Here is a 72,089-nt window from a genome sequence, read left to right as displayed (position 1 = left end):
GTGTCTCTAAATTAAACTAAACTAAATGGTTAATGGCTATTTTGTTTCTTATTGTCACGTGTAAAACTTAGTCATAGAGTCATAGCATGGAAGCAGGCCCTTCGGCCCAACTCATCCATGCCGGCCAAGATGCCTTGTATTTGGTTGGAAAGTCTCCAATGAGGTAGGTGGGAGGTAAGGATCGCTCTCTAGTTGTTGAGTGGGTGGTTCAGTTGCCTGATAACTACCATGTTTAGTTTAGTTTAGAGGTACAGCGCTGAAACAGGCTGTTCGGCCCACCGAGCCCGCTTACACCGATCACACACTTACACAATCCTACACACACAAGGGACAATTTACACCTATACCAAGCCAATTAACCTACAAACCTGTACGTCTTTGGAGTGTGGGAGGAAACCAAACATCTCGGAAAAACCCACGCAGGCCACGGGGAGAACGTACAAACCCTGTACAGACAGCATTTGTCACCAGGATCAAACCCAGGTCTCTTGCCATCTTAGGCAGCAACTTTACCCCTGTGCCACAGTGCCGTGTTTTTGTTCAAATGTCTCCAAAGAGGTAGATGGGAGGTCAGCACTGCTCTCTAGTTGATGAGAGGACAGTTCAGTTGCCTAACTAATATATTCTTGTGTTCTTGTGTTTTTTAGACCAGGCGACTTGAACATAAAATCTAAAGAAGGCTATCGACCCGAAACATCATCCAGCAGGGAGGTTCTACTGCAGTTGTACAGGGTCTTGGTGAGACCACACCTGGAGTATTGCGTACAGTTTTGGTCTCCCAATCTGAGGAAAGACATTCTTGCCATAGAGGGAGTACAGAGAAGGTTCACCAGACTGATTCCTGGGATGTCAGGACGTTCATACGAAGAAAGACTGGATAGACTTAGCTTGCACTCGCTAGAATTTAGGAGATTGAGGGGGGATCTTAAAGAAACGTACAAAATTCTTAAAGGGTTGGACAGGCTAGATGCAGGAAGATTGTTCCCGATTTTGGGGACGTCCAGAACAATGGGTCACAATTTGAGGATTGAGGGGAAATCCTTTAGGACCGAGATGAGAAAAACAATTTTCACACAGAGAGTGGTGAATCTCTGGAATTCTCTGCCACAGAAGGTAGTTGAGGACAGTTCATTGGCTATATTTAAGAGGGAGTTAGATGTGGCCCTTGTGATTAAAGGGATCAGGGGGTATGAAGAGAAGGCAGGTACGGGATACTGAGTTGGATGATCAGCCATTATCATATTGAATGGCGGTGCAGGCTCGAAGGGCCGAATGGCCTACTCCTGCACCTATTTTCTATGCTTCCTTCCCTCCGGAGATGCTGCCTGTCCTGCTGAGTTACTCCAGCATTTTGTCTATCTTCAGTTTAAACCAGCTTCTGCAGTTTCTTCTGACACATAAAATCAACTAAAACAGCTTCTGCTTCCTCCCGGCAGAGGTAACTGGGTTCTGGTGGTGGAGACAATATTGTTTTCAAGAGGGAGATAGATTTACTGGAGCTCTTAGGGCTAACAGTATCAAGGGATATTTGGAGATAGCAGGAACGGGCTACTGATTTTGGATGATCAGCCATGATCATATTGAATGGCGGTGCTGGATCGAAGGGCCGAATGGCCTAGCCCTGCATCTATGTTCTATGTTTCTATGCTTGTGTGATTATACTGTCACCTCTCAATCCACTGCCCCTCAAATCAGTGCAGAGAAAGTACTCTTAAACAGTCATGGCAGAGTTCAGGTTTGCAGACCCATTAATCTCTGCTGTTATGACAAGCTTCTAACCCTTCCCAGACACAGACTGAAAGCATGACGTGAACCAAGTCATGATAAGAGCTTCAGTATCACAGATTCACCAGGCTTCACTACTGGTTTCTGTCTATATGTGACTCAGCATCAGTTCATTCGTGGGCAAATCATTAGTCTAGTTTTGGAAGGAACTGCAGATGCTGCTTTAAACTGAAGACAGACACAAAACGCTGTAGTAACTCAATGGGTCAGACAGCATCTCTGGAGAAAAGGAATAGGTGACGTTTCGGGTCAAGACACCAATTCCTTCTCTCAGAGATGCTGCCTGACCCGTTGAGTTACTCCAAAGTTTTTGTGTCTATTACAGTAATAGTTTAGTTTAGTTTAGCTTAAAAGCAGGGGTTCCCAAACTTTTACGTCCCGTTTACCCCTGGCAACTTTAATAGCACTGTTATTTCACTTAGTTCAAGTTCAAGTGAGTTTATTGCCATGTGTCCCTGTATAGGACAATGAAATTCTTGCTTTGCTTCAGCACACAGCACATAGTAGGCATTGACTACAAAACAGATCAGTGTGTCCATATACCATGATATAAATATATACACACATGAATAAATAAACTGAAAAAGTGCAAATAACAGAAAATGGGTTATTAATAATCAGAGTTTTGTCCGAGCCAGGTTTAATAGCCTGATGGCTGTTGGGAAGTAGCTATTCCTGAACCTGGTTGTTGCAGTCTTCAGGCTCCTGTACCTTCTACCTGAAGGTAGCAGGGAGATGAGTGTGTGGCCAGGATGGTGTGGGTCTTTGATGATACTGCCAGCCTTTTTGAGGCAGCGACTGCGATAAATCCCCTCGATGGAAGGAAGGTCAGAGCCGATGATGGACTGGGCAGTGTTTACTACTTTTTTAGTCTTTTCCTCTCCAGGGCGCTCAAATTGCCGAACCAAGCCATGATGCAACCGGTCAGCATGCTCTCTAATGTGCACCTACTCTCCGTAATCTTCTCAGGAAGTAGAGGCGCTGATGATCTTTCTTGATAATTGCATTAGTGTTCTCGGACCAGGAAAGATCTTCAGAGATGTGCATGCCCAGGAATTTGAAGCTCTTGACCCTTTCAACCGTTGATATAAATGGGGCTGTGGGTCCCCCTCCTACTCCTTCCAAAGTCCACAATCAGTTCCTTGGTTTTGCTGGTGTTGAGGGCCAGGTTATTGCGCTGGCACCATATGGACAGTTGCTCGATCTCTCTTCTATACTCTGACTCATCCCCATCAGTGATACGCCCCACAATAGTGGTGTCGTCAGCGTACTTGATGATACTTATTTATGAACAACTAAAGATGAACAGATACTGACCAGTATACCAGAACCAAACACAGTCAGTCAATGAGAAAAAATGTGTACAGATCCAGAATCAACAAATTTACCCCCTGGGTAGGTGAAATTTACCCCAGGTTGGGAACCCTTGCTTTAAAGAAACAGCATGGAAATAGGCTCTTCAGCCTACCGAGTCCCCACCGACCAGCGATTCCTGCACACTAACACTATCCTACACACACACGGGATAATTTGCAATTAACCCAAGCCAATTAGCCTACAAACCTGTATGTCTTTGGAATGTGGGAGGGATCCGGAGATCCCGGAGAAAAGTTATGGTTATGTGGAGAACATGCAAGCTCCTCACAGACAGCACCCGTGGTCAGGATCGAACCCGGGTCTCTGGCGCAGTAAGGTACCATTGCACCATAGTGAGATTCACTGCACAGATGAAATTCGCCAGTTCAGTTCAGTTTAGTTTATTGCCATGTGTACCGAGGTACAGTGAAAAGCTTGTGTTGCGTGCTAGTAATGCAGCAACTCTACCACTGCACCACTGTGCCGTACATAGTCTGAAGGTGTAGAGTCATGCAGCACGGAAACAGGCCCTTCAGCCCAACTTGCGCCTGCTAACCAAGATGCCAACATCTAAGCTGGTCCCTTTTGGCTGCGGTTGGCCCCTATCCCTCTAAATCTTGTGTGCAGGAAGGAACTGCATATACTGGTGCAGTGCAGAGCAACCAAGCCAGTTCGTAGTTCATCGTTTGGCATGTTCCCAACAACTCTCACCAACTTCTACAGATGTGCCTTAGAAAGCATTTTATCGAGATGCATCACAGCCTGGTTTGGGAACAGTTCCATCCAAGACCGCAAGAAATTATAGCAAATTATGGATGCAGCCCAGACAATCACACAAACCATCCTCCCTTCCATTGACTCCATCTACACTTCACGCTGCCTCGGCAAGGCCAGCAGCATCATCAAGGACGAGTCGCACCCTGGCCCCTCCCTCTACTCCCCTCTCCCACACCTCCAGTTTCAGAGACAGTTTCCTCCCGGCTGTTATCAGGTAACCGAATCATCCTACCACAACCAGAGATCGGCGCTGAACTACTATCTACCTCTTGGTGACCCTTGGTCTATCTTTGATCGGACTTTACTGGCTTTACCTTGCACTGAATATTATTCCCTTATCATGAGGAATAGATCGGGTAGATGCACAGAGTCTCTTGCCCAGAGTAGGGAATCGAGGACCAGATGACATAGCTTCAAGGTGAAGGGGAAAAGATTTAATAGGAATCCGAGGGGTAACTTTTTCACACAAAGGATGGTGGGTGTATGGAACAAGATAGCAGAGGAGGTAGTTGAGGCTGGGACTATCCCATTGTTTAAGAAACAGTTAGACATGTACATGGATAGGACAGGTTTGGAGAGATATGGACCAAGCGCAGGCAAGTGGGACTAATGTAGCTGGGACATCGTTGGCCGGTGTGGGCAAGTTGGGCCGAAGGGCCTGTTTCCACACTGTATCACTCTATGACTCCATGTATCTGTACACAGTGAATGTCTCAACTGTAATCGTGTATTGTCTTTTCACTGACTGGTTAACAGGCAACAAAAGCTTTTCACTCGGTACACGTGATAATAAACTAAACAAAAAAAGACCATACGAAAGAGAGAATGGAACAGCTCGGCTTGTACACTCTGGAGTTTAGAGGGATTGAAACAGATAAGATTGTTAAGGGCTTGGACACGCTAGAGGCAGGAAACATGTTCCCGATGTTGGGGGAGTCCAAAACCAGGGGTCACAGTTTAAGAATAAGGAGTAAGCCATTTAGAACGGAGACGACGAAATACTTTTTGTCACAGGGAGTGGTGAGTCTGTGGAATTCTCTGCCTCAGAGGGTGGTGGAGGCCGGTTCTCTGGATGCTTTCAAGAGAGAGATAGATAGGGCTCTTAAAAATAGCGGAGTCAGGGGATATGGGGAGAAGGCAGGTACGGGGTATTGATTGGGGATGATCAACCATGATCACATTGAATGGCGGTGCTGGCTCGAAGGGCCGAATGGCCTACTCCTGCACCTATTGTCTATTGTCTATTGAAAGAATTGGCTTCTGCAAATTATTCCTAGTGGTGGAGAGAACTAGTGAACGATTGATTGATGGTCGGCAAGGACTCGATGGGCTGAAGGGCATGTTTCCATGCTGTATCTCTAAATTCTAACGTCTGAAGTCTAAAGTATTGCTGCCTTATAGCGCCAGAGACCCATGTTCGATCGTTTGGACGTTCTCCCCGTGACCTGCATGGGTTTTCTCCGAAATCTTCAGTTTCCTCCCGCACTCCAAAGACGTGCAGGTTTGTAGGTTAATTGTTCAAGAAGGAACTGCAGATGCTGGAAGATCGAAGGTACACAAAATTGCTGGAGAAACTCAGCGGGTGCAGCAGCATCTATGGAGCGAAGGAAATGGGCGACGTTTCGGGCCGAAACCCTTCTTCAGACTGATGGGGGGTGGGGGGGAGAAGGAAGGAAAAGGGGAGGAGGAGGAGCCCGAGGGCGGAGGGATGGAAGGAGACAGCTTGAGGGTTAAGGAAGGGGAGGAGACATCAAGGGCTAGCAAAATTGGGAGAATTCAACGTTAATGCCATTAGGATGCAAACTGCCCAGGCGGAAAATGAGGTGCTGTTCCTCCAATTTCCGGTGTTGTTCACTCTGGCAATGGAGGAGACCCAGGACAGAGAGGTAGGATTGGGAATGGGAGGGGGAGTTGAAGTGCTGAGCCACCGGGAGGTCAGGTTGGTTATTGCGGACTGAGCGGAGGTGTTCGGCGAAACGAAACCTACGCTTAGTCTTCCCGATGTAGATCAGCTGACATCTAGAGCAGCGGATGCAGTAGATGAGGTTGGAGGAGATACAGGTGAACCTTTGTCGCACCTGGAACGACTGCTTGGGTCCTTGAATGGAGTCGAAGGTGGAGATGAAGGGACAGGTGTTGCATTTCTTGCGGTTGCAACGGAAAGTGCCCAGGAAGGAGGTGGTACGGGAGGGAAGGGAAGAATTGACAAGGGAGTTGCGGTGGGAGCGGTCTTTGCGGAAGGCAGACATGGGGGGAGATGGGAAGATGTGGCGAGTGGTGGGGTCATGTTGGAGGTGGCGGAAATGGCGGAGGATTATGTGTTGTATTTGCCGGCTGGTGGGGTGAAAGGTCCAGGGGGACTCTGCCCTTGTTGCGAGAGCGGGGATGGGGAGAGAGAGCAGTGTTACGGGGTATGGAAGAGACCCTGGTGCGAGTCTCATCTATGGTGGCGGAGGGGAATCCCCGTTCCCTGAAGAATGAGGACATTTCCGATGCTCTGGTATGGAATGTCTCATCCTGGGAACAGATGCGGCGTAGGCGGAGGAATTGGGAGTAGGGGATGGAGTCTTTACAGGGGGCAGGGTGGGAAGACGTGTAGTCCAGATAGCCATGTGAGTCAGTTGGTTTGTAGTGTATGTTGGTCAGAAGTCTGTCCCCTGCGATGGAGTTGGTGAGGTCAAGGAATGGTAGGGAAGTGTCGGAAATGGTCCAGGTGTATTGGAGGGCCGGATGGAAGTTGGTGGTGAAGTGGATGAAGTCAGTCAGTTGTGTGTAGGTGCAGGAGGTGGCCCCAAAGCAGTCGTCAATGTAACGGAGGTAGAGGTCGGGGATGGGGCCCTGGTACGTATTGAACAAGGATTGTTCAACAGTAGGTTAATTGACTTAGTATGAATGTAAAATGATCTCTAGTATGTGCAGGATAGTGTTAGTGTATGGGGTGATCGCTGGTCGGCACGGTCTCAGTGGGCGGAAGGGCCTGTTTCAACGCTGTATTTCTGAACAAATCTAAACTACCCAACCCCGGTAAACTTTGCTCCTCTCTCCTTAAGTGTTACAGAGTCATGAAGTCACAGTGTGGAAACAGGCCCTTCGGCCCAACATGCCCACACCGGCCAAAAATCTCCAGCTACACTAGTCCCACCTGCCTGCTCTTGGCCCATATCCCTCCAAACCTGTCCTATCCATGTACCTGTCCAACTGTTTCTAAAACGTTGGGATAGTCCCAGCCTCAACTACCTCGTCTGGCAGCTTGTTCCACACTGTGTGAAAAAGTTACCCCTCGGTTTTCTAAAGTCTTCCCAGAACTGTCTGGAAGGAACTCGAGTTTAAAAATCTTATCCTGCTAAAGATTAAATATTTATATGTTTCTGTAAATAGAGTGAAACAGATGATTCACTTACAGGGATTAATTTTAATTCAGAACAGACTATGAGAGGAAGGTCAACTACTTTTAAAACTTAACTACAGTCTGAACCTTTCTCTCAGGATGGAAAAAAATCAAATCAAATTTTTGGGGACATAGCTTTAATGTGAGGTGAATGTTTAAAGGAGATGTCTTTAGAGAGTTAGAGACTGATGCAGTGTGGAAACAGGCCCTTCGGCCCAACTTGCTCACACCGGCTCCCAGCTACACTAGTCCCACCTGCCAGTGTTTGGCCCATATCCCTCCAAACCTGTCCTATCCATGTACCTGTCTAACTGTTTCTTAAATGTTGGGGTAGTCCCAGCCTCAACTACCTCCTCCGGCAGCTTGTTCCATTAACCCACCACCCTCTGTGTGAAAAAGCTACCACTCAGACTCCTATTAAATCTTTTCCCCTTCACTTTAAACCTGTGTCCTCTGGTCCTCGATTCCCCTACTCTGGGCAAGAGACTCTGTGCGTCTACCCGATCTATTCCTCTTATGATTTTGTCCACCCCTATGAGATTACCCTGCGCTCCAAGGAATATAGTCCCAGCCTACTCAGCCGCTCCCTGTAGCTCAGGCACTTGAGTCCTGGCAATATCCTAGTAAATCTTCCCTGTACACTTTCCAGCTTGACAACATGAATGTGGTGGGCAGATTGTTCACACAGAAGGTGTTGGAGGTCTGGAACGCACTGCTGTGGTTAGTGGTGGAGGCAAATACGATAGTGGCATTAGAAAAACATTTGGATGCAGGGAATGGAGGGATAGGGATTATATGCAGGCAGGTAAGAACAAAGAAGATACAGCATTGGAACAGGCCATTCGGCCCACAATGTCCGTGATGAACATGATGCTAAGACCAATTTAATTTAGACTTCTCTTTCGAGATACAGCCGAGAAACAGGCCCTACAGGGCGCCGAGTCCGTGCCGACCAGCGATCACCCCGTGCACAAGCACTCTCCTGCACAGTGTTTATAGACACTAAACGTTTTTCCCTTTATCTTGCATCTGTACAGTGTGGATGCCTTGATTGTTATCACCTACAGTCTTTCAGCTGACTGGATAGCATGCAACAAAAAGCTTTTCACTGTACCTCGGTTTGCCGTAGCACGTGACATCAATCGATCAATTAATCAATCAATCAATCAATCAATCAATCAATCAATCAATCAAAACTTTATTGTCATTTAGAAATACATCGATATATATGCAATTCTAAACAAAATTCCGTTGCATTTGGCTCCCCATGCAGCACAAATTAACCAGAAGGATAAAATGGATAAAAAGACAAAATGGATAAAAAGATAAAATAGATAATGGTGGCTTTCAAGTCTGAAGGCTCATGGGAAGAAGCTGTTGCAAAACCTTGACGTTCTGCTCCTTATGCTACGATATATTTTGCCCGAGGGCTGCAGAGTGAACAGTCCATGATGGAGATGTGTCTGAGGGTCCCCACTGAGGTAGATGTCCTTTATAATACTGCTGGCCTTAGACAAGCAACGTTTGCTCGCAATGTGCCCGATCGAGGGGAGAGAAGAGAAGGAGAGATGATTTTTTCAGCCGTCCTCACCACTCTCTGCACGGACTTCCAGTCGGAGGCTTGACAGTCCCCAAACCAGACAGAGATGCAGCTGGTCAGAATACTCTCTATAGTGCCCCTGTAGAAAGTGGTGAGGAAGGGATGGGCGAGGTGGGCTCTTCTCAACCGGCGCAGAAAGTGCAAACGCTGCTGCGCTCTCTTCACTATTGATGTGATGTTATTTGACCAGCTCAGACTGTTAGTGATCTGCACCCCCAGGAACTTAGTGCTACTGATCAACTCCACATCGCTGTCATTAATGTGGAGTGGTGTGTGACTGTGTGACATTAACAATCTAAACCAAACAGACTTGGCTCGAAGGCAGGCAGGGAGGTAGGAGAGAAATCGGGGGAGCAGAGGCGATGGCAAGCACTCAGATACTGAAGATTAGACCCAAGAAGCTGTAACTACAGGAAGAAAATTAACTTCCCTGGCCAAGAATTTAATTTGGCTTGCATTGCTGAAGTCACGGTTTATCTTGACAACTGTGGCTTAGTGGGCTACAGTTCATGTCCCACTCCAGACACACTGGGTGTAGGATCCACGTGGCGCAGCGGTAGAGTTGCAGCCTTACAGCGCCAGAGACCCCGGTTCGATCCTGACTACGGGAGCTGTCTGTACGGAGTTTGTACCTTAAACCTGTGACGCGCGTGGGTTTTCTCCGGGTGCTCCGGTTTCCTCCCACACTCCAAAGACGCGCAGGTCTGCAGGGTAATTGGCTTCTGCAAATTGCCCCTAGTGTTGGATAGAACTAGTGAATGGGTGTGATTGATGGGGGGGGGGGGGGGGGGGGGGGGTGGCAGATGGGTGGAGTAAAAATGTGTGATTTCGATTTTAGAGATACATGAAGCAGCCAATATATTCCAAGACTTGTCCCACCACGGTCATTCCTTCTCCCTGCTCTTGTTGGCAGAGAAGGTACAGAAGCTTGAAAACGCGCACCACCCCTCTGTTATCAGGCTTCAGAATGGTCCTTCCATAACCATATAACCATATAACAATTACAGCACGGAAACAGGCCATCTCGACCCTTCTAGGCCGTGCCGAACACATATTCTCCCCTAGTCCCATATACCTGTGCTCAGACCATAACCCTCCATTCCTTTCCCGTCCATATAACTATCCAATTTATTTTTAAATGATAAGCTAGGGTACTGTCCGATTCACCTCTAGCCCATTGCGGACATTGGACTTTGTCTGTGGATCTGATGCGCTACAATGCTGAGAACTATATTCTGCACTCTGTATCTTCCCCTTTGCTCTACCTATCGTACTTGAGTTTGGCTTGATTGTATTTATGTGTAGTATTATCTGATTTGTTTGGATAGTCTGTGGAATTCTCTGCCTCAGAGGGCGGTGGAGGCCGGTTCTCTGGATACTTTCAAGAGAAAGCTAGATAGGGCTCTTAAAGATGGAGGAGGAGCCATCTTGGGGAACGGCTGCTATCCAGTAGCCGTCCGTTTTTTTTTTTAAAAGTTTTTAGTAAGTCTTGTTCTTCTTGTTGGAGAAATGGACTTCTTAATTTGGGAGGTAGGGGGTAATTATACTTCTAGGTCCCTACCTGGTCGGTGAGGCAGCTTTTTCTCCGGGCTGCCCGTCAACCCGTCCTCGTGGCCTACCAGCGGGCGTGGAGCGCCGTTTCCTGGCGGGGACCGCCCAGCACCTCGGCTTCGGTGGCGGCACAGCGCTGGAGCGCTATCGCGGAGCGGAGCGGGCGATGCCTTGCCTGGGTCGCCGCGCTGGATCGACGCGCTGGAGCTCCGGTGAGCTGTGACCGCCGAGATCAACACCTCCGGGCTGCGGGTCTGCGGAGCGGAGCGGGCGGCGCCGACTTTAACATCGGGAGCCTGGGAGCTCCAACCCGGCGCGGCCTTGTCGGCTTCGGAAGCCGACATCCCCCTGCTAGGAAGCGGCCGTTCCAGGTGGCCCAGCCGTTGTGAGGACTCTCCCGACGCCGGGGCAACACCACCCGGCCAGAACGGCCAGGAACATCGGGCCTCCGTAGAGGCAATAGCGGTGGCCTCAATAGGCCTGACTTTGGGAGAACTGGGGATGGGGACTGGACATTGTGCCTTCCCCCACAGTGGCAATCATTGTGGGGGGATGATTTTTTGTGTGTAAGTTAACATGTTAGTCTGTGTCCAAGGTGGCTGTCGGAAGGGAGAGTGGACGCTGGCGCGCTTTAGCTGCCGCTGCTCTCTCTTCACATTGTGTTTTTTGATTTTTTGATTTTGTGTCTTTGGAACGATTTCTATCTTTATTTTGTGTATTGATGATGTCCTTATTATTTATTTTTCTCCGACTATATGTTTTTATTCTCTTCTGTTAACTTTTTTAAGGTGTCCTTGAGACTTTGAAAGGCCCCCGAAAATAAAATGTATTATTATTATTATTATTATTATTATTATAGTGGAGTCGGGGGAGAAGGCAGGAATGGGGTACTAGTTGGGGATGATCAGCCATGATCACATTGAATGGCGGTGCTGGCTCGAAGGGCCGAATGGCCTACTCCTGCACCTATTGTCTATTGTCTATTGATAGCATGCAAAACAAAGAAGGGTTTCTTTGTCTGAAGAAGGGTTTCGGCCTGAAACGTTGCCTATTTCCTTCGCTCCATAGATGCTGCTGCACCCGCTGAGTTTCTCCAGCCTTATTGTGTACCTGCAAAACAAAACCTTTTATTGTACCTCAGTACACGGGCAGTCACCGTGGCGCAGCAGGTTCGATCCCGACTACGGGTGCTGACTGTACGGAGTTTGTACGTTATCCCCATGCGTGGGTTTTCTCCGAGACCTTCAGTTTCCTCCCACACTCCAAAGACGTACAGGTTTGTAGGATGATTGGCTTGGTAAATGTAAAAATTCTGCAGGATAGTGTTAATGTGGTCGGCGCGGACTCAGAGGGCCGAAGGGCCTGTTTCCGTGCTGTATCTCTAAACTAAAACTACAACATGACATTAATAAAACTAAACCGGTGTAACCAGAATCGGGGCACCAAAAGATATTCCTCCTCATTTCCATTCTAAAAGAACGTCCTTTTATTCTGAGGCTGTGGCCTCTGGTCCTAGACTCTCCTACTGGTGGAAACATCCTCTCCACATCCACTCTATCCGGGCCTTTCACTATTCAGTAAGTTTCAATGAGGTATCCCCTCATCCTTCTAAACTTCAGCGAGTACAGGCCCAGTGCCGACATATGGGTGTGAGTTATGGATTTGGTTTTGAACGTTAACATATTAAAGTTTGGATGTATCTTGAATGAAATGTGTAAAAGTTGAATAGATTTTGTTGCAGTTCTCAAGTAACTTTGTCAATGTGTTAAATTGTGACTTTTTGAATGTAAAACTGTGTGCAGTGGGTTAGAAACATAGAAACATAGAAAACAGGTGCAGGAGTAGGCCATTTGGCCCTTCGAGCCTGCACCGCCATTCAATATGATCATGGCTGATCATCCAACTCAGTATCCTGTACCTGCCTTCTCTCCATACCCCCTGATCCCTTTGGCCACAAAGGCCACATCTAACTCCCTCTTAAATATAGCCAATGAACTGGCCTCAACTACCTTCTGTGACAGAGAATTCCAGAGATTCACCACTCTCTGTGTGAAAAATGTTTTTCTCATCTCGGTCCTAAAGGATTACCCCCTTATCCTTAAACTGTGACCCCTTGTCCTGGACTTCCCCAACATCGGGAACAATCTTCCTGCATCTAGCCTGTCCAACCCCTTAAGAATTTTGTAAGTTTCTATAAGATCCCCCCTCAATCTTCTAAATTCTAGCGAGTACAAGCCGAGTCTATCCAGTCTTTCTTCATGTGAAAGTCCTGACATCCCAGGAATCAGTCTGGTGAACCTTCTCTGTACTCCCTACGGCAAGAATGTCTTTCCTCAGATTTGGAGACCTAAACTGTACGCGATACTCCAGGTGTGGTCTCACCAAGGGTTAGTGTCATTATGCATAGATGAGTGCTTTAGACTTTAAGGCTTTAGAGATACAGCGTGGAAACAGGCCCTTCGGCCCACCGAGTCCGCTCCGACCAGACTCGGTGGGCCAAAGGGCCTGTCACATTGTACATTGTAAATTGTCTCTAGTGTGTAGGTTAGTGCTAGTGTACGGGGTGATCGCTGGTCAGGGCGGATTCGGTGGGCCAAAGGGCCTGTTTCCGTGCTGTATCTCTAAAGTCAAAAGTCGAAAGTCTAATGCTAGTTCATAAATGTAGCTTAATATTTAATTGGCAGTTTAAACGTGTCCTTTGTGCTGCAACAAAATGCGCTGACACTTGGAATGTAATTCTAAATCAACATTCACAAGTTGATATTTTTAAAATGTTTTTAATCAGTACTAATTTAACAAACCTGGTTAAAGTCTGAAACAAACTGTGTTCGACATTGCATTCATCGTGACTGATCAAATGTTGACTGATCACTATATCCAGTGTTTATACACATGTAGGGGATGTCACGGTGGCGCAGCGGTAGAGTTGCTGCCTCACAGCGCCAGAGACCCGGGTTCGATCCTGACTATGGCTGCAGTCTGTATGGAGTTTGTACGTTCTCCCCGTGACCTGCGTGGGATTTCTCCGAGATCTTCGGTTTCCTCCCACACTCCAAAGTTATACAGGTTTGTAGATTAATTGCCTTGGTATCAATGTAGAATTATCCCTGGTGTGTGTAGGATAGTGTAAATGTGCGGGATGATCGCTAGTTGGTGCCGAAGGGCCTGTTTCCGCGCTGTATTTCTGAACTAAACTAAACTAAACTAAACAAAACAAAACTAAACTAAACTAATATAGGAGCAGTAGATTGACACAAAATACTGGAGTAACTCAACGAGTCGGGCCGCATCTCTCAAGAGAAGGAATGGGTGATGTTTCGGGTCGAGACCCTTCAACAGACTGAGAGTCAGGGGAGAGGGAGTCATAGAGTGATACAGCGTGGAAGGCCCTTCGGCCCAACTTGCCCACACTTGCCCAACAATCTCCCATCTACACTAGTACCACTTGCCTGCGCTTGGTCCATATCCCTCCAAACTTGTCCTATCCATGTACCTGTCAAACTATTTCTTAAACGATGGGATAGTCCCAGCCTCAACTACCTCCTCTGGCAGCTTGTTCCATTAAACTACTGCCCTTTGTGTGAAAAAGTTACCCCTTGGATTCCTATCTTTTCCCCTTCACCTTGAACCTATGTCCTCTGGTCCTCGATTCCCCTACTCTGGGCAAGACACTCTGTGCGTCTACCCGATCTATTCCTCTCATGATTTTGTACACCTCTATAAGATCCCCCCTCAACTTCCTGTGCTCCATGGGATAGAGAACCAGCCTACTCAACCTCTCCCTATAACACACCCTCTCGTCCTGGCAACATCCTCGTAAATCTTTTCTAAACCTTTTAAAGCTTGACAATATCTTTCCTATACCATGGTGCCCAGAACTAAACACAATATTCTAAATGCGGTCTCACCAACATCTCACAGAGAGTTGTGAGTCTGTGGAATTCTCTGCCTCGGAGAGCAGTGGAGGCCAGTTCTCTGGATACTTTCAAGAGAGAGCTTGATAGGGCTCTTAAAGAGAGCAGAGTCTGGGGATATGGGGATAAAGCAGGAACGGGGTACTGATTGGGGATGATCAGCCATGATCACATTGAATGGCGGTGCTGGCTCGAAGGGCTGAATGGCCTACTCCTGCACCTATTGTCTATTGTCTTATACAATTGCAACATGACCTCCCAACTTCGATACTCAATACTCTGACTGATGAAGGCTAAAGTGCCACAAGTGCCTTTTTGACCACCTTATCTACCTGTGACTCGACCTTCAAGGAACCATGCACTTGTACTCCTAGATCCCTCTGCTCTACAACATTACTGAGGCCTACCATTTACTGTAGGTCCTGCCCTTGTTCGATGTCTAAAATAAAACACCTCACACTTCTCTCTATTAAATTCCATTAACCATTTTTCCACCCACCTGGCCAATCGATCCAGATCCTGATGCAATCGTTCATAACTATTTTCACTATCTGCAAAACCACTCACTTTTGTATTATCAACAAACTTGTTAATCTTGTCCTGTATGTTCTCATCCAAATCATTGTGTAGATGACAAACAATAACGGGCCCAGCACCGAACCCTGTGGCACACCACTAGTCACAGGCCTCCAGTCTGAGAAACAACCTTCCACCATCACCCACTGCTTCCTTCCATGGAGCCAATTTCCTATCCATTCAGCTATCTCTCCTTGGATCCCATGCGATCTAACCTTCCAGAGCAGCCTACCATGTGGAACCTTGTCGAACACCTGACTACAGACCATGTACACAACATCTACAGCTCTGCCTTCATCAACCTTTTTGGTCACGTCTTCAAAAAACTCAATCAGATGATTGTGGATTTGGTTTTGAACGTTAACATATGAGTCAATGTGAGACACGACCTCCCACGTACAAAACCATGCTGACTGTCCCTAATCAGCCCTTGCCCATCCAAATGCCTGTATAATCTATCCCTCAGAATACTCTCTGGTAACTTACCAACAACAGATGTTAAGCTCACCGGCCTATATTTCCCAGCATTTTCCCTGCAGCTCTTCTTGAAAAGAGGCACAACATTTGCCATCCTCCAATCCTTTGGCATCTCTCCTGTATTTAAGGACAACTCATAAATTTCAACCAGGGCTCCCGCAGTTTCCACTCTAATTTCCCACAATGTCCTTGGATGTATCAGATCAAGTCCCGAAGATTTGTCTTCAACCTTCAAACACGACAGTACCTTCAGTACTTCCTCGACGGTTACCCTGACTGCTCATATGACACTTCCAGTGAGTGCTCCAATTTCCTCCGTCCAACTGTCTTTCTCCTCGGTAAATACAGAGGAGAAATACTCATTGAGGACCTTGCCCATCCCCTGTGGCTCCACGCAGAGGTAACTGCTTTGATTCCTGAGAGGTCGCACTCTCTATCTCCAGTTACCCTTTTCCCCCTAATGTATTTATAAAATATTTTGGGATTGTCTTTTATGCTACCCGCCAGAGCTATCTCCTGGCCCCTTTTTGCAGTTCCTTTTTCAATTTACCCCTTAGTTCCCGAAACTCCTCCAGGGATGCACTTGATCCCAGTTGCCTATACCTGTCCCATGCATCCTTCTTGTTTTTGACTAACGTCTCAATTTCCCTCGTCAGCCAAGTTTCCTTGCATTTGCCTGCTTTGCCCTTCACTCTAACGGGGACGTACATATCCTGAGCTTTCATCAGTACACTTTTAAAAGCATCCCACTTGGCCGATGTTCCTTTCCCCTCGAATAACCTGCTCCAGTCAACTTGAGCGAGACCTTCTCTCATGCCCTCAAAGTTGGCCTTACCCCAGATGAGCATTTTAACACGTGGACCTTCTCCGTCTCAATTTATAACTATCTTAAACCTAATCGATCTGTGGACACTTGTCCCAAAAGGCTCCTCCACACACACTTCATTAACTTGCCTTTCCCAATTTCCCAAAACTAGATCCAGCGTTGCCCTCTCACATGTGGGGGCCTCCACATACTGCTTAAGAAAACTCTCCTGAACACTTTTGAGGAATTGCACCCCATCTAAACCCTTTATGCTATGATTATCCCCGTCTATATTGGAAAAGTTAAAATCCCATACCACAACAACCTTTATTTATCAGTCTGAAGAAGGGTCTCGACCCGAAACGTTGCCTATTTCCTTTGCTCCATAGATGCTGCCTCACCCGCTGAGTTTCTCCAGCACTTTTGTCTACCTTCAATTTTCCAGCATCTGCAGTTCCTTCTTAAACATTATTTGACCTGCAGTTTGCAATCTCCTGGCACATTTGTTCTTCTAATACCCGTTGACTATTCGGGGGTCTGTAGTACACCCACAACAAGGTGATCATCCTTTTCTTGTTGTTTAAGAAACAACTGCAGATGTTGGAAAAATAGGTAGACAAAAAATATGGAGAAACTCAGCGGGTGAGGCAGCATCTATGGAGAGAAGGAATAGGCGACTGAGTTTCTCCAGCATTTTTTGTCATCCCTTTATTGTTCCTCAGCTCCACCCAGATAGCCTCACTAGGTGAACCGCCCGTAATATCACCTCTGAACACAGCCGTGACATCCTCTTTAACCAACATTGCAACCCCCCCCCCTCCTCTTTTTACGTCACCCCTGTCTTTCCTGAAGCTCCTGTACCCCGGAACATTGAGCTGCCAATCCTGCCCCTCCCTTAAGCCAGAGCTAGATAGATTCTTGATTAGCACAAATGTCAGGATTTATGGGGGTGAGGCAGGAGAACGGGGTTAGGAAGGAGAGATTGAATGGCGGAGTAAACTTGATGGGCCAAATGGCCTAATTCTACCCCTATCACTTACCTGTATGCTGGTTTACAAAAAAAAGAGGCAAATGCTGGAGTAACTCATCGTATCAAACTGAATCTCTGTGGAACAAGGATAGGTGATGTTTCAGGTCGGACCCTGCAGAAGGGTCCCTGCACAAAATGTTGCCTGGTCATGTTCTCCAGAGATGCTGCCTGACCCGCTGTTACTCCAGCACTTTGTCTCTTTTTTTCATACTATGTATAAGCTCAGTTCAGTCTAGTTTATTGTCACGTGTACCGAGGTAAAGTGAAAAGCTTTTGTTGCGCGCTAAACAGTAGCGGAAATACAATACATGATTACAATTGAGCCTTCCAGAGTGTACAGATACATGATAAAGGGAATATTGTCTATCCTGTCTTGACCCCAGAATTCCTCATTAATAAACAGAGTAAGCTTCAGTGGTTTTAAAAAAAGATTGTTTTAGAAAACAAACCTGACGTAAAGATGAAAAGCAATCAACAAACTCATCAGGAAGGCCGGCTCCATCCTGGGGGTCGGAGTTGGATTCACGGGAGGTTGGTCTTGGAGGGAAGAAGCTCCTCAAACTGCGGAGCATCCTGGACAATACAGCTCATCCCCCTCCGTGATACACTGGTCAACCTGAGGAGCATCTTCAGCAACAGACTGGTTCCACCAAGATGCAGCACAGAACGCCACAGGAGATCCTTCTTGCCTGTGGCTATCAAAGTGTACAACCCCTCCCCCTTCTGTCGTGGGGTAGACTGAGATTGACTTCCCCCCCCCCCCCCTCCCCCCCAATCTTTGCACATCCCCAATCCTTTCCACTCCTCACTTTAATGTATTAATGTCACTTTAATTTCATGTTTCACGTGTATTTGTGTTTTTATAACTGTTGGCAGATCAATTTCCCTCCTGGGATAAATAAAGTTCTATCGTATGGTTATGGCATGGTGTCGTAAAGGGCCTGTCCCACATGGCGATTATTTCGGCGACTGCCGACATCATTGACTGACGTATCAGTGATGACGAATGACGCGGTGTTTTTTCAAGTGTCGGAACATTTTTTTGTCGTCGGTGGAGTTTGCAATGTTCAAAATCTTTTGGTGACACTGATATGATGCCGTCAAAACCGCCAAGTGGGACAGGCCCGTTACTTCTCTGTGAATTTAATTGCGGCCATGCGGTTTGGTTCAGCTGACATGGTGTGTAAAATATTACTGCGCTACAAAAATGTGGATGAGGATTGCCACTCTTTCCTGTTTTTCTTTGGTGGGTTTGAGTCTCAGCGCCAAATGTTAATTATTTTCCTGTTTCCACCTTTCCTGTTTTAATATAAAATCGTGGAGTAAGAAATGCAGGGTATGATGCACAGTCTTTAACCGAGTGTAGAGGAATCGGGAACCAGAGGGCATAGATTTAGGTGCAGGAGTAAGCCATTCGGCCCTATGAGCCAGCATCGCCATTCAATATGATCACAGCTGATCTTCCAAAATCAGTACCCCGTCCCTGCTTTCTCCCCATATGCCTTGATTCCATTAGCCCTAAGAGCTCTATCTAAATCTCTCTTAAAACAGGAGGGGAAAGATTTAATAGGGACCGGAGGGGTCAGTTTTTCACACAAACATGTGGCGGGTATGAGTTTTGTTTGTTGTCACACGTACAGAGGTACAGTGAAAAGCTTTTGTTGCGTGCAGGACAGTTAGCGGAAAAGCCATACATGATTACATTCGAGCCATTCACAGTGTACACAGTCACACAGCGTGGAAACAGGCCCTTCAACCCAACTTGCCCACACCGCCCAACATGTCACAACAACACTATTCCCATCTGTCCGCATTTGGCCCATATCCCTCCAAACCTGCTCTATCCATGTACCTGTCTAACTGTTTCTTAAATATTGCAAAAGTCCCAGCGTCCACTACCTCCTCTGTCAGCTCGTTCCATGCACCCACCGCCATTGAAAAAAGGGTATAACATGAATAACATTTGGTGCAAGGTAAATCTAGTAGTCCGATCAAAGATAGTCCACGGGTATATGGAACGAGCCGCCGGAGGAGGTAGTCAAGGCGGGGACTATCGCAACGTTTAAAGAGGATTCAGATACATGGATATGACAGGTTTAGTGGGATCTGATCCAAACGCAGGCAGGTGGGACTAGTGCAGATGGGGCATGTTGGACGGCGTGGGTGAGTTGGAGTGTCCCTGGGAGCAGCGCGGGCCCGATCCACCCGCCGAGCAACCATGGTGCTGACGACTGACGACCGGAACGTGTCCCGGTAGGCCTGACCCGCCGCACCGGTCTCCCAGGAAACTGCGGAGAAGCTGGGAGGCGAGGCCTGTCTGGGCCGAAGGAGCCTCGGGGGCGATGGCAATGGGTGCCTCGGCGGCGGTAGCCGGAGCCTCGGCGGCAGCAGGAGCCTCGACGGCAGCGGGATTCTTGGCTGCGGTGGGACCTCGGCGGCAAGCGGGGCCTCAGCGGTAACAGAACCCAAGTGGTGGTGGGGCCTCGGCAATAACGGGGGCCTCGGCTGCACCGGAGCCTGCCCGGCAACGGAACGTCGGCAGTGGCAGCGGGAACCTGGGTGGCAGTGGAGCCTGAGGAGGGGAGAGGAAGACAATGGGGACCCGGCGAGGGACGGTGAGAGAACAAAGGGGGACCAGTGTGGAGGGTGGGGTGCGGGAAGGGCACTCTAGTTTAGAATCCTCTGCACAGGGGATTTGTCTGCGTTTGTTTGTTTGTTCTAGTGAAGGTGCTGTACACATGGCAGCCAGCCAACAGTCGCTTGTCCTTTTCTATTCTTTTCACTTTTAATTTCAAGTTTTCCGTGTACCTTGTTGCGTGTTGTGACTGTTGGCAGACCAATTTCCCTCCGGGGATGAATAAAGTTTATTGTATCGTATCTTAGGGCTCTATGTGTACACTGTGAATGGCTCGATTGTAATCATATATGTCTTTCTGCAAAAATGTCGATGAGAATGCCCCCAAAGCTGTGTTGATTTGGGCGCTGTTAAGAGGGGTAGGCCTTCGCGATTTTCCACTAGGCTGTTGCAATCGAAAATGATCAGCCTAGTAATCATTAACGGAAAATCAGTGAAAGACCCCGTTCGCAAAAGCCTTCTTAGTTTTTTAATGGCCTTGTCTAATAGTTATTTTTAAGAAAACATTCTCTCAGCCCTCTACTTCGCAGCCCCAGGGTTTTATAAAGCAAACAATTAAAGGTATGTACCTTTCCAGAGACATCAAAACTCTCTTATGAACCCTGTATATAAAGTTTTCTATAGCGAATGGTTCATTTTGGGCTCTTTATATCCCGCAGTATTTTTCTGGGCATTTGAGGACACAAATCCAGCGCAATGTGAACGTTCTAAACCAGCGCGTTCCACAGGAATCCACTAGAAAGCCGATTTAAATTGACTTTAATTTACAGCAAATGAACACTAAATTCCTTCCATTTGGTCTATAAATTGATGTAAATGAGATTTAAAAATCATGTTTTATTGTGAATTATTTGTGAATATTATTTGGACACTTAGGCTATTTAAAAATGTCTCATTTATTAAGAATGGATAGATGTTTAGATCTAGTAATTGAAGTTTGAAATTAGCTACAATTGGGTAACTAACTAATTATATGCTTTAATTTCAGGTCATCCAAGTAAGATTATTTTATATTTGTTTCCGAATGGTTCAATCTATGATAACTGAAAATTTCATTCAGTTCTCTTAATTTTTAAGAAGGTTATGGGCTTTTGACTGTCCTCGATCACAGCTTTTTTGTTATGTCCATAGAAAATCAATGGGGAAAAAGATGCTAATTTCCGGGTATGAAAATGGCCATAACTTTTTTATTACTTGAGATATGAAAGTGAATTAGGTGTCAAATTAAACTTATTGTTATGCTTTATCTGATGGGATAAATTGCAGACTTGATTTTTTAAATCTCAAAATTTTGTAACATTGGTAATATATGGTCTTTCTGCTAACTGCTTAGCATGCAACAAAAGCTTCTCAATAGACAATAGGTGCAGGAGTAGGCCATTCGGCCCTTCCAGCCAGCACCGTCATTCAATGTGATCACGGCTGATCATCCCCACTCAGTACCCCGTTCCTGCCTTCTCCCCATAATCCCTGTCTCCGCTATTTATAAGAGCCCTATCTAGCTCTCTCTTGAAAGTATCCATATAACCTGCCTGAGGCAGAGAATTCCAGAGACTCACCACTCTCTATGAGAAAAAGTGTTTCCTCGTCTCCGTTCTAAATGGCTTACCCCTTATTCTTAAACTGTGGCCCCTTGTTCTGGACTCCCCCAACATCGGGAACATGTTTCCTGTCTCTAGCATGTCCAAACCCTTAACAATCTTATATGTTTCAATGATACCCTCTCATCCTTTGTGGCTCCAGAGGATCAAGAGGGCTCCATTCTCTCAGCATAAGACAGTACCGCCATCCCGGGATGATCAACCTTGTAAACCTACGCTGCACTCCCTCAATAGCAAGAATGTCCTTCCTCAATTTGCCGCTGAGGCCTCACCGCAGCCTAGGATCCCGCTGCCGTCAAGGCTCCTGCTGCTGCCGTCGAAGCTCCTGTTGCTGCTGCCGAGGCTCTTATCGCCATCGCCCCCGAGGCTCTTTCAGCCCAGTCAATAAACTCATTATAACTCATACCCAGCTAAAATGCCCCCCCCCCAGGTTCCTATTGAATCTTTCCCTTCATACTTTAAGTCTATGTCCTCTGGTTCTCTAGTGTATGCAGGGTAGTATTATGGGCCTGCCCCACTTAGGCGATTTTTTGGGTGACTACAGGCGACTGCCGCAAGATTCTCAACATGTTGACATTTTTTCGGCGACGGTGGCGGCAATATTTGCTGTCGGAGGTTGACGTAGGTTGGCATAGATGTTGTCGTAGGTTGTCGCCTGGTGTTGTAGGTGAATTCCTGGTTTTGGTTTGGATTCCAGTGTCTGGGGTAATGGATTGAGGGAGTTAGTTTAGTTTAGATTAGAGATACAGCATGGAAGCAGGCCCTCCGGCCCACCGAGTCCGCGCCGACCAGCGCACACTAAGCCTGTCCCACTTAGGCAACTCTTTAGGCGACTGCCAGGGACTAATTTTAAGGGCCTGTTGCACGTGGTGATATTTTTCGGCGACTGACGTATCAGGGTTCCCAAAAGATATTGAACATTTCAAAAATCCAGCAGCGACAAAAAAGATGTCGCAACACTTGAGGAAACACAGCGCGTCAATACGTCATCACGCCACAACTTTTTTGGTGACCTGATACGTCAGTCGATGATGCCGGCAGTTGCCGACAATATCGCCAAGTGGGACAGGCCCTTAAAATTAGTCCCTGGCAGTCGCCTAAAGAGTCGCCTAAGTGGGACAGGCCCATTCGTGTGCGCTGGTTGGCGCGGACTCGGTTGGTCGGAGGGCCTGCTTCCACGCTGTATCTCTAATCTAAACTAAACTTACTCCCTCAACCCATCAACCCAGACACTGGAATCCAAACTAAATCCAGGGACAGTGGAATTCACAAACAGGAGATGCCGAGCAACACAGGCAGATAAACAGGAAGCCGCCATCTCCGGGCAAGGGAGCAACACTTCCTGAATACAAGGGAAGGGAAACATCCTGAACTAATCTTACAACCAAACAATCACGGGCTGACAAAGCCAGAATCCACATCCCCAGAATCCAGAATGGACATCTCCGACCTCCTGTCGAGTTTTAGTTTTCACAGGTTTGCAAGTTATAGGAGTGGAATTAGGCTGTTCGGCCCATCAAGTCTACTCCACCACTCAGTCATGGCTGATCTCTGCCTCCTAGTCCCATTTTCCTGCCTTCCTGCCTTCTCCCCGTAACTCATTCTAATCAAGAATTTGTCTATATCTGCCTTAAAAATATTCACTGGCTTGGCCTCCACAGCCCTGTGTGCCAATGAGTTCCACAGGTTAACTACCCTCTGACTAAATAAGTTCCTCCTCGCCTCCTTTCTAAAAGAGCACCCTTTAATCCTGAAGCTGTGACCTTCCGTTCATTTCTCCTATATCTTTGTCTATATCTCTCGTTACCATTTCCCCAGACAATAGACAATACACAATAGGTGCAGGAGTAGGCCATTTGGCCCTTCGGGCCAGCACCGCCATTTAATGTGATTATTGCTGATCATCCCCAATCAGTACCCCGTTCCTGCCTTCTCCCCCATATCCCCTGGCTCTGCTACTTTTAAGAACCCTATCTAGCTCTCTCTTGACAGCATCGAGATAACCTGCCTCCACCACCCTCTGAGGCAGAGAATTCCACTGCCTGAAGAAGGCTCGACCTGAAACGTCGCCTATTCCTTTTCTCCAGTGACGCTGCCTGAGCCGCTGAGTTACTCCAGCGTTTTGTGTCTGTAAACTGGGAGACAGCGATTCTACCATCTGCATTCACGGTCGGGAGGTTGAGATGGGAATTAGTTACGGAACCATATATAGATTTATTCTCCTCATTTCGATTCATTTTACACAAGACATACAAAAAGAACGGAGCGGGTCGCCTAGGTTTTGACGTGGTGGAGGATCATCTTGTTGACCCGTTGCCTGTGGACCAGGCAGCAGGCCAGGATGGTGGAGAATCCCAGGAGACTAGTCACCAATATCAGGATGAGGACGGCCCAGGTTGGCCGGTCCCTGGGCTTGTCTTGGCAGAGGCCTGGTCGGGCACTGAACAGGTAGGCCAGCGAGTGCCCGCTTACGTCCGGGTAGTGGCACTGCACCGACCACCTGTCCACCACATCCACCTGGGCCAGCCACCTCACCCAGGCGGCCCGGCAGCAGTTGAACGGGTTGCCGGACAGCTGCAAGGTCCTCAGCGTCCCGTTCAGCATCTCCATGGACCTCTCCTCCAGGCCTCCCAACGTGTTGTTGCGTAGGTCGACGTTCTCCAGGGAGAGGTTCCTGGCGGTGACTAGGAATTCGCTCAGCTGGTTGTGGGACAAGTCCAACGTCCGGAGATTGGCAAAGTGAGACAGGTTGACGCTCAGTGAGGACAGGCCGTTGCCTCCCAAGGACAAGTAGGTCAGCGGGACCTCAAGACCGGAGAATCCCTCGGGATGGATGTCGATCCCGAAATTCATTGATAGATCCAACTCTACCAAGGGCGTCTGATGGAAGGCGTGAGGTGGCAAATACCTAATGTTGTTGTTGTGGAGATACAAGTACCTCATTGTGGTGATCCCAGAGAAGAACATGCAGTCATCCAAGTGGTTGCGATGCCGGGGCAACCCCTGGCAAACATTGATGTCGTTGTTTTGGAGACGAAGGAAATGGATGCTCGAGAGGCCACTGAAGATGTCACAAGGCAGGCTGTGAAGGTTGTTGTCCTGGAGGTAGAGATACCTGAGCCGGTGGAAACTGCGGCTGGCAAGGGAGAGGTTCTGCATGGCGTTGGAGCTCAGGTCCAGTTCCACTAGGGAGTTGAGAATGTGCGGCTGGTCCACCACAAAGCCCTTGAGGCAGTTCTTGCTCAGGTTGAGGAACCGCAGGGTCTTCATGCCACGGAAGAACTCCCAAGGGATGGAAGTTATCTCGTTGTAGCTCAGGTCCAGGTACACCAAGTCGGAGAGGTGGGCCGGTGGGGTGGTCCGCGTTTGGTTAGCTCGGAGGACCTGGTCCAGCCTTCTTTCGGGACACTCCGACCTAATGCTGAGGGCTTCCAGGGACAACCCCTGGATGGAATTGCGTGACAGGTCCAGGTGCCTGAGCCGGTTCCTCTTGGGGAAGACCGGGAAAGAGGGTAGGTTGTTGTCACTGAGGTCCAACCACTGGAGGTGGTACTCCTCATCGGATTCCTCCATGAGGAAGACCTCGATGCTGTTTCTACTCAAGTTCAACACCTGGAGCTGCTTGAGGTCGAAGCCGGTGATGCAGGGGATGGAGTTCATGGCGAGATCGAGGACGGACAGATTAACGAGTGGCTGGAACGCCCCCGACTCTATCTCGATGATGATGTTGTGCGTCAGGTTCACGTGCGTCAACGAAGGGCTCCCTCGGAACGTGCCCCCCGAGAGTTTGGTGATGCTGTTCCTAGCCAAGGACACTCGCTCGAGCGAGGGGGCGTCCTGCAGGAACCCCTCCACCATGCCCGTGTACAGTCTGTTCCTGGACAACTCCAAGCTCCTCACGCGGGGCAAACTCCCAAGGCCACCCTTGCTCTGGTCCAGGAGGTTGTGGGCAAGGTTCAACACTTCCAAGTGTGGTAACTGGGCAAAGGACCCCGGCTGAATAAACTCCAGATGATTGGATTCCAAGTCCAAGTGTTGGATGGAGCCATACTGGGCCAAATTCTCCAGCGACAGCTTCTGGATGCGGTTGACAGAGAGATCCAACTTCCATATATCATGTGGTAAGCCCACGGGAATGTCGTCGAGGGACTTGTTCTGGCACAAGGCTTCTGCCTCGATCTACGAGTGAAAGGGATAGTAAAATAAGTTACTATTATCCAGAACAGTCCAGAACCAGGGGCCACAGTATTAGAATAAAGGGGAGGCCATTTACGACTGAGGTGAGAAAAAACTTTTTCACCCAGAGAGTTGTGAATTTGTGGAATTCCCTGCCACAGAGGGCAATGGAGGCCAAGTCACTGGATGGATTTAAGAGAGAGTTTGATAGAACTCTAGGGGCTAGGAGTCAAGGAATATGGGGAGAAGGCAGGCACGGGTTATTGATTGGGCCATGATCTCAATGAATAGCGGTGCTGGCTCAAAGGGCTGAATGGCCTCCTCCTGCACCTATTTTCTATGTGTCTATGTATTATGTGTAGGAAAGAACCGCACATGCTGGTTTTAATCGAAGATAGACATAAAATGCTCATCATATGTTCGACCCAAAACGTCACCCGTTGCTTTTCTCCAGAGATGCTACCTGACCTGCTGGGTTACTGCAGAATTCTGTGTCTATGTTGGATGTAAACCTGCATCTGCAGTTCCTTCCTGCACATGAATGCCATGATTCCTATTTGTTTCTATCTTATATACAGTCAAGAGTCAAGAGTCAGTGGAACAACAATGACAGATATTTCTGGGAATAATACAGAAGGTGCAGCATCAGTTCATTATATAGAGGAAGAAAGATTCCAAGGGGAGTAAAGGACGACCGTGGTTGACAAGGGACGTCAGGGACAGTATAAAAATAAAATAAAAGAAGTACAATGTAGCAAAGATGAGCGGGGAACAAGAGGATTGAGTAATGTTTAAAGAGCAACAGAAGATAACTGAAAAGGCAATCCGTGGAGACAAGATGAGGTACGAAGGTAAGCTAGCCAAGAATATAAAGGAGGATAGTAAAAGCTTCTTTAGGTATGTGAAGAGGAAAAAATTAGTTGAGACCAAAGTTGGACCCTTGAAAGTTGGACTGAAAAAGGTGAATATATTATGGGGAGGAGGCCATTCGGCCCTTCGAGCCATCACCACCATTCACTGTGATCATGGCTGATCGTCCACAATCAGTATTTAAGAAGGAACTGCAGATGCTGGAAAATCGAAGGTACACAAAAAAGCTGGAGGATCTCAGCGGGTGCAGCAGCATCAATGGAGCGAAGGAAATAGGCAACGTTTCGGGCCGAAACCCTTCTTCAGAGAAGAAAGGGAAAAGTAGGAGGAGGAGCCCGAGGTCTGAGGGAGAGATAGGAAGGAGAGGAGACAGCAAGGGCTAACAAAATTCTGTGTCTATGTTGGATGTAAACCTGCATCTGCATGTAAGCCACGGAACAAAGCTCTTCTACCGTCGCCTCCACCTCACAGCGTTCTTCCATGGGAAGGAGTCCTCGTTCCCCCATTGATGATCCCTTTTCCCGTCTCCAACGCACCCCCTCCTCGTGGCCCTCTGGCTTTAGAACTTTTTATCCAAAACTGCCGTCGCGACATCAACCGCCTCAACTTCTCCACTCCCCTGTCTCACTCCAATCTCTCCCCCCCCCTGAACGTACAGCCATCGACTCACTCCGCAACAACCCAGATTGGGTTATCAAACCAGCCGACAAGGGAGGTGCCGTGGTAGTCTGGCGCGCCGATCTCTACAAAGCTGAAGCCACGCGCCAACTCTCGGACACCTCCTCCTACTTACTCCTGGACCGTGACCCCACTGACGAGCACCAGGCCACCATCTCTAGCACCATCACCGACTTCATCAACTCCCACGCCCTGCCCGACCGAGCCTCCAACCTCATCGTTCCCCAGCCCCGCACGGCCCGATTTTACCTTCTCCCCAAAATCCACAAACCTGACTGTCCCGGTAGACCCATTGTCTCTGCCTGTTCGTGCCCCACCGAACTCATCTCCACATACCTTGACTCCATCCTACTCCCCCTGGTTAAATCCCTTCCCTACCAATGTTCAAGACACCTCAGACACTCTCCGCCGTCTCCGGGCATTCCATTCTCTAGGCCCTCACCCTATCATCTTCACCATGGATGTCCAGTCACTCTACACCTCCATCCCCCACCAGGATGGTCTCAAAGCCCTCCGGTTCTTCCTTGACCGGAGGAGCAACCTATACCCAGCCACTGACACTCTCCTCCGCCTAGCGGAGCTGGTCCTTACCCTCAATAACTTCTCGTTTGACTCCTTCCATTTCCTCCAAATACAAGGCGTAGCGATGGGAATGCGCATGGGCCCCACCTACGCCTGCCTCTTTGTCGGGTACATTGAACAATCCTTGTTCGAGGCGTACCAGGGCCCCATCCCCGACCTCTATCTCCGTTACATCGATGACTGCTTTAGTGCCACCTCCTGCACCTACACACAACTGACTGACTTCATCCACTTCACCAACAACTTCCAACCGGCATTCAAATACACCTGAACTATTTCCGACACTTCCCTACCATTCCTTGACCTCACTATCTCCATTACAGGTGAGAGACTTCTGACCGACATACACTACAAACCCACTGACTCCCATGGCTTTCTGGACTACACTTCTTCCCACCCTGCTTCCTGTAAGGACTCCATCCCCTACTCCCAATTCCTCCGTCTACGCCGCATCTGCTCCCAGGATGAGGCGTTCCACACCAGGGCATCTGAAATGTCCTCATTCTTCAGGGAACGCGGGTTCCCCTCTCCTACCATAGATGTGGCTCGCACCAGGGTCTCTTCCATACCCCGTAACTGCTCTCTCCCCATCCCCCCACTCGTAACAAGGGCCGAGTCCCCCTAGTCCTCACCTTTCACCCCACTAGCCGTCACATACAACAAGTAGTCCTCTGCCGAGTCCCCCTCGACTCCATTCAAGGACCCAATCAATCGTTCCAGGTGAGACAGAGGTTCACCTGCATCTCCTCCAACCTCATCTATTGCATCCGCTGCTCTAGATGTCAGCTGATTTACATCGGTGATCGTTTCGCTGAACACCTCCGCCTTAACCAATCTGATCTCCCGGTGGCTCAGCACTTCAACTCCCCCTCCCATTCCGTATCCGACCTCTATGTCCTGGGTCTCCTCCATGGCCAGAGTGAGCACCACCGGAAATTGGAGGAACAGCACCTCATATTCCGCTTGGGGAGTCTACATCCTGGTGGCATGAACATTGAATTCTCCCAGTTCTGTTAGCCCTTGCTGTCTCCTCCCCTTCCTATCTCTCCCTCAGCCCTCAGGCTCCTCCTCCTCCTTTTTCCTTTCTTCTTCCCACCCCAACCCCCCATCAGTCTGAAGAAGGGTTTCGGCCCAAAACGTTGCCTATTTCCTTCGCTCCATAGATGCTGCTGCACCCGCTGAGTTTCTCCAGCTTTTTTGTGTACCATCCACAATCAGTACCCTGTTCCTGCCTTCTCCCCATGTCCCCTTGACTCTGCTATCTTTAAGAGCTCTATCAAACTCTCTGTTGAAAGTATCCAGAGAATCGGCCTCCAGTGCCTTCTAGAGCAGACAATTCCACAGATTCACAACTCTCTGGGTGAAAAAGTTTTTCCTCATCTCCATTCTAAATGGCCCACCCCTTATTCTTAAACTGTGGCCCCTGCACGGTTCCTACGCAGCAGCACAACAGAAGTCCCGTATTGCTTGTACTATCCGCAAAAATGAATTCCACTGTACCTTGGTGATAAGAAAATCCCCTTGAACCTTCCAAACCTCCCCTATACATGCAAGCAAAAGAAAGCCAAGAGCTTTTTGTTGATTACCAGTCGGGAGGCCATCTTATTCCAATTGCATTCAGATTCCTATTGCATTCAGGGACAGTTTCTTCCCAGCTGTTATCAGGCAACTGAACCATCCTACCACAACCAGAGCATGTAGGAAGGAACTGCGGATGCTGGATTACCACAGAAGATAGACACAGACAGATGGACAGGCAGCATCTCTGGAGATAAAGGGTGGGTGACGTTTCGGATCAGTCTGAAGAAGGGTCTCGACCCGAAACGTCACCCATACCTTCTCTCCAGAGACGCTGCCTGTCCTGCTGAGTTACTCCAGCATTTTGTGTCTATATACCACAACTAGAGAGCAGTCCTGAACTACTAACAACCTCATTGGAAACCCAGGGACTATCTTTGATCGGACTTTACAGGCTTTATAGCCCCATGGTAGAAGCGTCCACGTCGCGGGGGTTGGAAACTGGAAGTATCCCGAGCTAGTTCTGTTACCACCGTCATCTACTGCGACAAGCGATGGCTCCCACTGATTGTCGCCGGAAGCTTGGGTCCTCTTCAGGACGGACAATAACAGCAACGTCAACATTTGTAACAAGAAGCCCATCTTTGTACATATGTTGTACTAAACATTATTTGATTTATTGTCTGTACCCTGTATATGTACACTGTGGACGGCTTGATTGTAATCATGTATAGTCTTTCTGCTGACTGGTTAACATGAGACAAAAGCTTTTCACTGTACCTCGGAACACGTGACAATGAACTGAACTAAACTAAATTAAACTGTGAGACAGCGACTCTACCAGTTGCTCTACTGTGAGTTGTGCTTGGATGGGAGATAGGAATTATCTCCATAACAGGTTTAGTTTAGGTTTGTTTAGAGATACAGCGTGGAAACAGGCGTATCGGCCCACCGGGTCCGCGCCGACCAGCGATTCCCGCACACTAACAATATCCTACACACACTAAGGACAATTTTTACATTCATACCAAGCCAATTAACCTACAAACCTGTACGTCTTTGGAGTGTGGGAGGAAACCAAAGGTCTCTGAGAAACCCCCACGGGTCACGGGGAGATCGTACAAACTCCGTACAGACAGTACCCGTAGTTGGGATCGAACCCGGGTCTCCGGCGCTGCATTCGCTGTAAGGCAGCAACTATACCGCTACGAATCTGTACACTGTGAATGGCTCAAATGTAATCATGTATTGTCTTTCCGCTGACTGGTTAGTTCATAACTTCGTAAGTGATAGGAGCAGAATTTGGCCATTCGGCCCAACAAGTCTACTTTGCCATTCAAGCATAGCTGATTTATCTTTCACTCTCAACCTCATTCTCCTGTCTTCTTCCCATAAAAGGTCTGTCCCACTGTACGAGCTAATTCAAGAGCTCTCCTGAGTTTAAAAAAAAATCAAACTCGTGGTAAGCACGTAGAATGTACGTAGCGGGTACATCGGAGCTCGGGGACGTCTCTTGGCTGCTCATAACATTAATGGCAGGTACTCGGGAAACGCGGTAAGCTCGTGAAGATTTTTCAACATGTTGAAAAATGTCCACGAGAGCCCCGAGTACCTAAGAGCGGCCATTACCGTAATTCTCTGAGTTCGAATCAGGGAAAACTCGGGAGAACTCTTGAATTAGCTTGTACAGTGGGACAGGGCTTTAACCCCTGACACCCATAGTAATCAAGAACATGTCAATCTGTGCCTTAAAATTATCTCTTGTCCAGGGTAGGGGAATTAAAAACCAGAGGACATCGGCTTAAGATGAAGGGGAAAAGATTTAATAGGAATCTTGAGGGGTAACTTTTTCACACAAAGGGTGGTGGGTGTATGGAACGAGCTGCCAGAGGAGGTAGTTGAGGCTGGGACTATCCCAACGTTTAAGAAACAGTTGGACAAGTACATGGATAGGACAGGTTTGGAGGGATATGGACCAAATGCGGGCAGGTGGGACTAATGTAGCTGGGACATGTTGGCCAGTGGGGGCAAGTTGACTGAAGGGCCTGTTTCCACACTGTATCACTCTATGACTATGAATCAATGATTTTGCCTCCACAGCCATCTGTGGCAAGGAATTCCAAAGATTCGCCACCCCTGACAAAATAATTTTCTCCTCATCTCTTTCCTCAAGGAAGTCCACGACAAGAGCTTTTCACTGTACCTCGACAATAGACGGAACTGAATAAACTGAACTCACACTCAATGGCAAAGCTTATTTCAGTACTCACCGTCCTGCAGGGAGCGAGATCTCCAGGTCGAAATGTCGCAGCTATGCCCGACAAGGTCACCAGAAGGAGGGTGGGCGAGAGTTTCATAGTTCCTGCGCACAAGGGTCGGTGGGTGGAAGCAAAAGGGGGATGCTTTAGTGAGATGAAAGCTATGGCAAGCTCGCACAAAACAAAAACCAACTGAGTCAAGCAGCACTATAATAGAACGTCGGCGCTGGAATTTTTTTACAGGACTATAATATAAATTCCAAACAGTGCTGTAACGCAAAACATGGCTGTGGTGCAGAAGCAACTCTTGCACCGTGTCATTAGCAGCAGTGTGTTATTAAAAGTGCCACCGAATGTTTAAACGATAACTCTGGTGAAATATGGAATATTTGTGCCTGCGTTTTTGGAGCAGAAGCCGACAGGTGAGGTCCTCGTGCAAACATTAGGGAAGGGTCTGGAGAAGGGTCTCGACCCGAAACGTCACCCATTCCTTCCATCGGAGATGCTGCCTTTCTCGCTGAGTTACTCCAGCATTCGGCTTGCTTTGACGGATGTTGACATGAGATATAGGGGCAGCCATTTGGCCCATCGAGCCAGTTCTGCCATTGTCAGGGTGGCACGGTGGCGCAGCGGTGCAGTTGCTGTTACACGACGCCAGAGGCCCGGGTTCGATCCTGACTACGGATGCTGTCTGTATAGAGTTGGCACGTTCTCCCTGTGATCACAAGGGTTTTGTCCATAGACCTCCGAGAGTAGGATTGTGTCGAGACACTGATCTGGGGAAGGGTATAAAACAATTTCTGCAGCATTGCAGGTCCCGAAGAGCACAGGGGCCTCCGTCATTCTTAAATGGAACAAATTTGGAACCATCAGGACTCTTCTTAGAGCTGGCCACCCCCGGCCAAACTGAGCAATTGGGGGATAAGGCCCTGGGTCAGGGAGGAGTTAGAGGCAGGAAACATGTTCCCGATGTTGGGGGAGTCCAGAACCAGGGGCCACAGTTTAAGAATAAGGGGTAAGCCATTTAGAACGTAGATGAGGAAACGCTTCTTCACACAGAGAGTTGTGAGTCTGTGGAATTCTCTGCCTTAGAGGGCGGTGGAGGCAGGTTCTCTGGATGCTTTCAAGAGAGAGCTAAATAGGGCTCTTGAAGATAGCAGAGTCCGGGGATATGGGAAGAAGGCAGGAACGGGGTACTGATTGCGGATGATCAGCCATGATCACAATGAATGGCGGTGCTGGCTCGAAGGGCCGAATGGCCTACTCCTGCACCTATTGTCTATTGTTGCTTTCCCTCTCTCTTGGCCCCTCCCCCAACCTAGTTGTTGTGAATGTTGGCCTGGTGAGTTTCATTATCTGTAAGTGGTTTTCAGCGAACAATGGCCTGTTTGCATTATCATCGTTCATTTTCTTGCTTATCTTTCATTCATTTGTTGTAAATCTCTCTGCATCACCGTTTACATCTCTCGTTTCTCTTGCTCTCCCGACTCTCAGTCTGAGGAAGGGACTCGGCCCGAAACGTCACCCATTCCGTTTCTCCGGAGATGCTGCCTGACTTGCTGAATTATCCAGTGTTTTGCGGCTATCTTTACTCTGCCTTTATCTCCTTTCTGTAGATGGTGTAACAATCAGACACAGTCCCCAGTCGGGAATTACTTTCGCGGGGAGGTTGGGAAAAGAGAGACTCCTCAAGGCTGTATTTCTTGGGAAAATTAGAACCACAAACCAAAGATTTAATGCAGCCACGAAGGCTCCATTCAATTCCAGAGATATACAGTCATAGAGTGATACAATGTGGAAACAGGCCCTTCGGCCCAACTTGCCCACACCGGCCAACAATGTCCCAACTACACTAGCCCCACCTGGTCCATATCCCTCCAAACCTGTCCTATCCATGTACCTGTCTTACTGTTTCTTAAACATTGGGATAGTCCCAGCCTCAACTACCTCCTCTGGCAGCTCGTTCCATACACCCACCACCTTTTTTGTGATAACGTTACGCCTCAGATTCCTCCTAATTTGAGGAAGGACATTCTTGTTACGTTCTGAACCTTCTGAATTTTGTAGTCGGCAGGGCAGTACTCTGCATTTCGCCAACTTGGACAATTTTACATTTTTATCAAGCCAATTAACTTACAAACCTGGAGGTCTTTGGAGTGTGGGAGGAAACCGAAGATCTCTGAGAAAACCCATGTAGTCGGGATCGAACACCCGTAGTCGGGATCGAACCCGGGTCTCTGGCGCTGCATTTTGCTGCAAGGCCCTACTGCTGTCCCACCGTGACTGTTATTGTGGGACCACAAGGTTAATTATCCCCGCACAATGGAATATGGGCCCACTGTTTGGAAGAACTTACGGCAAAATATATAATGTTTAAGGGACAGGCTAGATGCAGGGTTGCCGGCGTGGGGAAATGACAATTTTAAAATTGACTCCCCTGAGATGAAGAAAAACTTTTTCTATGACTTGCCTCAGGGCGAGGTTTGGATGCAAAAGCGCACTGCGGAATCAAGGTACGTGGACTACGTTACCAAGTTCTCCGGAATTTAGCAGTCGCGGTTTAAAAAACATCTGTTCCTTTTTACGCACTGGTACTGAGTCCGCACCGGCCAGTGATCCCCGCACACTAACACGATCCTACACACACTAGGGACGTTTTTTTACATTTGTACCAAGCCAATTAACCTACAAACCAGTAGGTCTTTGTAGTGTGGGAGAGATACAGCATGGAAACAGACCCACCGATCCCCGCACGACAGCACACACACTGTCACACACAAAAAACCGGGAAACTGGTACACACACACACACACACACACACACACACACACACACACACACACACACACACACACACACACACACACACACACACACACACACACACACACACACACACACACACACACACACACACACACACACACACACACACACACACACACACACACACACACACACACACACACACACACACAACACATCGCAAAGGCGGGGGCCAGGGTAAACGGGGGATTGCTGTCTGAAATTCACACGGTACAAAGCCATGGTGACACAGACACGTACCGCGATGCACAGGAAGGTTGGTGCTGTAATTAAGATGGCTAGCACAGTGTACAGTAAGTCCTTTAAAAGAGGGGAGAAGGGGGAAGGGGTGGAGGGAGAAGGGGGAAGGGGGGGAGGGAAGGGGGAGGGGGGAGGGAGAGAGGGGGAGAGAGGGGGAGGGGGGAGGGAGAAGGGGGGAGAAGGAGTGGAGACAACTGTCAAGAAGCCAGCCAACTTTTAATAAGCCAGAGATACACGGCTGTGAAGTTCAGCGATCATTTAACATTTCCGGTAGGTTATCCTTGGTTCTGAAAACTCGTGCTTACATCTTTTTTCCCCCAATGAGCCAATGAAAATGCCAAGTAAGCAAAAGTGGTTAATTGAAACTACCTACAACTACCTCGACCATCTATAACTAAGTGGCGACCCCACTACAACTGCACCCACGACTGCAGGATTATCAATTATCTCCATGGTGACCAATTTGAATATTGAATATTGCAAAATTTGCGGTGACCATACTGAGGCCGCGACTAGTTCCCAGAGTGCGGGAACTCCTCGCGACCATGAAGGAGACTCACCAGAGACCACCAGCGAACATGTGGCGAACATGTGGCGAGCGCAGAGTTTCCTGCACGCGCCTAAAACGTGGCCTAAGTGGGACAGGCCAATTACACTATCCTACACACACCAGTGCTAATTTACAACTTTACCTCGCCAATTAGCCTACAAACCTATACATCTTTGGAGTGTGGGAGGAAACCGAAGATCCTGGAGATAAACCCCACGTGGTCACGGGGAGAAGGTACAAACACTGTACAGACAGCGCCCGTAGTCGGGGTCGAGCCCGGGTCTCTGGCGCTGTAAGCGCTGTAAGGCAGCAACTCTACCGCTGCGCCACAGTGCCGCCCGGTTTCTTGTGGTCTAACCAAATCACATTGTGATAGATAATCTTGCAACACGACATCTAACAATGTTCGGTTCTTCCCACATTCCCAAACCCTGGGATAATGGTTACAATAAAAAAATAATTCACCAACCCAACTGTTTTGGGATACGGGAGGAAACTGGAGCATCTGGAGAAAAACCTGCATAGTCACAGAAGGCTGTGGAAACCATATCAGTGGAAATTTTTAAGGCATACATAGATAGATTCTTGAATGGTACGGGTGACAGGGGTTTATGGGGAGAAGGCAGGAGAATGGGGCTAGGAGAGAGAGATAGATCAGTCATGATTGAATGGCGGCGTAGGCTTGATGGGCCGAATGGCCTAATTCTGCTCCTATTACATATGAACTTATGACCTTATGATAGTCACAGAGAGCGCTTAGAAACAATGAATTCTTCAATTTTAGGTTACTACAAGCCCAACCCTGCCTCTTCTTTTCCTATCACCCCTGGTTTTCCTTCCCCCCCCACCTCCTTATCTCCCCAGTTCCTCACCTGGCCCTCCACCTATCTCTTCCCTCCTCCTCCCCCGCCACCTTCATTCCTTCCTCCAGCTTCACAACTCAATAGACAATAGACAATAGGTGCAGGAGTAGGCCATTCAGCCCTTCGAGCCAGCACCGGCATTCAATATGATCATGGCTGATCATCCCCAATCAGTACCCCATTCCTGCCTTCTCCCCATATCCCCTGACTCCGATACCTTTAAGAGCCCTATCTAACTCTCTCTTGAAAGTATCCACCGCCTCCACTGAGGCAGAGAATTCCCCAGACTCACAACTCTTTGTGTGAAAAAGTGTTTCCTCGTCTCCATTCTAAATGGCTTACCTCTTATTCTTAAACTGTGGCCCCTGGTTCTGGACTCTCCCAACATTGGGAACATGTTTCCTGCCTCTAGCGTGTCCAAACCCTTAACAATCTTATATGTTTCAATAAGGTACCCTCTCATCCTTCTAAACTCAGAATATAAAAGCCCAGCCGCTCTATTCTCTCAGCATATGACAGTTCCGCCATCCTGGGAATTAACCTTGCAAACCTACGCTGCACTCCATCAATAGCAAGAATGTCCTTCCTCAAATTAGGGGACGAAAACTGCACACAACTCTTCAATCCCTTTGTCTCACATCTGATGTATTTTCATTTCTGACCTTTGTTCAACCATCTGCCTAACAAAATACCCACTCCCCTGTCTTGCAGAGTTACCCCAGCACTTTATGTCGTTTTTGGTAAACCAGCATCTGCAGTTCCTTATTTCTATTATAGAGCGCCTCAACATGGACTTATTGAGTTTTCTAATTGAGTTTTACATTAAACTCTTGTTTTCTTCACACAGTCTTTTTTTCATTTTCCTGACTTGCAGAATTTTATGTGTATTTTTATGTATAATTTATGTTTTTGTGTGTTTGGCTGAGTCTAGGCGTCTTTGATGCTGCTGCACGCCAGATTGGCAATGTACATGACCCCTTCTGTACTTGTGCCTGTAATAATAAACTAGTTTAGTCCAGTTTCGTTCAGAGATACAGCGCGGAAACAGACCCTTCGGCCCACCGGGTCCGCACCGGCCAGCAATCCCCGCACATTAACAATACCCTACACACACTATGGGGGCGATTTTTCCATTTATAACCAAGCCAATTAACCTACAAACCAGTACCTCTTTGGAGTGTGGGAGGAAACCAAAGATCTCGGAGAAAACCCACGCAGGTCACGGGGAGAACGTACAAACTCCGTACAGACAGACAGCACCCGTAGTCAGGTTCGAACCCGTGTCCTGCATGGGTTTTTCCGGATGCTCCGGTTTCCTCCCACACTACAAAGACATGCAGGTTTGTAGGCTAGTTGGCCTGGTAAAGTTGTAAATTGTCTCCAGTGTGTGTGGGACAGTGTTAATGTGCGGAGATTGCTGGTCGGCATGGACTCGATGGGCCGAAGGGCTTGTTTCCGCGCTGTATCTCTAGATCAATAATCTAAGCATTAATGATGATTGGAAGAGACAGTCCATGCAGTTGCAATGCATTAGCATCTTCAGTGTAGTCTCAGTTTTATATAATCTGCTCTTCCACCCTCACTCATGCACTAGTCATTGTAGTATCTAAAGCATTTCTGTTCTTACCACGTAATGAGTGCCTGTTCCAACATTTAGAAGCATTTGACTGTAAAATATAGTTATAGGGGATGAAATATGATCAAGGTGCCATTTATGATCAATCACTGCATTACTATTCGCCATTTAAGTGTTCATCTAAAAATTTACATTGACACGTTGAGTTTTGTTTAGATAGACACAAAATGCTGGAGAAACCCAGTGGGATAAGCAGCATCTCTGATTAGAAGGAACGGGACAAGACCCTTCTTCAGACTGAGAGTCAGGGGAAACATAGAAACATAAAAAACATAGGAAAATAGGTGCAGGAGTAGGCCATTCGGCCCTTCAAGCCATGGGTTTATCTTGGGTCCAATCCTGACTATGGGTGCTGACTGTACGGAGTTTGTACGTTCTCCCCGTGACCTGCGTGGGTTTTCTCTGAGATCTTTGGTTTCCTCCCACACTCCAAAGAGGTACTGGTTTGTAGGTTAATTGGCTTGGTTATAAATGGAAAAATCGCCCCCATAGTGTGTGTAGGGTATTGTTAATGTGCGGGGATTGCTGGCCGGTGCGGACCCGGTGGGCCGAAGGGTCTGTTTCCGCGCTGTATCTCTGAACTAAACTGGACTAAACTAGTTTATTATTACAGACACAAGTACAGAAGGGGTCATGTACATTGCCAATCTGGCATGCAGCAGCATCAAAGACGCCTAGACTCAGCCAAACACACAAAAACATAAATTATACATAAAAATACACATAAAATTCTGCAAGTCAGGAAAATGAAAAAAAAAGACTGTGTGAAGAAAACAAGAGTTTAATGTAAAACTCAGGTTTGTGGGTTAATTGACTTGGTATAAATGTAAAATTGTCCCTAGTGTGTGCAGGATGTGCCGAAGGGCCTGTCTCTAAACTAAAAACTAAAATGAATACAGTCCAGCTGTCCACAGTGTATGGATAAAGGATAAAGGGTAGAATATTTAGCGCACAATATAACATTGAAGTCTGATAAAGTCCGATAAAGATGGTTCAATTGAGTCTCCAAGGGGGTAGATGGGAGGTCAGGACTGCACTTAAACATCTATATAACTAAAAGTCTCATCTTGACCACTTCCTGTCTGCGCTGTATAGTGATTTTAGACAAAATGCTATCCTATATCGCTATGATTTTTGGCCATCTTACTCACAGTCCTCCTCCGCTGAGGCAGCCCCGAGGATTTTTCCGATCGATGAAAAATAAAAAAGTTATGAGTGTTTAAAATATCTTGAGATCAGCTGATTGGTCCTATCACCTGTCAATCACCACGATGAAGGTAACGCCCCTTCCACGGGGGGGGGGGGGGGGGGGGGGGGGGGGGGGAGGACTATAAAACCCGGATGTCAGTCACTCTGGAAGATCGTGAGGGAGAGTCCACAACTGTGATTTTAAGTTGTGAATCAACTGAACTGTGAGTCTGCATGTACTTGCAATAAATGATATGTTAGCCCTTAATGACAATGCAATTAGTTGTTTGGCAATTTGGTGGCCTGCACTCTGCCTGAAATGCTATGAAATTGAGTTTGGTGGCCTGCACTATGCCTGAAATGCTATGAAATTGAGTTTGGTGGCCGGCACTCTGCCTGAAATGTTATTTCAAGGAATAGCCGTGAGTAAACTGCCAGCCTACCAGCCCTGAGTGACTGATCTGCCAGCCCACCAGCCCTGAGTGACTGAGCTGCCAGCCCACCAGTCCTGAGTGACTGAGCTGCCAGCCCACCAGTCCTGAGTGACTGAGCTGCCAGCCCACCAGGCCTGAGTGACTGAGCTGCCAGCCCACCAGGCCTGAGTGACTGAGCTGCCAGCCCAAGATTCCATTCGGCCCACAATATCCATACTAGCCCTCTGGAAACCAGTCCCTTTGACCCACAACACTCATACTAGTGCTCCAGAAAGCCCCCCCCCCCCCCCCCCCACTTCCCACTGGCCACCAATATTGGAATTGGTGGAGAGGTGGAATATTGCGTTGGGGGACCAGCCCTCCCGTGTGAACATGGGACCCAACGGGTCCCACTTAGTCTAGTCCTTCAAATTATTTTGACAAACATGGTGTTCCCTTACTGTTGAGTGTAGTGGAAGAATAATTGTAGAAACAATTAATTGCAAGTGGAATCAGTAGTAAAGAAAGCAAACTGCAATGCCAGCATTTATTTCAAGAAGGCTTGTATACAAAAACAGGGATGTAATGCTGAGGCTCTATAAGGCGCAGGTCAGGTCGCCTTTTATTTATTGTGAGCAATTTTGGGCCCCATATCTGATGAAGGATGTGCTGGCTCTGGAGAGGGTCCAGAGGAGGTTTTGAAGAATGATCCCAGGAATAAGTAGGTTAACGCATGATGAGTGTTTGACGGCACGGGCCAGTACTCGCTGGAATTAGAAGGATGAGGGGAAAAACTCATTGAAATGCACAGAGTAGTCAGAGGTCTGGATGGAGTGGATGTGGAGAGGATGTTTCCACCAGTGGGAGAGTCGGGGACTAGAGGTCACAGCCTCAGAATTAAAGGACCTTCTTTTAGGAAGGAGATGAGGAGAAATTTATTTTGTCAGAGGGTGGTGAATCTGTGGAATTCTTTGCCACAGAAGGCTGTGGAGCCAATGTGGAGGAGGATATACTTAAGGCAGAGAGATAGATTTTTGATTAGTACACCTGTCAGGGGTTATGGCGAGAAGGCAGGAGAATGGGGTCCGGAGGGAGATATACTGTAGATCAGCCATGATTGACTGGCGGAGTAGACTTGATGGGCCGAATGGCCTAAATCTGCTCCTACCATGTATGAACGAATGAACCACAGATGCTGGTTTTGTACCAAAGATAGACACAAAGTGCAGGAGTAACACAGTGGGTCAGGGCAGCATCTCTGGAGAAAAATGATAGGTGACGTTTTGGCTAGAGACCCTTCAACAAACTCGAACTGACCCGAAATGTCGCCTCATCCTTTTCCTCCAGAGATGCTGCTTGACCCGCCGAGTTACTCCAGCAATAAGTTGATTTGTTTTTAGATCAGCGCACACATTTAACGGGACCCTATAGAGACACAAGAGACTGCAGACACTGACATTGTGAGCAAAACACAAAGTGCAGGAGTGAATGAGTGGGTCGGGCACCATCTGTAGAGGCAGTGGATAGGCAACATTTCGGATCGGGACCCTTCTACACCAAATAGATCGGGACCCTTCTACACCAAATTGCTTCCCCTCATGCAGGTACAGCAGGCAGTGAAGAAAGCGAATGGCATGTTGGCATTTACAACAAGAGGAGTCAAATATAGGAGCAAAGAGGTCCTTCTGCAGTTGTACAGGGCCTCAGTGAGACCACACCTAGAGTATTGTGTGCAGTTTTGGTCCCCTAATTTGAGGAAGGACATTCTTGCTATTGAGGGAGTGCAGTGTAGGTTTACAAGGTTGATTCCCGGGATGGCGGGACTGTCATACACTGAGAAAATGAAGCAGCTGGGCTTGTACACTCTGGAGTTTAGAAGGATGAGAGGCTATCTTATTGAAACATATAAGATTGTTAAGGGTTTGGACACGCCAGAGGCAGGAAACATGTTCCCGATGTTGGGGGAGTCCAGAACCAGGGGCCATAGTTTAAGAATAAGGGGTAAGCCATTTAGAACGGAGATGACGAAACAATTTTTCTCACAGAGAGTTGTGAGTCTGTGGAATTCTCTGCCTCATGGGGCGGTGGAGGCAGGTTCTCTGGATGCTTTCAAGAGAGAGCTAGATAGGGGTCTTAAAGATAGCGGAGTCAGGGGATATGGGGAGAAGGCAGGAACGGGGTACTGATTGGGGATGATCAGCCATGATCACATTGAATGGCGGTGCTGGCTTGAAGGGCCGAATGGCCTCCTCCTGCACCTATTGTCTATTGTCTCTTATTTTTCATTGAAGTTACATTCCAAGCAAATTCTGCACTCAAAATACAAAGGTTTTATCAACAGAAATGAAAGCTGCATTTTGCATTGGTGCCAAGATGTTTCATAAATTCTTAGAGCAGTATTGGCCCATCAAATGTACCATTCGATCATGACTGATTCACCGCCCTCTGACTAAAGAAATTCCTCCAGTCTCCTTTCTAAAGGTACATCTTTTTATTCTTGCGCTATGACCACTGGTCTTCGACTCTCCCACTAGTGGAAACAGCATGAGCAATGCTATGACACAAAGTTTCAGGTGTAATTGTAGATCTAATCAGAAGCAATTGTGGAGGGAAATGAGCAGATGTGTTGGGACTATCCTTCCAATCAGTCCATTCCCTCCACACACGCTGGCTGACTCGCTGAGTTACTCCAGCACTTTGCGTTGTGCTCAACTATTTAAGTGTATCGCTGCTGGCAAATTCATTTCACTGCACCTTCGGGTGCATGTGACGAGTAAAATTGACTTTGACTTTGACTCTTGTTCAGATTGAGGGAGTTTTGGGAAGATAGCTGGTAGAGAGAGAAGGGATGGGATGAAGCATGGGCAAATTCTTTTTGCCTACAAATAATCCTCATCCCTCCATTCGCTGCATAAGCATGAGCCTATCGAAAAACTTTTTCACTTTACTTTACTTTTGAAATACAGCGCAGAAACAGGCCCTTCGGCCCAACGAGTCTGTGCTGGCCAGCGATCCCCGTACACTAGCACTATCCTACACACCAGAGCGGCGCGGTGGCACAGAGGTAAAGTTGCTGCCTCACAGCGACGGAGAACCAGGTTCGATCCTGACTATGGGTGTTGCCTGTACAGAGTTTGTACATTCTCTCTGTGACCCCGTGGGTTTTCTCCGAGATCTTCGGTTTCCTCCCGCACTCCAAAGAAGTACAGGCTTGTAGGTTAATTGGCTTGGTATTTTAAAAAAAGTAATAATTGTCCCTAATGTGTGTGGGAAAGTGTTAATGCACGATAATCGTTGGTCGGTGCGGACTCGGTGGCCCGAAGGACCTGTTTCTGCACTGTATCTCTGGAATCTTGTGGAAATGCTGGAGTAACTCAGCAGGTCAAGCAGCCTCTGTGGAGGGAATGGACAGATTGGAAGGATAGACACAAGATAAGACCTTGTCATGTGTACTGGGGTGTAGCGAAAAGCTTTTGAAGTTTTAAAAGCTTCGAAAAGCATCTAAAAGTTCAACAAGCTTAAGAAAAGTATAGAAGTTGGGAGGTTATGTTGCAGCTATATAAGATGTTGGAGAGGCCACATTTAGAATATTGTGTTCAGTTCTGAGCACCATGTTATAGGAAAGAAGTTGTGAAGTTGGAAAGGGAACAGAGAAGATTTATGAGGATGTTGCCAGGACTCGAGGGTGTGAGCTGCAGGGAGAGGTTGAGTAGGTTGGGACTCTATTTCGTCACGCGCAGGAGGATGAGGGGTGATCTTTTTGAGGTGTATAACATCATGAGAGGAATATATCAGATAGATGCACAGAGTCCCTCTTACCCGGAGTGGTGGAATCGAAGACCAGAAGACATAGGTTTAAGGTGAAGGGGGAAAGATTTTATAGGAACCTGAGCGCTACCCTTTTCACACAGATGGTGTTGGGTGAATGGAACGAGGAGGTAGTTGAGGCAGGGACTATCGAAATGTTTATGATGCAACTAGACAGGTAGATGGATAGGACAGGTTTGGAGCGATGTGGACCAAGCACAGGCAGGTGGGACTAGTTGGGGCGGCACAGTGGTGCAGCGGTAGAGATGCTGCCTTAAGCCCCTGTCAGACCAGTTCATAACGAGTTGGTCTCCATTCGTCGTGTTTTTGGAATCATATGGTGCAACACAATTGTAAAAAATAACTGTTTCAGGACTGGACGAGGGTTGGTCAAGATTATAAATAATGATCTCCTTTTCTTTTCACTATTTTCTCTCTCAACTTTCTTCATTTACTCGTTCTCTTTCTTCACACACTATATATTTCACATCTTTCTATCCTTACTATCTAACTTCTTTTTCTTATTCTCATCTTTTTTCAATGTAACAAAAAAAAAAAAAGAAGTTGTACATGAAATGTATTATGAAAATATATATTAGGCACTTTGGTGCCATATGACTGTACTTACTTCTAATAAAGTAAAATATTTAAAAAAAAGCCCCTGTCCCACTTTCCCAAGTTACTCACAAATTCTCCCGAGCTTTCCCCTTGATTCAAACTCAGAAAATGTCCGTAGCGAGTCTGTAGGAGACCGTAGATATTTCGTAGTGGCTCGTAATGCCAGCCGTAGGTACTCGGGACATTTTTTCAGCATGTTGAAAAATGTCCACGAGTAAAAAAAAAGCCCCGAGTACCTACGGCTGGCTTTAACTGTAATTCTCTGAGTTTGAATCAAGGGGAAAACTCGGGAGAATTTGTGAGTAACTCGGGAAAGTGGGACAGGCCCTTTACAGCGCTTACTGAGCAAGAGGCCCGGGTTCGATCCTGACTGTGGCCGCTTGCTTGTACGTTCTCCCCGTGACCTGCTTCGGTTTTCTCCGAGAACTTCGGATTAAATTTCGGGTTAAATTTAAATTGTCCTTAAACTTTAGGCCAGTCAGTTAACCTTTGAGATCAGTTCACGTGTCGAGTCAAGAATGTTTTAATCTCAGATGTTCCTGATAGAATAATGCCATTCTTACTTGCAGCACAACAGGATATGTAAACATAGTACTCTGTAAACAGTATAATAAACGCAAAAAAAGTTCAATGTGTGTGTACATATATATCTATTTATACACACATGCACACCCACATACATATATCCACACATATATACATACACACACACACATCTCCACTTACACACACACATATATATCTACACACACACACACACACACACACATACACACACACACACACACACACACACACAAACATATACCCACACTATATATATATATATATACACACACATAAAAATATACGTATAAACACACAAACACACAAACACACACACATATATATATATATATATATATATATATATATATGCGGAGAATGTGTCTTTGGTAAGGCGACGGGAACGGAGCAGAGAGGAGGGAAAACAGGCGCTCGATCAATGCAAAACCGCACCCTCTTCCCCCACCACCCTGCATAATGGACATCCAGTCTTGCTCCACACATATACATATATGTATATGTATGAATACACACACACACACACATGTATGTGTGTGTGCACATATATATACACATATGCACCTATATATGTCTATATACATATATATATATATGTATGTATGTGTGTGTGTATATATGTGCGTGTGTATATATATATATATATATACACACACATATATATATACACACACACACACACACACACATATATATATATATATACACACACACATATATATATATATATATATATATATATATAGACATATATAGGTGCATATGTATATATATGTGCACACACACATACATGTGTGTGTGTGTGTATTCATACATATACATATATGTATATGTGTGGAGCAAGACTGGATGTCCATTATGCAGGGTGGTGGGGGAAGAGGGTGCGGTTTTGCATTGATCGAGCGCCTGTTTTCCCTCCTCTCTGCTCCGTTCCCGTCGCCTTACCAAAGACACATTCTCCGCACAGTCTCATTGCATCCGCATCGCCCTCCCCTCCCCTCCCCTCTCCCAGCCAGCGACAAAGAACAAACCTCGCACCAGCCAGTCAGTCTTCCAGCACAGGTTGTAAACGCAACCCCCCCTCTTTCTCAAAACAGCAACGGCGCGATCCCGCCCCGTTTAAATGCCTATTTCAAGCAAAAAATAAAATTGCAGATGATTATCTAATTGCACATTGGCAACTTCCACGCTCGTCGGAATGCGGGAAAGTCTGGGATACACATGCAGATATGTGCCAGCCAAGCGCTGTAAATTTCACAGCGTTTCGGCTTTAACGCTGACGGCTGCCAAGCACAGAATGAGTGCTGGAGGAACTCAGCGGGCCAGGCAGCGTTTGTGGAGAAGGGAATGGACTGGCGATGTTTAGGGTCGGGTGGTTCCCTTCTCCAAAACTCAATCGAGTCCGTCTCCCTTTCCAAACTGGTTTGAGTCCCTTTTGAGTAGAAACAAGGGACTGCAGATGGCGTTAGACTGTGACAGACTTATACAGTAACCTGCAAACCTGGCAGTCACGGTGGCACAGCGGTAGAGTCGCTGCCTGGTTACAGCAAAATGCCACTGCTGTCTGAATGGAGTTTGTACGTTCTCCCCGTGAATCTGCGCGGGTTTTCTCCGAGAACTTCGGTTTCCTTTAAATTAAAATGTTTTAAAAAATGTAAAATTGTCCAAGTTGGCGATATGCAGAGTACTGCCCTGCCGACTACAAAATTCAGAAGGTTCAGAAGGTACATCTTTGGAAGGTAGACAAAAATGCTGGAGAAACTCAGCGGGTCAGGCAGCATCTATGGAGCGAAGGAAATAGGTGACGTTTCGGGTCGAGACCCTTCTTCAGACTGATCCTTTCTGAGAGATCTGAGAAGACGAATGAGAGCAGGCGAGCGTTTGCAAAATGTTTTTAAATAAATGCTGCCCTATATCCCCCTCCTGAATCTCAAATTACCGACGACGCCGTAATTGGGAAACGAGGCACAAGCAAATGCAGATGCCGGAATCTTAAACAAAAACACAGAGTGTTGGAGGAACTCAGCGGGTCAGGCATCATCTGTGGAAGGGAAGGACTGTAGACGATGTTTCGGGTCTTGGACCCACCAGGCTGATTGTAGTACTCCCTCCCTGTAATGGAATTGTGTGGTGACCACACAGCTGGTAGAGCAGCTGCCTCACAGCACCAGAGACCCGGGTTCGATCCTGACCTCGGGTGTGGAGTTTACACGTCCTCCCCCTGTGACCGCGTGGGTCTCCTCCGGTTGTGGGGGGTTGTGAGTTAATTGACCTTCTGTGAATTGCCAATAGACAACGGGTGCAGGAGGAGGCCATTCGGCCCTTCGAGCCAGCACCGCCATTCAATGTGATCATGGCTGATCATCCTCAATCAGTACCCCGGTCCTGCCTTCTCCCCATATCCCCTGTCTCCGCTATTTTTAAGAGCCCTATCGAGCTCTCTCAAAAAAGTATCCAGAGAAGAGGCAGAGAATTCCACACACGCACAACTCTCTTCATGAAGAAGTGTCTCCTCGCCGCTGGTGTGCGCTAGATGAGTAAGTGAGATAACGTAATGTGAACGAGTGATCAATGATCAGCGTGGATTCTGTAGCTTCCTGTATGTCTGAACTTTAAACTCGAGAGAGTCAGCCACAGAGTGCTGGAGTAACTCAGTGGGACAGGCAGCATCTCTGGAGAAAAAAAGGAACAGGTGACATTTCGGGTCGGGACCTTTCTCCAGTCCATTCCCTCCATAGATGCTGTCTGACCCACTGTCTGTTCCTCCAGCGCTTTGTCACTCAGTATAAGAAAGCATTCTGATTGTGACTGAAGAAGGGCATGAAGAAGGGTCTCGACCTGAAACGTCACCTATTTCCTTCGCTCCATAGATGCTGCCTCGCCCGCTGAGTTTCTCCAGCATTTTTGCCCACCTTCGATTTTTCCATCATCTGCAGTTCTCTCTTAAACAACTTATTGTGATTTGTTCATATCAGTTTATCAGCAAGAAATCGGTGCAGTTTCTTCTGTTGTGTAGGAAGGAACTGCAGATGCTAGTTTACACCGAAGATAGACACAAAAAAAAAGCTGGAGTAACTCAGCGGGCCAGGCAGCATCTGGAGAGAAGGAATGGTTGGGTGATAGTTCGGGTCGCGACCCTTCTTCCAGCTTCAGTTTATTTCGTTACTTGTTTTGGCTACGTGTTAAAAAAAAACCCTAAACCGCGGAGTGTCAACAAGTACATTTCAGCGAGCGCGGGTCGAGATAGCTTTAAGATACATTTTGGTTCGTTTGAAAAGTCCAGCAACACTCAATTGTAAACGGAGATTTGGGTTTGGCATAGTTTGGAGGTTAGGAAATGGACAAGAAAAATCAGGGAAAGACCAAAATATACAGCAAACAAGACAGACAGGAATAGTTGAGAATAATTAGAAAAGTTGTTACCTGGCTTGGAGGCAGATTCGATGGAGAGTGTGGGGAGTGAGAAGTGAAATCCTCGCTTTTACATCTCACATCTTTGGCGTCTGTCCCTAAAGTCTCAAGTCTTAACTCTGAGACCCATATAACACGAAGGAAGGCGGATTTCTCCGCTCGTCGATCCCATCCCAGTGACTGGTCACCAGAGGAGGGGAGAAGCCAGGAGCACTTTTTCCTCACTGGGCGCGGAATCTCGCCCCATATTAGGAAGATTGCGTTCCAGAAATTCTCGAGCTTAGGGATTGGGATATTAGGGCCGGCGTTAATTCGGTGCCTCGTTTTATTTTCACCGCGTACATTACAGGAAACTCAAACGGCAAAGGAAATGGATCCAAAGGGATTTCAGGGCGTTTCCTAACTCGGCGCCTCCAAGCCTTTCCCCCTTCATTGTTACAGGCTATTCGGAAGATCACATCTGCAATGCAGTACGCGGGCTTGCCCCGTTACCCTAGGTTTAGGTTCATAGAGTCGTGAAGAGATACAGCGTGGAAACATGCCCTTCGGCCCAACTTGCCCACACCGGCCAACATGTCCCATCTACACCAGTCCCACCTAACCGCAATTGACTCTTAGCCCTCTGAACCTGACCTATCTAAATGGCGTCAGGGTGGGAAAAGGGGAAGTACAATGGGATCTGGGGTTTCCTTGTCTATGAAAGTCAGCATGCAGGTACAGCAGGCAGTGAAGAAAGCGAATGGCATGTTGGCCTTGATCACAAGAGGAATCAAATATTGGAGCAAAGAGGTCCTTCTGAGGTACAGAGCCCCAGTGATACCACACCTGGAGTATTGTGTGCAGTTTTGGTCCCCTAATTTGAGGGAGGACATTCTTGCTATTGAGGGAGTGCACCATAGGTTACAAGGTTAATTCCCGGGATGGCGGGACTGTCATATGCTGAGAGAGTGGAGTGGCTGGGCTTGTACACTCTGGAGTTTAGAAGGATGAGAGGGCATCTCATTGAAACATATAAGATTGTTCAGGGTTTGGACACACTAGAGGCAGGAAACATGTTCCCGATGTTGGGGGAATCCAGAACCAGGGGCCACAGTTTAAGAATAAGGAGTAAGCCATTTAGAACGGAGAAGAGGAAACACTTTTTCTCACAGAGTGGTGAGTCTGTGGAATTCTCTGTCTCAGAGGGCGATGGAGGCAGGTTCTCTGGATGCTTTCAAGAGAGAGCTAGATAGGGCTCCTAAAAATAGCGGAGTCAAGAGATATGGGGAGAAAGCAGGAACGGGGTACTGATTGGGGATGATCAGCCATGATCACATTGAATGGCAGTGCAGGCTCGAAGATCCGAATGGCCTACTCCTGCACCTATTGTCTATCGTCTATCCATGTACCTGTCCAATTGTCTCTCAAATGTTATGATAGTCCCTGCCTCAACTACCTCCTCCAGCAGCTCGTTCCATACACCCAATTTGGATATACCCTGTATGCCGGAGGATTGGCGTACTGCGCATGTTGTTCCATTGTTTAAAAAAGGTTCTAAGAGTAAACCTAGCAATTATAGACCTGTTAGTTTGACGTCAGTGGTGGGCAAATTAATGGAAAGGATACTTAGAGATTATATATATAAGCATCTGGATAAACAGGGTCTGATTAGAAACAGTCAACATGGATTTATGCCTGGAAGGTCATGTTTGACTAATCTTCTTGAATTGTTTGAAGAGGTTACTCGGGAAATTGATGAGGGTAAAGTGGTGGATGTTGTCTATATGGACTTCAGTAAGGCCTTTGACAAGGTTCCACATGGAAGGTTGGTTAAGAAGGTTCAATTGTTGGTATTAATGGTGGAGTAGCAAGATGGATTCAACAGTGGCTGAATGGGAGATGCCAGAGGGTAATGGTGGATGGCTGTTTGTCAGGTTGGAGGCCCGTGACTAGTGGCGCGCCACAGGGATCTGTTTTGGGTCCACTGTTGTTTGTCATATACATCAATGATCTGGATGACGGTGTGGTAAATTGGATTAGTAAGTATGCAGATGATACTAAGATAGATGGTGTTATGGATAATGAAATAGATTTTCAAAGTCTACAGAGAGATTTAGGCCATTTGGAAGAGTGGGCTGAAAGATGGCAGATGGAGTTTAATGCTGACAAGTGTGAGGTGCTACACCTTGGCAGGACAAACCAAAATAGGACGTTTATGTAGCGAATTGAGGAATGCAGTTGAACAGAGGGATCTAGGAATAATTGTGCATAGTTCCCTGAAGGGGGAATCTCATGTAGGTAGGGTGGTAAAGAAAGCTTTTGGTGTGCTGGCCTTTATAAATCAGAGCATTGAGTATAGAAGTTGGGATGTAATGTTAAAATTCTATAAGGCATTGGTGAGGCCAATTCTGGAATATGGTGTACAGTTTTGGTTGCCAAATTATAGGAAGGATGTCAACAAAATAGAGAGAGTAAAGAGATTTACTAGAATGTTTTTTGGGTTTCAGCAACTAAGTTACAGAGAAAGGTTGAACAAGTTAGGTCTTTATTCTTTGGAGCGCAGAAGGTTAAGGGGGGACTTGATAGAGGTCTTTAAAATGATGAGAAGGATAGACAGAGTTGACTTGGATAAGCTTTTTCCATTGAGAGTAGGGAAGATTCAAACAAGAGGACATGATTTGAGAATTAAGGGACAGAAGTTTAGGGGTAACATGAGGGCGAACCTCTTTACTCAGAGAGTGGTAGCTGTGTGGAGTGAGCTTCCAGTGGAAGTGGTGAAGGCAGGTTCGATTTTATCATTTTAAAATAAATTGGATAGGTATATGGACGGGAAAGGAATGGAGGGTTATGGTCTGAGTGCAGGTAGATGGGACTAGGTGAGAGTAAGTGTTCGGCACGGACTAGAAGGGCCAAGATGGCCTGTTTCCGTGCTGTAATTGTTATATGGTTATATGGTTATATGGAACAATACTCTGTATGGATCCATACCCTGTATGGAACAAGCTCGTCTGGCAGCTGTGTGAAAATGTCACCGCCTCAGTTCCTATTAAATCTTCCCCTCCTTACCTTAAATCTATGTGGGCTGGTTCTTCATTCTCCGACTGTGGGCAAAAGTCTCTGTTCATTTACCCGATCTATTCCTCTCATAATTTTGTACACTTCGATAAGATCACCTCTCATCCTCCTAAGGAATAAAGTCCGGGCTGTTCAACCTCTTCCCAATAGCTCAGGCCCTTAGTTTAGGTTTAATATTGTCACATGTACAGAGGTACAGTGAAACGATTTTGAAGAAAAAAGGAACTGGACAGGCTGGGTTGCAAAAAAAAAAGACACAAGTGCTGGAGTAACTCAGCGGGTCAGCCAGCGTCTCTGGAGAACATGGATAGGTGACATTTTTGGATGGGAACCTTCAGGTATATAAAAGTAATACAATATAAATTGTAAATTGTCACTTGTGTGTAGGATAGGGCTAGTGTGTGGGGTGATCGCTGGTCGGTGGGGACTCGGTGGGCCGAAGGGTCTGTTTCCACACTGTATCCCTCAAGTCTAAGGTCTAAAAGTTTTTGTATGTGTCCACGTTCTCCAGAGATGGTGCCTGACCTGCTGAGTTACTCCAGCACTTTGTGTCCACAGTGCAGAATATAGTTTCTCAGCATTGTGGCACAACAGTTCCGGAGAAAAAGTGCAATGCTCGCAATGAGGTAGGTTGGAAAATTGGGACAGTAACCGAGATTATGGAAGGAACATCCGGTGGGTGTCACAGTGGCGCAGCTTTAGAGTTGCTGCTTCACAACGCCAGAGACCCAGGTTTGATCCTGACCTCGGATGCTGTCAGCATGGAGTTTGCACGTTCTTCCTGTGACCACGTGGGTTTCCTCTAGGTGCTCCAGTTTCCTTCAACATAGAAACATAGAAAATAGGTGCAGGAGGAGGCCATTCGGCCCTTTGAGCCAGCACCGCCATTCATTGTGATCATGGCTGATCGCCCCAAATCAATAACCCGTGCCTGCCTTCTCCCCATCTTCCTTGACTCCACTAGACCCTAGAGCTCTATCTCTCTCTTAAATCCATCCAGTGATTTAGCCTCCACTGAGGCAGGGAATTCCATAAATTCACAACTCTGGGTGAAAAAGTTTTTTCTCACCTCAGTCTTAAATGGCCTCCCCTTTATTCTAAGACTGTGCCCCTTGGTTTTGAACTCGCATTTTTCCTGCATCTAGCTTGTCCAGTCCTTTTATAATTTTATATGTTTCTATAAGATAGCCCCTCATCCTTCTAAACTCCAGTGAATACAAGCCTAGTCTTTTCAATCTTTCCTCATATGACAGTCCCGCCATCCCAGGGATCAATCTCGTGAACCTACGCTGCACTGCCTCAATCACAAGGAGGTCCTTCCACAAATTAGGAGACCAAAACTGTACACAATACTCCAGATGTGGTCTCACCAGAGCCCAATACAACTGCAGAAGAACCTCTCTACTCCTATACTGAAATCCTCTTGTTATGAAGGCTAACATTCCATTAGCTTTCTTCACTGCCTGCTGTACCTGCACGCCAACTTTCAGTGACCAGTGTACAAGGACACCCAGGTCTCGCTGTACCTCCCCCTTACCTAACCTAACCCCATTGAGATAATAATCTGCCCCCTTGTTTTTGCCGCCAAAGTGGATAACCTCACATTTATCTATATTATACTGCATCTGCCACACATCTGCCCATTCACATTCCAAAGACAATTATCCCTAGTGTGCAGGAGTGTGTTAGTGTGTGGGGATCGCTGGTCGGCGTGGAGACGGTGGGTCAAAAGGCCTGTTTCCGTGCTGTACCAATCTCTAGCATATGGAAGGGCCATTCAGTGTGTGGCACAGTGGCACAGTGGTAGAGTTGCTGCCTCACGGTGCCAGAGATCCGAGTTCAATCCTGACCTCAGGTGCTGTCTGTGTGGAGTTTGCACATTCTCCCTGTGACCACGTGGGTTTCCCCCTGGCGGCTCCGGTTTCCTCCCACTTTACAGAGACATGTTGGGTTTGTAGATTAAGTGGCCTTTGTAAATTGCCCCTTGTGCAAAGGTTGCAAAGTTGGGATGACATAGCACTAGCGTATGGATGATCAAAGGTCGGCATACACTCGGTGGGTCGAAGGTAGACACAGAATGCTGGAGTAACTCAGCGGGTGAGGCAGCATCTATGGAGAGAAGGAATGGGCGACGTTTCGGGTCAAGACCCTTCTTCAGACTGATGTCATGGGAGGGAGACAGTAAGACTAGTGGGAGAACTGGGAAGGGGGAGGGGATGGAGAGAGAAAGCAAGGGCTACTTGAAGTTAGAGAAGTCAATGTTCATACCGTCTGCACCGTGGAGACTGTGGGCCCGGTGCTGAGCTTGGGACTCAAGTAAAGGCCGAAGGGACTGGTTTCATACCGTATCTCTATACTCTAAGCTGTAAAGAAGGGCTGCCAACTCTCACGCTTTGAGCGTGACACTCACGCATTTCAGCCAATTCTCACGCCCTCACGCTGAAGACAGAATTCTCACGCTGTCTTCAGTCCCTGCATATCCCCAGATGCACAGTTTGTCTCTTTGCGCCACATGACAGCGATCTGCACGGTCTGGGGAAACGCGTCGGTCCCGGGAAGCGGGTGTCAGCGCTTTTGTGCGCCGTCTGCGAGGGCTGCGTTTCTGGCTGCCACGGCAACCTCGCTCCCTCCATCCCTCCTGCCCTTCAACTCACACGGCAGCGCCAACGCCGCCAATCCACGCTACACCGTGCCCGCCAGACTCCCCATTGGGCGGCCGGGGAAAGAGAGGGAGGGGGGAAAGAGAGAGAGAAAGAAAAAAAGGGAGGGATGGAGGCAAGGAGCGACAGGGGGAGGGAATGTAGTAAGGGGATGAAGGAAGGGAAGGAGAAAGGGGAGAAAGAGGAAGCGTGAGGAAAAAGAGGGAGGAGGAGGAAAGAGGGAGGGAAGGGGGGAGGAATGAGGGAGGAGGGAGGAAGGGGAGGAAAGAGGGAGGGGAGGATGGAGGGGGGGAAGGAAAAGTGTGTGTGTGTCTGTTTCCCTGTGTGTGTCTCCTTGTGTGTGTGTGCCTCCCTGTGTGTCTCCCTGTGTGTGTGTGTGTCTGTGTCTCCCTGTGTGTGTGTGTGTGTGTCTCCATGTGTGTGTGTGTGTGTGTGTGTGTGTGCCTCCCTGTGTGTGTCCCTGTGTGTGTGTGTGTGTGTGTCTGTGTCTGTGTCTCCTGTGTGTGTGTGTGTGTGTGTGTGTCTGCGTCTGTGTGTGTATCCCTGTGTGTGTGTGTGTGTGTGTGTATCCCTGTGTGTGTGTGTGTGTCTGTCCATCTCCCTGTGTGTGTGTGTCTGACTGTCTCCCTGTGTGTGTGTGTGCGTGTGTGTCTGTCTCCCTATGTGTGTGTGTGTCTGTCTCCCTGTGTGTGTGTGTGTGTGTGTGTGTGTGTCTGTCTCCCTGTGTGTGTGTGTGTCCCTGTGTGTGTGTGTGTGTCTGTCTCCCTGTGTGTGTGTGTGTGTGTGTCCGTCTCCCTGTGTGTGTGTGTGTGTGTCTGTCTCCCTGTGTGTGTGTGTGTGTGTTGTCCTTTGTGTATGTGTCTCCCTGTGCGTCTGTTGTCACATCCTGGCCTTAGACAGGGCTGCCAACTCTCACGCTTTGAGCGTGAGAGTCACGCATTTCAGCCAATTCTCACGCTGATGACAGAATTCTCACGCTGTCTTCAGTCCCTGTACAGTTTGTCTTTTTGCGCCATATCACAACGATCTGGGGAAGCGCGTCAGTTGGCGGCTGTGAGTGACGTTGCATCTCTTCTCTTCTTTCTTGGTTGGATGTGCAGCCGCCGACAACATGAAGCAGCCGGAGATAAAACTAACCAGGTGAATCAGTTGTAAAACATGGGGAGGACCACAATGAGGCCAAACATCTAGGACAGGGTTCGGCAACCTACGGCACACGGGCTGAATCCGGACCGTAAACCGAAAAAACCACGTTTTTTTTCAATTCATTTTCGCAGGGTCGGGGCAGGCGAGCCGACCTGAGAACTGCAGCCAGTCCCTGGGACGCGAGCTGATCTGGGAACGGCAGCCAGTCCCTGGGCACGCAGAATGCCAACTTGATCATTATGGACAAATTGGGCCAGCCACGTACATGTTGTATAACTCTGACTCTATGAAGATCTGAATGGGCTTAGAATGACCATTTAAGCGAAATTGCCCCCACTTTCCCCATTTTGATTCTTGAGATTAATATCCCTTTGCTTTGTTAACAGCGTTAAAGCACTTATGAAGTCAAGTCAGGAAAGAGAACATGTTATTTCTTTTTAGTTTGCTTTAATTTGTTAAGTTGATTGTTTGTTGAGTGCCATCATTTCTGAAATTGTCTTAAAGTAACTTAACTGTTATAAAGCAGTAATAAGTGATTTTTGTCCAAACAATTAACCATATAACCATATAACAATTACAGCACGGAAACAGGCCATCTCGGCCCTGCAAGTCCGTGCCAAACAATTATTTTCCTTTAGTCCCACTTGCCTGCACTTATACCATAACCCTCCATTCCCTTCTCATCCATATGCCTATCCAATTTATTTTTAAATGATACCAACGAACCTGCCTCCACCACTTCCACTGGAAGCTCATTCCACACTGCTACCACTCTCTGAGTAAAGAAGTTCCCCCTCATGTTACCCCTAAACTTCTGTCCCTTAATTCTGAAATCATGTCATCTTGTTTGAATCTTCCCTATTCTCAAAGGGAAAAGCTTGTCCACATCAACTCTGTCTATCCCTCTCATCATTTTAAAGACCTCTATCATTTCCCCCTTTAACCTTCTGCGCTCCAGAGAATAAAGACCTAACTTATTCAACCTTTCTCTGTAACTTAGTTGTTGAAACCCAGGCAACATTCTAGTAAATCTCCTCTGTACTCTCTCTATTTTGTTGACATCTTTCCTATAATTGGGCGACCAAAATTGTACACAATACTCCAGATTTGGTCTCACCAATGCCTTGTACAATTTTAACATTACATCCCAGCTTCTATACTCAATGCTCTGATTTATAAAGGCTAGCATACCAAAAGCTTTCTTTACCACCCTATCTATATGAGATTCCACCTTCAAGGAATTATGCACGGTTATTCCCAGATCCCTCTGTTCAACTGCATTCTTCAATTCCCTACCATTTACCATGTACGTCCTATTTTGATTTGTCCTGCCAAAGTGTAACACCTCACATTTATCAGCATTAAACTCCATTTGCCATCTTTCAACCCATTCTTCCAAATGGCCTAAATCACTCTGTAGACTTGGAACTTGCATAAAATTTTTGCATTATTAGCAGGACTGCCAACTCAAACGCATTGAGCGTGAGACTCATGCATTTCACAAAATTCTCATGCTCTCACCCTGATCACAAAATTTCTCACGCTCAAATATCTGCGAGTGCTGAAAGTTCAAAATAAAGCAAAAATTGTTTTAGAGGTGAATAAAAACCATGAGGGGAATATCAGGTGAATGCATAGTATTTTTCCCCAGGATATGTGATTCAAGCACTAGATTGGTTTAAAGCAGGGCTATCAAACAACCAGCACTAACCCCCCTCCCCCTTCCTCCCTGAGGCACGGCACACACCTCCCACCCTCACCTCCAGCGGCTCTATGTCCGTCGACCGCTCTGTCCACACCCCATGCAGTATTAACCCCGGCCCGGAGCCAGGAGCGGACCAGGAGAGTGGTGCCGCCTCCAGAGCCTACTGTGGGAGGGGGAACACACCCTCCCCCCCTCGGTCGCTACGCTCCCTCGCAATTTCTCACTCTCAACTCTCACCCAATGTTGGCAGTCCTGTCTAAAGTCTGATAACAGAGGGGGAGGAGCTGTTCCTGAGTCTGGTGGTGCATGCTTTCAAGCTCCTGTCCCTTCAGCCCAATGGGAATAGACAATAGACAATCGGTGCAGGAGTAGGCCATTCGGTCTTTCATGCCAACACCTCTATTCAATGTGATCATGGCTGATCATCCCCAGGGAAGACAGGGAAGAAGGAATGACTGGGTTAGGAAGGATCTGTGAATATGTTGGCTGCTTTCCCAGGGCAGTGTGAAGTGTAGATGGAGTCAGTGATGGGGAGTATGGACTGTGAGATGGACTGGGCTACATCCACAACTCTCTGTAATTTTCTTGGATCAAAACTGATCGTCCGATCAGCTGAGAAGGTTATTGGCTGCAACCTTCACTCCATTGATGAACTGTACACTGCAAGGGCCAGGAAGTGAGCGGGTAAGATCATCTCTGACGCCTCTCACCCTGGCCACAAACTCTTTGAATCACTTCCCTCTGGAAGGCGACTCCGGACAGCTTTTTTTCCACAAGTAGTACCTCTACTCAATAACCAAAAATCTGTAGCCTCCTTTTGCTCCGGTATTTTACTTAAATCACATATTTAATCAATAATGTTTTATTGGTAATGTTTAAAAGTAAGATTAAACAAGAACTTATCAGTTTGAAGTTTGATCTTTATTTTATTAGGCGTTACGATGAGTGATTACGTGAAGAAGCCCATCCAGTCCGCATGCGTGTCAATCTTTAAAGCAGCGGTGTGAAATCACAGATAACAGCAGTCGAAGTAACATAAGTAAGACTTAGAGAAGACTAGAACCATCGAGTGATCTTTATGAGAGAGGGTAGGAAACGGTGGGCACGTAATCGCTCATTGTAACTCCTCATAAAATAAAGATCAAACTTCAAATTGGTAAGTTCTTGTTTAATCTTACTATTTTACTTCGGAGTCACGTGAGTGATTCCATGAAGATTTCAAAGCTCTGTGATTTCATGCCGTGAGAAACGAGTCTACACAACCACAACTGCTTCATTGACAGATGAGGAAAACATTCATAATGAATAAACAATAGTAACTCCTCTCATCCGGGAGTAAATTAACCACTGAACGTAAAATAGAGTTGGCAAATACCCCTGGTCTGGCAATAGGTTATTATGAAATGTTCAAAAAGTTTGTTCGTTCGACCATCCTGCAGTCGCCAGGATGTGGTCCAGTGGAACGTACATAACCTTTACTGCTGATGTTGTAGCAGCCCTGGTACCCATGAATCTGCCCATGACCGTACTACGTCTTTTTTGTCGAGTGATCTATCTTGCTCGCTATAGAATCTTTGGTCTTGCCCTTTTTTGGCAACCCAAAATGCAACACCTCACACTCCCCTGTATTAAATTCCATCAACCATTCCTCCTGGCCAATCAATCCAGGTCCTGCTGCAATCGTTCACAACTATAAACCTTGCCCCTCTCACCTTAATTCAGATTCAGATTCAGATTCAATTTTAATTGTCATTGTCAGTGTACAGTACAGAGACAACGAAATGCTTAAAGCTGTGTCCTCTTGTTCTATCCTGGAGAAAAGGTTCTGACTGTCTATCCTATTTGTGCCTCTCATAATTTTATATACTTTTAGCAGGTCACCCCGCGTCCAACGGCGTTGCAGTGAAAACTCTTTCCAACTTCTCCATGTGGCCAATACCTACTAATCCAGGCAACATTGTGGTAAACCTCCTTAGCAACCTTCACAAAGCCTCCACATCCTGCCTGGAGCCCAGAAAAATGTTGGCGGTACGGTGGCTTAGAGGTAGACTTGCTGCCTCACAGCGCCAGAGACCCAGGTTCAATCCTGACAACGGGTGCTGTCAATAGACAATAGACAACAGACAATAGGTGCAGGATTAGGCCATTTGGCCCTTCGAGCCAGCACCTCCATTCAATGTGATCATGGCTGATCATCCCCAATCAGTACCCGTTCCTGCCTTCTCCACATATCCCCTGACTCCGCTGCCTTTAAGAGCCCTATCTAACTCACTCTTGAAAGCCTTCAGAGAATTGGCCTCCACCGCCTTCAGAGAATTCCACAAATTCACAACTCTCTGTGTGAAAAAGTTTTTCCTCATCTCGGTTCTAAATGGTTCCCTTATTCGTAAACTGTGGCCCTTGGTTCTGTCTGTACGGAGTTTGTACGTTCTCCCTGTGACAGTGTAGGTTTTCTCCGAGATGTTCAGTTTCCACCCACACACCAAAGACATAGAGATTTGTAGGTTTATTGGCTTGGTATAAATGTAAATTGTCCTTAGTGTGTGTAGATACTGTGAATGTGCAATTGGTGGTTGGTGCCGACTCGGTGGGTCGACAGGGCTGCTTTAATATTGCATTTGTAAACTAAACTAAACTGAACTAAACTGAACTTAACTAAACTAAGAGGGTGGGGTGATGCTATTGTATTATATGAGATCCCAAGAGAGAACTGCAGGGCAGAGGTTGGGATGTTTTTATATTTGTTTTATATGAGTTTCGGGATGAAATATCTGCCTTTGTCAACGCAAAAAATTGTTTTCACAGAGGGCGGTGAATCTCTGACACTCGCTATTCCAAGAAGGATGTGGAGGCAGAGATCATCAGAAGGATTTCATAAGTTCATAAGACACAGGAGCAGAATAAGGCCATTCAGCCTATCAAGTCTACTCCGCCATTCAATCATGGCTGATCTATCTTTCTATCTCAACCTAATTTTCCTGCCTTCTCCCCTAAGCCACAGACACCAATCTGTCAATTTCCGCCTTAAAAATACCCATTGACTTGGCCTCCGCAGCCGTCAGTGGCAATGAATTCCACAGATTCACCACCCTCTGACTAAAGAAATTCCACCACATCTCTTTTCTAAAGGTATGTATTCTGAGGCTATGCCTCTTGTCCTAGACTCTCCCACTATTGGAAACATCCTCTTCACATCCACTCTATCCAGGCCTTTCACTATTCGGGAAGTTTCAATGAGGTACCCCCTCATCCTTCTAAACTCCAGTGAGTAAAGGCCCATTGCCGTCAAATTTAAGGAGGATTTAAGGTGGAGTTGAAAGGCGGAGAGATAGAGCTCCTAAAGATAGTGGAGCCAAACAGGATATGGGGAGAAGGCAGGAATGGGGTACTGATTGTGGATGATCTGCCACGATCGCAGTGAATGGCGGTGCTGGCTCGAAGGGCTGAATGGTCTACTCCTGCACCTATTGTCTATTTTCCATTGTCTATTGTCTATTGGGGGAAGGGAGAGTTACGGGAAATGACTCGGGGAGGATTTGAGGCTCGCTGCAAGCCAGACACAGCCATACAGCATGGAGACAGGCCCTTTGGCCCATCGCCTCATGCTGCCCAAGAATGCTTTATCCATTCACCCACATTTTGTTTCCAGATAGACCGTGGCCCTTCCGCGCCATCCAACGCCTGCATCAGTTTAGTTTAGTTCAGCGATACAGCTCGAAAACAGGCCATTTGGCCGACCGAGTCCGCACTGACCAGCGATCTCTGCACACCAACACTATCCTACACATACTAGGGACAATGTTATATTCATACTAAGCCAATTAACCTACAAACCTGCACATCTTTGGAGTGTAGGAGGGAAACCGAAGATCTCAGGAAAAAAACCCACGCAGGTCACAAGGGGAACGTGCAAATTCCATACAGACAGCACCCGTAGTTAGGATCGAATCTGGGTCTCTGGCCCTGCGAGGCAGCAACTCTACTGCTGCACCACTGTGCCACACTAAGTTTCTAAATTATAGAGTGCGGAACTAAGCTATTCAGCCCATCGAGTCTACTTGCGACAAAAAAGCTTTTCACTGTACACGTGACAATATACTAAACTAACAATAGATTAAGGTAGACAAAAATGCTGGAGAAACTCAGCGGGTGAGGCAGCATCTATGGAGCGAAGGAAATAGGCGACGTTTTGGCCCAAAACATCACCTATTTCCTTCGCTCCATGGATGCTGCCTCACCCGCTGAGTTTCTCCAGCATTTTCGTCTACCTTCGATTTTCCAGCATCTGCAGTTCCTTCTTTAACAATATAGTAAACTCTCTGAATCTGTACACTGTGGACAAAATGATTGTAATCATGTATAATAGATACAAAAAGCCGGAGTAACTTAGCGGGACAGGCAGCATCTCTGGAGAGAAGGAATGGGTGACGTTTCGGGTTGAGACCCTTCTTCAGACTGTATATTCTTTGCGCTGACTGGACAGCATGCTATTCACTGTACTTTGGTAGACATGACAGATATGAACCAAACTAAAAGTAAATAGACAATAGACAATAGGTGCAGGAGTAGGCCATTCGGCCCTTCGACACATAGAAACATAGAAGCATAGAAATTAGATGCAGGAGTAGGCCATTCGGCCCTTCGAGCCTGCACCGCCATTCAATATGATCATGGCTGATCATCCAACTCAGTATCCCGTACCTGCCTTCTCTCCATACCCTCTGATCCCCTTGGCCACAAGGGCCACATCTAACTCCCTCTTAAATATAGCCAATGAACTGGCCTCAACTACCCTCTGTGGCAGAGAGTTCCAGAGATTCACCACTCTCTGTGTGAAAAAAAGTTCTCCTCATCTCGGTTTTAAAGGATTTCCCCCTTATCCTTAAGCTGTGATCCCTTGTCCTGGACTTCCCCAACATTGGGAGCAATCTTCCTGCATCAAGCCTGTCCAACCCCTTAAGAATTTTGTAAGTTTCTATAAGATCCCCTCTCAATCTCCTAAATTCTAGAAAGTATAAACCAAGTCTATCCAGTCTTTCTTCATAAGACAGTCCTGACATCCCAGGAATCAGTCTGGTGAACCTTCCCTGCACTCTCTGCACTCCCTCTTCTCTGCACTCCCTCTATGGCAATAATGTCCTTCCTCAGATTTGGAGACCAAAACTGCACGCAATACTCCAGGTGTGGTCTCACCAAGACCCTGTACAACTACAATTAATGACACAGCACCGCCATTAAATGTGATCATGGCTGATCATCCACAATCAATACCCCGTTCCTGCCTTCTCCCGATATCCCCTGACTCCGCTATTTTTAAGAGCCCCATCTAGCTCTCTCTTGAAAGCATCCAGAGAACCAGCCTCCACCGCCCTCTGAGGCAGAGAATTCCACCGACTCACCACTCTCTGTGAGAAAAAGTGTTTCCTCGTCTCCGTTCTAAATGGTTTACTTAAATGCCTGTAAAACAAATGTTGAAAAGCAGAAATGATCCCACATTCTTGGGTCACATTACAGGGAGGATGGGAACACATACCTTGCCCAACCTGTTAACCATCCACAAGAAGACAAACACTTTACTCTAATCAGACCAAACCGATCCTCTTAACTGGCAGACAGACGGGTCTGTGGCAGCGACTGAAACATCAACACAGGACTTCAAAGCGATCACATTCGTGGGGAATTCCCGAGATACTGGAAGGTGATGTAAGTTCCTTCTGTCTTTCATTTGTACTGCCTTTGTGCAGCAGCCTCACAGCTCCGGAGTTGCTGCCTCACAGCGCCGGAGACCCGGGTTCGATCCTGACTGCGGGTGCCGTCTGTACAGAGTTTGTACGTTCTCCCCGTGACCTGCGTGGGTTTTCTCAGAGATCTTCGGTTTCCTTCCGCACTCCAAAGACGTGCAGGTCTGTAGGTTACTTGGCTTGGTATAAATGTGACATTGTCCCTAGGGTGTGTAGAGATAGATAGATAGATAGATCCTTTATTGTCATTCAGACCTTTCGGCCTGAACGAAATTATGTTGCCTGCAGTCAAACACAGAATCAATAATAACAAAACATACAATAAACACAAATTAAACATCCACCACAGTGAGTTCACCAAGCACATCCTCACTGTGATGGAGGCAAAGTCTTAGTCTCCGTCTCTTCCCTCCTTGTTCTCTCTCTGCGCTGAGGCGATCGATCCAGGCCGAAGATGCCGCCCTCCTGTCTAGCGGAGCGGACCTCCGTGGTGATGTCGCCGCTGCCGAAAACCGGAACGCCGTCTCGCCACAGCATCAGCTCCGGGCCGGCGCCCCAGCTCCAGGTCCCGCAGTCTCCGCTCCAGGTCCCGCAGTCTCTGCTCCAGGTCCTGCAGTCTCCGCTCCAGGCCCCGCAGTCTCCGCTCCGGGCCGCCGGCCCAGCTCCGGGTACCGCAGTCTCCGTTCCGGGCCGCTGCCCCAGCTCCGGGTCCCGCAGTCTCAGCTCCGAGCCCCGCTGCATCAGCTCCAGGCCGCCGCCGAAAGCCAGAACGCCACACCAGCAACTCGGGCCACCGCTGCCTTAGCCCCAAAGACGGCCAGCCTCTTGTTGGTAAGTCCTGGCTGGCTCTGCCTCCGGAGCCTTGGGGTCGGTCGCAGGTTGGAGGCCGCCAGCTCCGCCATTAGGCCTCAGCGCAGACGGAGGCAGAGAAGGGGGATACGACACGAAAAAGTCGCATTCCCCCGAAGGAAGAGACAGAGAACATGATTCACCCCCTCTATCACAACCCAACAAACTAAAACTTAACCAAAACAAGACAAAAAAAACAACAGAAAAAAGTAAAGACAGACGGACTGCAGGCGAGCCGCAGCTGTTAACAGCGCCGCCACTTCCGGACTAGAGTCGTGTTAGTGTGCGGGGATCGCTAGTCGGCGTGGACTTGGTGGGCTGCTGTATCTCTAAACTAAGCTGAACTTTCTTTTTTTTTCTTTCTTCTTCACTTCCTCTCTTCTTCTTCTCTTTAACTTCCCTTCCCTTTTTTCCCCCCTTTCACATCTCTTTCTCTTTTCGGTTCAGCTAATTGCCAGAATTGATTAGACTGATTGAAACAGGCCCTTCGGCCCCACCGAGTCCTCTCCGACCAGCGACCACCCGCAGACACGGGACAATTTACGATTTACAGAAGCCAATTAATCTACAAACCGGCACGTCTTTAGAGCGTGGGAGGAAACTGGAGCACCTGGAGAAACCCCACGGGGTCACAGGGAGAACGTACCAACTCCGTACTGACAGCACCCGTAGTCAGGATCGAACCTGGGTCTCTGTCGCTGTGAGGCAGCAACTCTGCCGCTGCACCACCGTGCCGCCCAAACTATTATTTCTCCTCTGTTCTACTACTACCCCTCTGCCAACTATTACTTCACTGGTCTAACAGAACAATGCATCTGTCTGGGTGTGGACGTTAATTTATGTTACTGTATGTCATGTTGTTACTTGTGGGCGGAGCACCAAGGCAAATTCCTTGTATGTGAATACTTGGCCAATAAACTTACTTACTTACTTACTTACTTACTTACTTACTTACTTACTTACTTACTTACTTACTTACTCACAAACCAAACAGTTAAGCTGCAGTAACCTGGACATCATTAACTGGTAGGTCGACAAAAGTGCTGGAAAAACTCAGCGGGTGAAGCAGCACCTATGGAGCGAAGGAAATAGGCAACGTTTCGGGCCGAAAACGGCCCAAAACGTTGCCTATTTCCTTCGCTACATAGATGCCGCCTCACCCGCTGAATTTCTCCAGCAGTTTTGTCTACCTTCGATTTTCCAGTATCTACAGTTCCTTCTTGATCATTAACTGGTGATAGACTTTGATCTTTAATAAGTTTAAACCTCTCGGATTGTGGTATTCTTCTAAAATTCCCAGACAAAGCTATCTCATTACATTTGACACCAGGCACCAACTCTTTAGTGCGAAGATAGACACAAGAGTCAAGAGAGTTTATTGTCATGTGTCCCAGATAGGACAATGACATTCTTGCTTTGCTGCAGCACAGCAGAATATGTAAACAGTACATCAATGAGAGAAAAAAAGTTCAGTGTGTATATACATACACATGCACACATACTCAATAAATAAACAAATAAAGTGCAATAATAATAATAATAGTCTGTTGCAGTTCAGAGCTTATTCGTTATGTTTAACAGCCTGATGACTGTGGGGAAGCAGCTGTTCCTGAACCTGGACAGTTTTCCGGCTCCTGTACCTTCTTCCTGATGGCAGTGGTGAGATGAGTGTGTAGCCAGGATGGTGTGTGTCCTTGATGATGTTAGCTGCCTTTTTGAGGCAGCGACTGCGATAGATCCCTTCAATGGTGGGGAGGTCAGAGCCGGTGATGGACTGGGCAGTGGTCACAACTTTCTGCAGTCTTTTCCGCTCCTGGACGTTCAAGTTGCCGAACCAGGCCACGATGCAACCAGTCAGCATGCTCTCTACTGTGTACCTGTAGAAGTTCAGGAGGATCCTCTTTGACATACCGAGTCTCCGTAATCTTCTCAAGAAGTAGAAAAGTGGGAAGACTAAAGACACGGAAACTAGTGTGACAGCTAGGGTGGGGGAGGGAAGGAGAGAGAGGGGAGGCAAGGGTTACTTGTAATCAGAAAAATCAAGACTCATACCACTGGGGTGTAAGCAGCCCAAGCGAAATATGAGCTGCTGTTCCTCCAATTTGTGTTGGGCCTTAAATTACAAACCTGCACCTCTTTGGAATGTTGGGTGGAAACAGGAGCACCCGGAGAAAACCCACGCGGTCACAGGGAGAACGTACAAACTCCGTACAGACAGCTCCCATAGTCAGGATCGAACCCGGGTCACTGGCGCTGTAAGGCAGCAACTCTACCGCTGCGCCACCTTGCCACCCCCTTTGATCTGAAAATCTCAAAATATGAATAATTATGAACCATCTTACCACAACCAGAGGGCAGCCCTGAACTTCTATCTACCTCATTGGTGACCCTCGGACTATCCTTGATCGGACTTTGCTAGCTTTACCTTGCACTGAACGTTATTCCCTTATCATCTATCTATACACTGTAATTGGATCGAATGTGATCGTGTATTGTCTAACCGCTGACTGGATCAACCACAAAATCTTTTCACTGTACCTCGGTAAACGTGACAATAAACTAAACTGAAATCCCGAAACAGGCCCTTCGGCCCACAGATTCCCTGCCGAACTGTACACTAGTTCTATCCTACATTGGCGACACGGTGGCGCAGTGGTAGAGTTGCTGCCTTACAGCGAATGCAGCGCCGGAGCCCAGGGTTCGATCCCGACTATGTGCTGTCTGTACGGAGTTTGTACGTTCGCCCCGTGACCTGCGTGGGTTTTCTCCGAGATCTTCGGTTTCCCCCCACACTCCAAAGACGTCCAGGTATGTAGGTTAATTGGCTTGGTAAATGTAACAATTGTCGCTAGTGGGTGTAGGATGGTGTTAATGTGTGGGGATCGCTGGGCGGTGCGGACCCAGTGGGCCGAAGGGCCTGTTTCCGCGCTATATCTCTAAACTAAACTAAATCCTAGGGACAATTTACAAAAGCCAATTAACGAACAAACCTGCGCGTCTTTGGAGTGTGGGAGGAAAACTAGAGCACCCGGAGAAAACCCACTCAGTTGCAGGGCGAACGTGCAAACTGCGTACAGACAGCACCCGAGGTCAGGATTGAACCAAGATCTCTGCTGTTAGGCAACAAAAGCTTTGCATTGTACTAAACTAAACTGAACTGTCGAATATCAGAAACTACCCACCCCCAACCATCAGTAGCAAACTGAGGTTAGAAAAATAACACACAATGAAATGTAAAATTCCAGTACTCGAACCAGGAAATCCACATTATCAGATTCCTTATCTCGACCCGAAATAACTTCAGATGGCTCTTGCTTTCTCTTCCCATCCCCTCCCCCTCCCAGTTCTCCCACCAATCCTACTGTCTCCGCCTACATTCTATCTTTTTCCCACCCCCTCCCTTGACAGCAGTCTGAAGAAGGGTCTCGACCTGAAAAGTCACCAATTCCTTCTCTCCAGAGATGCTGCCTGTCCCGCTGAGTTACTCCAGCATTTTGCATTTATCTTAGGTTGTTTTTTTGTGATGGTCTGGGCTGCATCCACAACTATCCATAATGTCTTGCCGTCTTGGATGGAGCCGTTCCCAAACATTGCTGTGATGCATCCTGGTAAAATGTCCAAGAGTATGATGTCAGGTCATTTCCGGCCGTTATCAGATTTCTTGTTCGCTGGAGCTCTGCTCGGCTGCATCCCACATTTCCTTTGCAAACAGAAAAGGCAAGGAGAGGCCATTTGGGCCTTCGAGCCTGTTCCATCAGTTTAGCTTAGTTTAGTTTCGAGATGCAGCGCGAAAACAGGCTCTTCGGCTCACCGAGTTCGTGCCGACCGGCGATCCCAGCACACTAACACTATCCTACACAAACTTGGGATCATTTATATTGATGCCACGCTAACTAATTTACAAACCTGTACGTCTTTGGAGTCTGGGAGGAAACTGAAAATGCCGGAGAAAGCCCACGCAGGTCACGGGGAGAACGTGCAAACTGCATACAGACAGCACCCCTAGTCGGGATTGAACCCGGGTCTGTGACGCTGTGAGGCAGCAACTCTACCGCTGCGCCACTGTGCAGCCATAGTTGATCTTATTTTAACTCCATCGCAGCCTGCACTGGGTCGTATATTATTGTCACACGTACTGAGGTGCAGTGAAAAGCGTTTTCATTGTGTGCTCTCCAGTCAGCGGAAAGACGGCACATGATTACAATCAAGCAGCATCTCTGGAGAGAAGGGATGCCTGATGTTTCGGGTCGAGACATCTTCTTTAGACAAGGGTCTAGACCTGAAACGTCGCTCATTCCTTCTCTCCAGAGCTGCTGCCTGGCCCGCTGACAATAGACAATAGGTGCAGGAGTAGGACATTCGGCCCTTCGAACCAGCACCGCCATTCAAGGTGATCATGGCTGATCATCCACAATCAGTACCCCGTTCCTGCCTTCTCCCCATATCCCCTGACTCCGCTATCTTTAGTCAAGTCAAGTCGAGTTTATTCGTCACATACGCATACGAGACGTGTAGTGAAATGAAAAGTGGCAATGCTCGTGGACGTACAAAAAACAAACAATCAAACAAACAAACTACAAACAGAATGGAACAAAATCACATATTCTTTTACAGAGCTCCCATGGATTTTGAAGTAACAGCAACAGCAACAACGAGAAGCAGGAGAAAACACTGATTGGCTCTAGCCCAAGTGGGAGGAGAGTTAGAAGTGGCCAGAGGGGGGAAAACAGTTTAAAACTGAGGAATTTGGTTTGTAAATTGGTAGTTTAGGCAATTTATCAGTCAATTTAAGCATGACGGCTCTTAGCGAGCGGCAGTGAGGGAAGTGTCCTGTGAGAAAAGTATGAGTCTTTGGCGAGGAGGTTACACAAAATGCTGAAGAGGGAGAGACGAAAGAAGGAGATGTCAGGCAAGCTGATTCAGTGTGATGCTTGCAGTATGTGGGAGGTCAAGGACACTGCTGGTGCCTCTGGCTGCTACAAATTTGAGAAGTGCATCCAGGTACAGCTCCTGTAGGACCGTGTTGGGGAACTGGAGAAACAAGTGGATGACCTCAGGTTCGTCTGAGAAACTGAGTCGTTCCTCGACAAGTCCTACAGTAAGATTGTTACACCTAAGGTACTGGAAGAGAGAAAGTGGGTGACGGTGAGAAAGGGAGGGAAACATGGATTGCAAAGGTCCCCGGGTGTTGTACCTCTTGTGAACAGGCTCACCCATTTAGAAGCTGCCGGGACAGAAGACGTTATCACACTGAGCGGCGGACCGGCTTGCGAAGCAAAAAGGGCTGTTGAGTCAAAACCAAAGAGGTCAACATCAGGCAATGCCATTGTAGTTGGAGACTCCATTGTGAGAGGTATGGACAGGGGTTTCTGCAGCTACAGACTGGATTCGAGGAAGGTGTGCTGCCTTCCTGGTGCCAGGATCCAGGATGTCACGGACAGAGTGCAGAAAATCCTCAAGGGTGAAGGTGAACAGCCGGAAAGGGTAGTGCATGTCGACACAAACGATGTCGGAAAGAAGGGGATGATTATTCTGCAGCGTGACTTTAGAGAGCTCGGAAAAATGCTGAAAAGCAGGACCTCCAAGGTTGTTATCTCCGGTTTGCTTCCAGTTCCTCGTGCTGGCGAGAACAGGAACAGGGAGATACGGGACCTGAATGTGTGGCTGAGGAACTAGTGCAGGGGGTAGGGATTTAGATTCTTAGATCACTGGGATCCGTTTTGGAGTAACGGGGAACTGTACAAAAGGGACGGATTGCATCTTAACAGGTGGAAGACCAACATTCTGGCAGGCAAGTGGGGTGGGGTGTCAAATGGGATAGTCGAGGATGTAGTTAAAGGGAAAGAGAATAAAGGGATGGTTAATGACCCCATAATTAACGGGAAAGGAAGCTCACAAAGGGAAAGGAGAGTATGGCCACGTGTAATTGGGATCGATGTGAAAGGTGAGATGCGGCAGGAATTAAAAGTATTGTATATGAATGCGCGAAGTATAAGAAGTAAAGTAGATGAGCTTGAGGCTCAGTTAGAGGTTGGTAGATATGACATTGTGGGGATTACCGAGATGTGGCTGCAGGAGGATCGGGCCTGGGAACTTAATATTCAGGGTTATACATCCTATAGAAAGGATAGGCAGGTGGGTAGAGGAGACCCCCTCTGCTGGTGAGTGATGGAATTTAGTCCCTTGCGAGGGAAGACATATGGACTGATGAGGTAGAGTCACTGTGGATTGAGTTGAGGAATTGTAAAGGCAAGAAGACACTAATTGGTGTTATTTACAGACCCTCAAATAGTAGCCCGGATGTAGGGTGTAAGTTGCAGCAGGAGTTAAAACTGGCATGTAACCAACATGACGTACTGGAGGACAGGGGATCTAAGGGGGTAGAGGAACTGAAATAAATGTTCATTAGGTGAGAAATAGTATTGGGTAGGCTAATGGAACTGAAGGATGATAAATCCTGTGGGCCTGATAGTCTGCATCTCAGGGAGGTGGCTCTAGAAATAGTGGACGCATTGGTGATCATTTTCCAATGTTCAATAGATTCAGGATCAGTTCCTGTGGATTGGAGGATGGCTAATGTTATCCCACTTTTCAAGAAAGGAGCGAGAGAGAAAACGGGGAATTACAGACCAGTTAGCCTGACTTCGGTGGTGGGAAAGATGCTGGAGTCAATTATTAAAGCGGTATTAATGGGGCATTTGGATAGCAGTAAAAGGATTAGTCCAAGTCAACATGGATTTATGAAAGGGAAATCATGCTTGACTAATCTTCTGGAATTTTTTGAGGATGTGACAAGTAAAATGGATGAAGGGGTGCCAGTGGATGTAGTGTATCTAGACTTTCAGAAAGCCTTTGATAAGGTCCCGCACGGGAGACTGGTGACTAAAATTAGAGCACATGGTATTGGGGGTAGGGTGTTGACATGGATAGAAAATTGGTTGGCAGACCGGAAGCAAAGAGTAGGAGTGAACGGATCCTTTTCAGAATGGCAGGCAGTGGCGAGCAAAGATCCTAGAGGAGCAAGAAAGACCACTCCTCGAAAAACGCGTAGTATGACGTGTGTGATCGTCGACGCCATTTTTCGAGGCATTTATTGGGCTTCCCCCACACTGTCATGGCGTCCTTATCTAAATTTCATCTCACTGCTCTGCTATCAAGTATTCTAATCGTAAATCTAAACGACCCGACCTGTCATTCTTTAGGTTCCCCAATAAAAAAGAAAGGTGAGAAAATATTTTTATTATTTTCAGTCGATATTCTGTCGTGAAAATGGTATTTTCTGTTCTCCCATCAACGGCCATTGGGAAACATTAGTCGGTACATTTGTCGGTACATTAGAAAGTTATTAGACTTATTTTTAATAGTTCTTTACTCACCACAATAATAAAGACAATTTTAACACTTCTGTACGTTTTTGGTTTTGTTTTGTAAGGGATTAGTCTGCACAATATGGCCCGCGGACACATTAGGTCCAGTGACCAGGAGATTTTTCGAGTCCGAGAATGGGCGGCTGTTACCCATTATATTCCTCGAACATAGGGACATAGCAAACAACACTCACATACATACAAGACATCACAAGCAAAGATCACAAGCCCGCCGTGAAGAAGGGTGCAATCAAATATTATATAACTCTGCTCTATCATCTTTGGGTGCAATGGTGGGTCGGGGGGTTCGGTGGCGGCGGCCGCAATCAAAGATACATGTGGAGCTCTGCTCTATAATCTTTGGTCGGAATGGGACGGCTGCGCGTTATAATGTGCTATCGTTCCACTCTCCCTCTCCCCCCCCCCTTCTCCCTCTCCCCTTCTCCCTCTCCCCCTTCTCCTTCTCCCTCTCCCCCTTCTCCCTCTCCCCCTCCCCTTCTCCCTCTCCCCCTTCTCCCCTGTCCCCCTTCCCTGTCCCCCTTCTCCCTCCCCCCCTTCTCCCTTCCCCCCCTTTCCCCTTCCTCCCTCTCCCCCCTCTCCTCTCTTCTCCCCCTTCTCCCTCTCTTCTCTCGATCTCTCTACCCCCTCCTCTCGATCTCTCGCTCCCCTCTCTTCTCTCGATCTCTCTCTCTCTCTCTCTCTCCCCCCCTCTCTACGCGATCTCCTTCCCTTCCCTCTCTCCCACCCTTCCATCTCTCCCTCCCTTACCTCTTCGTGAGAGTTGGCAGCTCTGCTATGCCTTGGGTCCAAAAGAGGATAGATAGAAAATACTTAATTGTCTTTGTAAGAAGATTTTAATAAGCTCTTCTACATTTAAGGTAAATTGACATATTAGAGGCAAAACACATTTTCAATATACAGGTCTCTCCACACAACTGAAAACAATTGCATTTAAGTGATATATCATCCATTGTTCAGGCAAGTAGCACTAGGTTACAATAAACTTCCTGCATATTCCAGGAATTCATCTCATAAAAATGGGAGAGGCTTAAATGCATTGTAAAATCATAAATCCATGTTGACTTGGACTAATGCTTTTACTGCTATCCAAATGCCCCATTATTACATCTTTAATAATTGACTCCAGCATCTTTCACACCACCAAAGTCAGGCTAACTGGTCTGTAATTCTCAGTTTTCTCTCTCGCTCCTTTCTTGAAAAGTGGGATAGCATTAGCTATCCTCCAATCCACAGGAACTGATCGTAAATCTATTGATCGTTGGAAAATAATAGAAACATAGAAACATAGAAATTAGGTGCAGGAGTAGGCCATTCGGCCCTTCGAGCCTGTACCGCCATTCAATATGATCATGGCTGATCATCCAACTCGGTATCCCGTACCTGCCTTCTCTCCATACCCTCTGATCCCCTTAGCCACAAGGGCCACATCTAACTCCCTCTTAAATATAGCCAATGAACTGGCCTCGACTACCCTCTGCGGCAGAGAGTTCCAGAGATTCACCACTCTCTGTGTGAAAAAGGTTCTTCTCATCTCGGTTTTAAAGGATTTCCCCCTTATCCTTAAGCTGTGACCCCTTGTCCTGGACTTCCCCAACATCGGGAGCAATCTTCCTGCATCTAGTCTGTCCAACCCCTTAAGAATTTTGTAAGTTTCTATAAGATCCCCTCTCAATCTCCTAAATTCTAGAGAGTATAAACCAAGTGTATCCAGTCTTTCTTCATAAGACAGTCCTGACATCCCAGGAATCAGTCTGGTGAACCTTCTCTGCACTCCCTCTATGGCAATAATGTCCTTCCTCAGATTTGGAGACCAAAACTGTACGCAATACTCCAGGTGTGGTCTCACCAAGACC

The 72,089-nt window shown here is 47.3% G+C and overlaps 1 protein-coding gene across 1 annotated transcript; it reads right to left on the bottom strand.

Annotated features, from left to right (window-relative positions):
- Positions 1-23,673: 23,673 nt before the first annotated feature.
- On the bottom strand, positions 23,674-48,095 carry LOC129698397 (transforming growth factor beta activator LRRC32-like). Its single transcript, XM_055637529.1, has 3 exons — positions 47,706-48,095; positions 31,590-31,681; positions 23,674-25,674 (listed from the first exon to the last, which is right to left on the bottom strand). The coding sequence occupies exons 2-3, from the start codon at positions 31,674-31,676 to the stop codon at positions 23,770-23,772; spliced, it is 1,992 nt and encodes a 663-aa protein (XP_055493504.1). The 5' UTR covers positions 31,677-31,681; positions 47,706-48,095; the 3' UTR covers positions 23,674-23,769.
- Positions 48,096-72,089: the final 23,994 nt, after the last annotated feature.

This window comes from Leucoraja erinacea, chromosome 6 (genome assembly GCF_028641065.1).
Source record: "Leucoraja erinacea ecotype New England chromosome 6, Leri_hhj_1, whole genome shotgun sequence".
NCBI lineage: Eukaryota > Metazoa > Chordata > Chondrichthyes > Rajiformes > Rajidae > Leucoraja > Leucoraja erinaceus.
This window is presented reverse-complemented; position numbering and strand designations above follow the sequence as displayed.

What these genes read in the sequence shown, in the direction of transcription:
- LOC129698397 (XM_055637529.1), bottom strand. Translation starts at nt 31,676, where the DNA reads ATGAAACTCTCGCCCACCCTCCTTCTGGTGACCTTGTCGGGCATAGCT. An exon ending in ATCTCGCTCCCTGCAGGACG is followed by an intron (nt 25,675 to 31,589) that starts GTGAGTACTGAA and finishes TTTCACTCGTAG; the next exon opens with ATCGAGGCAGAAGCCTTGTG.